Source organism: Gobio gobio (assembly GCF_949357685.1).
Source record: "Gobio gobio genome assembly, chromosome: 25".
Classification (NCBI taxonomy): Eukaryota; Metazoa; Chordata; class Actinopteri; order Cypriniformes; family Gobionidae; genus Gobio; species Gobio gobio.
The window spans coordinates 35,115,377-35,181,043 of record NC_137121.1 but is presented as its reverse complement, the minus strand read 5'-3'; the positions used below and the strand labels follow the sequence as shown (position 1 = coordinate 35,181,043).

General features: G+C 40.9%; 8 protein-coding genes across 8 annotated transcripts; all 8 read right to left on the bottom strand.

Annotated features, from left to right (window-relative positions):
- Positions 1 to 9,999: 9,999 nt before the first annotated feature.
- Positions 10,000 to 10,374, bottom strand: LOC307121494 (histone H2B-like; the record flags this gene model as incomplete). The annotated part of the gene is made up of 1 exon (XM_079809097.1): positions 10,000 to 10,374. The coding sequence occupies one exon, from the start codon at positions 10,372 to 10,374 to the stop codon at positions 10,000 to 10,002; it is 375 nt and encodes a 124-aa protein (XP_079665223.1).
- Positions 10,375 to 11,266: 892 nt separating this feature from the next.
- On the bottom strand, positions 11,267 to 11,578 carry LOC307121541 (histone H4; the record flags this gene model as incomplete). The annotated part of the gene is made up of 1 exon (XM_079809149.1): positions 11,267 to 11,578. One exon carries the CDS (start codon positions 11,576 to 11,578, stop codon positions 11,267 to 11,269), a length of 312 nt encoding a protein of 103 aa, XP_079665275.1.
- Positions 11,579 to 20,860: 9,282 nt separating this feature from the next.
- LOC307121396 (histone H3.2) lies at positions 20,861 to 21,271 on the bottom strand (the record flags this gene model as incomplete). Its single annotated transcript, XM_079808985.1, has 1 exon — positions 20,861 to 21,271. The coding sequence occupies one exon, from the start codon at positions 21,269 to 21,271 to the stop codon at positions 20,861 to 20,863; it is 411 nt and encodes a 136-aa protein (XP_079665111.1).
- A 665-nt stretch (positions 21,272 to 21,936) lies between these two features.
- LOC307121503 (histone H2A) lies at positions 21,937 to 22,323 on the bottom strand (the record flags this gene model as incomplete). The annotated part of the gene is made up of 1 exon (XM_079809106.1): positions 21,937 to 22,323. The coding sequence occupies one exon, from the start codon at positions 22,321 to 22,323 to the stop codon at positions 21,937 to 21,939; it is 387 nt and encodes a 128-aa protein (XP_079665232.1).
- Positions 22,324 to 42,144: 19,821 nt separating this feature from the next.
- LOC307121620 (histone H2B-like) lies at positions 42,145 to 42,519 on the bottom strand (the record flags this gene model as incomplete). The annotated part of the gene is made up of 1 exon (XM_079809257.1): positions 42,145 to 42,519. The coding sequence occupies one exon, from the start codon at positions 42,517 to 42,519 to the stop codon at positions 42,145 to 42,147; it is 375 nt and encodes a 124-aa protein (XP_079665383.1).
- A 3,486-nt stretch (positions 42,520 to 46,005) lies between these two features.
- LOC307121836 (histone H3.2) lies at positions 46,006 to 46,416 on the bottom strand (the record flags this gene model as incomplete). The annotated part of the gene is made up of 1 exon (XM_079809594.1): positions 46,006 to 46,416. One exon carries the CDS (start codon positions 46,414 to 46,416, stop codon positions 46,006 to 46,008), a length of 411 nt encoding a protein of 136 aa, XP_079665720.1.
- An 11,716-nt stretch (positions 46,417 to 58,132) lies between these two features.
- LOC307121529 (histone H3.2) lies at positions 58,133 to 58,543 on the bottom strand (the record flags this gene model as incomplete). The annotated part of the gene is made up of 1 exon (XM_079809140.1): positions 58,133 to 58,543. The coding sequence occupies one exon, from the start codon at positions 58,541 to 58,543 to the stop codon at positions 58,133 to 58,135; it is 411 nt and encodes a 136-aa protein (XP_079665266.1).
- Positions 58,544 to 63,560: 5,017 nt separating this feature from the next.
- LOC307121493 (histone H2B-like) lies at positions 63,561 to 63,935 on the bottom strand (the record flags this gene model as incomplete). Its single annotated transcript, XM_079809096.1, has 1 exon — positions 63,561 to 63,935. The coding sequence occupies one exon, from the start codon at positions 63,933 to 63,935 to the stop codon at positions 63,561 to 63,563; it is 375 nt and encodes a 124-aa protein (XP_079665222.1).
- Positions 63,936 to 65,667: the final 1,732 nt, after the last annotated feature.

The following is a 65,667-nucleotide window of genomic DNA, read 5'->3' as shown; positions in this document are numbered from 1 at the left end:
GAGAGGCACATCTATTTTATCTTCTGTTTATACCTGTGTTGGTACATGTTTATTTTAAGTGTTTTTTGTTGTTGTTGATGTTTTTATCTTTTTATTAATGGGAATTTAGAAAACACAAACAATGGAGACCCCAACAAATTATTGTTTAAAAACTGAAATGTTAAAAGGGTTCACGTTTGATACTCTTTCACAAGCACAACTTTACTGACTGCATACATTTTAACCTTTAAACAGGCAAAACGATCAGCATACAACCACATAAAACCTTTCATGTCACTTTTTATATCATCTACACTTGAGTAAAACATTCAAATGAGTTTTTGATATTCATATATTTTGATTATTTTGATTATTTATTTTGACTTCATGAGCTGTATATCCCATGATAAGTTTCTCTATTAAAGGGCATATTGCAGGTTACAGCCCCCAGTGAATCAATGTATATATTTATAAAAAAATAGGAACTAGATTTTCTTTAAAATATATTTATTAATACGCTACTAAGGCTTCTGGAGTCGTTTTTGTGAGAACATTTTACTTCTGCATCTAAAAAAGCCAAAACGGAAGTGACGTAACGGGAGGGAGTGCTGTCCATTTCAACAATAGGAAAACAATGGGTCGCAATGCTGAGGAAATTGTAAATGTTTATTCATACTCATATGACGGACCACAGCTGTACAATTATGAGCCAGCTATATGCTCAAGAGAGAGGGGAAGGCCATGATTAGACTGAACAATTGTCAGAGACTATTTGAGATGTGCTGTGAGCAGAACTAAGCTTTGATCAGGCTTAAGGCCAATATATACTTCTGCGTCGAGTGTACGCCGTAGCTACGCCGTAGGCTGTGTGATGCGCACGTACCCTGACGCGCACCTCCTCAAAAATGGGATGATAGTTTCATCCTTACATCTGCTATATAACACAGTATTTTGTAGTGCAGAGATTCTTTATGTTTGTGAATAAAAACATAGATCTATTTTCTCATTAAAAACAAAGATGTTAATCAGTGATTGTATATCAAGAACAGGGACACATCACAATGGGTGCATTTGGTTTTGTGATTTCAACGGAACGAATAAAGTCTCCGCAACAGCAATCGATTGAAGCGCTAGTCTGTGCACGAGCTGTAAACAGCGCCACGTGCACTCTGCATGATTTCAAATACTCATTCCAGCGCCAGATCGCCTATGTAACTCTATTTATCAACTAGAGATGCTTAATTTGTATTAGATACAACAACTCAAGCCGCAAGAAAAGCCGCTATCTGCCGCCATCACTGCTGCTGATACTTCGGGTGCGTTTCAATCAGCTCCTAGTTCAGTAGTCACTGATCAGGGAGTCAGCCCATTGACCTATGTCCTGATCAGTGCCCTGACTACTGAACTAGGAGCTGATTGAGACGCATGCAATGACAAAGTAAACAAAGCTGCTTCTTCTTCGGCTTTTGCCTTGATACTGTGGGTTACCATCAACATGCCCGTGGACACTGCCTCCTAGCGGTCTACATGTGTAATTGCACATTGACGCGGACAACAACGTATATATATGAAAACCAACGCGTAACTTGCGCCGTAGAGGATATGGCGTAGGTCCGACGCAGAAGTATAAAACAGCTTGTACTGATAAATCAAGGCAAGGCAAGTTTATTTGTATAGCACATTTCATACACAGTGGCAATTCAAAGTGCTTTACACAGAAATGAAGTTAAAATAGTCATAAGTGAATAAAATAAAAATGTATATAGTATAATAGTTATAATAGGAATTAAAAGGAAATAAAAATAAAGATGAAATCCCCTATCTGGGGAGGAAGAAAATGGAGAGTCAGGTTTACTTTAAAAATATTTGTTCGGTAACTGTGCGTTTAGACAGTACCCTTACAGATAAATCTTCTTGGCCTAACTTGAGGGCGTTCTCTAGATGTTTTACCCGCCAGAGCAGATCTAAACGGGTCTTCCTCGCACCGGAGGGAGTACTCAAAAAATATTTGTCAGGTAACTGTGCATTTAAACATTACCCTTACAGTCAAATCTTCCTGAACAGGAACACCAGGGCTATCTCTACTTTGTTAGACCGTCAGAGCGGATCTACACGGTCCTTCCTCTTACCACCAAGGCTATACAGATCTATCCGTCAGAGCAGATCTAAACGGATCGTCCTCGCACCGGAGGGATTTCAGAGCTACTGTAAAAGCTCACACCACTACTAGCCCATCAACTCAAAAAGTCTAGAGTTCTTAAGAGGGAGCAGACAGTTGTGTTGAGCCTTTGTCTCTTCTCTGCTTTGCTGCCCGCCTGGGAGAGAGAGAGAGAAAAAAGTTTAAAGTTTTCATATTTGTTGATGAATACAGTGTAAAAATTCATTAAACAAATTAAAAAAATTACTTAATTCCTACTTGCTCATAGAAGAAAATTATCTTGATGTATTTAACATTAACAATTTATATATTACAACAACTTCACATTAGAATATTTTATGTGAATTTTAACAGTTTCCAATCAGGATTTCTTTTCAAATCGTTAAAATGTACATTAAAAAGTTGGATGGAGACCCAGCTATTGCGGTTAAGTGTCTTTTCTATCTAGAGTTGGTATTCCCCTGCAGGACATTTATTTAAACAGAAAGGAAGTAAAGATATCGTTAAAATAGTCCATGTGACTCCAGTGGTTCAACCTTAATTTTATGAAGCAATGAGAATCATTTTTGTGCGCAAAAAACAAACAAAATGACTTTATTCAACAATTTATTTTCATCTGTGTCAGACTTCCTAGTTCTACGGCAGAACAACTTGTGCAAATGCGTCGTGGTGCTCACGTGAACAGTGTCGGCCAATGGTAAGCCGGCGTTCTGAAAACAGGCTAGAAGAAATTGTTGAATAAAGTCATTTTGTTTGTTTTATTGCACACAAAAAGTTTTCTCTCCATAAATATTCGCTTCATAACAATAAGGTTTAACCACTGGAGTCACATGGACTATTTTAACGATGTCTTTACACCTGGCATATATTTGTATTCTTGACCTTATTGAAATAAGTTACATTTATATTTAACTATTAAATTAATATGTAATTTGCTGTGGTGAGTACTGGTATATTATTGATAAAAAAAGACACTTGGGCACAATAGATATGATACAAATGTATTCAAGTTCACAGAGAAATTGTTTGTAAAGAGAAAAAAAGATTATACACACACACACACACACAAGTGGTTTTCAAAATGGGAATATAATGAATGATGCACAAATGTACAGTTTGATTTTATCTGTGCTCCAGACCATGGTTCACATGGTCATATTGCCAAGCAACTTCTCCTGCTGGTGAGCTGAAATACCCTTTGTACAGTTCTCTGAAATTTTGTGCCTCCACAGATGCCCGCTGCCCCCTCTAATGTTCAAAACCTTGCAGTGTTGGCTCACAATCCTGGTCATCCTCTGTGGCACAATCCTGGTCATTTCCGTTCGGGCGTAAATAATTGCACAATGCACAAGCAGCTTTGACAACTTTGTCAACAACAGCTTGTTGAACCTGTAAAGTTCTTCGGAAAACCCGGAAGTGTTTGCTGCGGATGCCAAATGCATTTTCACAGATGCGCCGTGGACGAGACAAACAATAATTTAAAATTTGCTTGTCTGTGGGGATGCGGTGTCCAGGGTATGGCCGAAGGAGATATGGTTTCAGAGGAAAAGCTTCATCTGCCACAATGACGTGGTTAACTTTTCCCAGCTCAGGAGCATCCGGAAGTTCACTTGGTGGTGGAACATTCAGAGTTCAATCTCTGAGTGCCTTTCCCAGCACAGAATTGGCAAAGATGCCTCCATCACTGTTGCTGCCATAGCTCCCCACATCAACCCCCAGGAAGCGGTAATCCGCATCAACTAGCGCCAGTAAGACTGTAGAGAACTTAACTTTGTATTTAAAGTAGAGAGAACCAGAGTTCGCAGGGGCCTTGATGTATATGTGTTTCCCACCCATAGCTCCCAAGCAATTAGCTAAATTCCTTCCATCATGGAACCTCCAGGCTGTATGCCTCCACATCTCTTCAGTAGGCACTGGCAAATGCTCATCTTTGAGGCAATGCCAAATTGCATCACAGGTCTCACTCACTATCAACGCCACAGTCGACACGCCAAGTCGGAAGTTGAATGCAATAGTTCGGAACGAGTCCCCAGTGCTTAGAAAACTGAACTAGACAAATACTCGTTTTTAGATCTCAAAGCTACAAATATAGACAAACTCACCGTAAACACACGCTAACCCATGCTGCTCTGGGTCGATTGGTTTACGGTAGTGTGTTTGTTCTTTTGTCAACAAGGGCGCCAGTTGTTGAAGTAAATCTTCGAACTCGCTGACGGAATTCTAAAATACCCCCGAAAACATTCATGATACATTTTTAGCTCTTGTATCAGTCGATAGAACTCCCCATAGTCTTCTCTTCTTATTAACTTAAATCTACGTCTTTTTCGTTGTCTTTCCTCATTCCTCATACTGTCTCTCTTCTTCTTCTTCTTCTTCTTCTTCTTCTTCTTCTTCTTCTTCTTCTTCTTCTTCTTCTTCTTCTTCTTCTTCTTCTTCTTCTTCTTCTTCTTCTTCTTCTTCTGTGTGACAAGCGAGTGGACCGAGCGCAGCCCCACCTCATGTACCGGGCTATTTCTGTTTTTCACTAAGCGCCATCTATTGTCAGAGAGTGAATTTGCACGTTCACTCTGCGCATCAGCAGTGAAAATTGCTTGGGTGTGAACACTCAAGACGCGCTGAAAAACGTCTCAAAAAACAGTGGCGATAAGCGCGCGCGATATTCGTCCCGGTGTGTACAGGCTTTTAGACACCACAAAAACGTATTTAATATTTAATTATGTAATTTATAGGTCAATTTGCACATGTTTACATACTCTTTTCAAATCTGTTAAACTTAAGTTCAAAACCTAACAAAACACAAAACTAAATTAAAGCTGCAAGCAGCGTTGAAAGGGCCCTTGTACCCGGGGCCACCGCCACCCGGTGGCCTCAGGAAAACAGCGAACAGTGAGCACGATGCATTTAAGCGGGTATATTTAGGAGAAATATACAGCAAATTAATTTTGATGTGCCACACTTCCTTCTACCAGCAGGTGGCTGAATATTGAATATTGCCGTGTAGTTGTCTTCAGGTCAGGACTTTCAAACATGAAGTTTAGGGCAGATCGGACATTGTATGCCTGAGTAACAACAACTTCCTGTTTCCATTTCTCATCATTGTCCAATATTACAAAAACACATATTATTCAGCTGGGAAAACATGGTAAAATTTGCAGATTTATGTCTTTTCTATAAAATTATTCATGGTCAATCATCCCCTCCTCTTCGCCAGTTTGTCAATATTCGAACGGCTGATTATAGCAGAACCAGACGTGCAGCGAGGGGAGATTGCATTATTCCTTTTAGGAAAAGTGCATTTGGCCAAACTGCTTTTTTTGTTCGAGCTGCTACTGAGTGGAACCTAACCCCCATATATATTAGAAACGTAACCACATATAGTACATTTAAGATTCAGTTAAAGAAATGGTTAATTGAAAATCAGAGCTGTCAACATTAGCCCAATACTAGACCTGTTTCGCTGCCTCCTGTTTGATTCTTGCGTTGTGTGTATGTGCTCATGTATTTGTCTGCTGTTTATCTGTTGTTGGTCAGATGTGTTTTTATTGTACATCTTAACTTAGTGCTTTTTAAAATTGTATTGTAATTGTTATATTGTTATGTAAAATTTAACTTTTTTTACTCTCTTTTAGGATGACATCTGTCTAGGGACTGCAGGTGAAAAATAGCCTTTTGGCTAACTCTGGCATATTGACAGAAATGTTCATTAATATGCACTGTCCCTGTAAATAAAAATAAAATAAAAAAATACATGTATACATATTAAATAAACCTACTGTATCTGAAAAAAAAAGATTTTTTTAAATGTACTGTTGTTTTTGTAATTTGCTTCTTTGTTATTTTACATAGCCTAACAAAAATAACTCATATCATATTCAATTTCTCATATTAGCTTAAACTCATACTGAGTTTGCCCACCTGCACATACCAGCTGAAATGCAGTCTTGATTTGGGTGGTCACTCTGCATTTGAAAGTTTTAAAGGATTTTAAATCTTCTAAATCAAGTAATTTAACCCTCTATGGCATGACTTTTTATTTTTTGGGGAAAAAAATATTTCACCCCATTTTTTGGGAGCTTGGGGGTCCCTGATAATATATCCATCATAAAAAGTGTCGCCCCCCCACCCCTGAACCAGATTGTGGTTTGTTGCCTCAGGGCAACACTGTGCCACAAGGGTACTAAAACTCCAAGGTTTTCTACATAGATTTTCAATAGGGAAAACAAGCAATATGTGCATTAGATAAAATTATATTGAAGGGTCAAGGGTCAAGCCAAACATCACTTGTCTCTTCATCAGACACATATCCTTCAAGAATGATTTTATGATCTAATATCAAAATAAGAATTAATGATAATCAATTTATAACCATTTCCTACATTTACTAAATCAATTCACATATAACCTATTTATATTTAATCCTCTCTGTATTCAATGAGTGATTTTGATGATTGAAGTGTTTTTGCTGTGCTTTTGAATTCCTATTGTTGAGGTGCTGCTCTGATGTCTGTGTCAAGACGTGCTGGCAGGCAGATGCCCTTGGTGTAGTAATAACACTCCAGGGAGTCAAACGAGATCAGCATGTGTTAACTATATGTCTTCCTGAGGTGACCCCCCCCCGGGGTCATCCCTGTAACATCTGTGGGATTCTTTGGGGACTCAGGGAAAAATTTACCTCTTTGATATATCTTCTTTCTTTATAGAATAGAATAAAGTCACTTCTGAAGTAGAGTTAGTATCAGCATGTTTTGAAGAAGGACTTTGTTGATAGTTAGTTAAGATGTCCCGACCTTGATGAAAACTGGTATTCTCTGGAGTATTGTGTGTGTGCGTTGTATGATTTGTGCAGATTCAGTATTGGATATGGGCCTTCCTGCAGGCGATGCCAGACCTTTAGACGCTTTTCTGTGACCTCCGAGGTCACTGGGGACTAATCTGGGCCTGGGCGACATCAAGTCTACGCATTTTTAGTGATATATGCTCCTATCTGTCTACGTGTGGAAAGTTGCTTACGTTGCATGTTGTTAGAACCAATCAGAATCATTCCACATGGCAGTAATGACGTGTCTAGACCTTGAAAACAGTATAACTGTTCAGAAAATTGTATGTACGTTAGACGGAGGCGGGGAGACTGTTGGAGGGAGTGCGGCCTACGAACTCCTCTTGAGCTGGCTTCTGCTGATGAAACTGCAAACTATTCTTCAGTAAAATTTTCTTTAATTAATCTGACTCCTGACTCCTGGTCTTCATTTTTCACTACTGGTCCTGGGTCCTAAGCTGTTACCCCAACAATATATTGTTTAACATCAAACAATACAAAAACACTACCACTAATTACAACTAACAACAAATGTATTATATTCATACACCAATCAGGCATAACATTATGACAGGTGAAGTGAATAACACTGATGATCTCTTCATCACGGGTGCCCATGCTGACCCCTGTCCACCGCCAAAAGCACCAACACTGGCACGTGAGCATCAGAACTGGACCACGAAACAATGGAAGAAGGTGGCCTGGTCTGATGATCATATGTTCTTCTACATCACGTGGATGGCCGTGTGTGTGTGTGTGTGTGTGTGTGTGTGTGTGTGTGTGTGTGTGTGTGTGTGTGTGTGTGTGTGTGTGTGTGTGTGTGTGTGTGTGTGTGTGTGTGTGTGTGGCTTACCTGGGGAACACGTGGCACCAGGTGCACTATGGGAAGAAGGCGTGGCGGTGGAGGCAGTGATGCTTTGGGCAATGTTTGGCTGAGAAACCTTGGGTCCTCCATCCATGTGGATGTAACTTTGACATGCACCACCTACCTAAGCATTGTTGCAGTACATGTACACCCTTTCATGGAAACAGTGTTCCCTGGTGGCTGTGGCCTCTTTAACTCTTTCACACTTCCACAAAGCACAAATGCTTCAGGAATGGTTTGAGGAGCACGAGTTTGAGGTGTTGACTTGGCCTCCAAATTCCCCAGATCTCAATCCAATCGAGCATCTGTGGGATGTGCTGAACAAACAAGTCCGATCCATGGCGGCCCCACCTCACAACTTACAGGACTTAAAGGATCTGCTGATAACATCTTGGTGCCAGATACCACAGCACACCTTCAGGGGTCTAGTGGAGTCCATGCCTCGATGGCTCAGGGCTGTTTTGGCAGCAAAAGGGGGACCAACACAATATTAGGGAGTTGGTCATAATGTTATGCCTGATCGGTGTTAATAATAATAATAAAAAACATAAATTATACTCATAATGCACATTCTTTGAGTTTTCTAAACGTGTAAAAACAAACTTCCCAGGAAGATTTGAATGCACAAACACTGATATTGCGTGAACAAAAGTGGTCTAACTGCACAGTGTTGCCCTGAGGCAACAAACAAAAAAACACAGTTTTAGTATATAAATAAAAACAAAATAAATATTGAAACAATCAAACATACTTCTTTACATGCTGATGCACATGCATATATTTTTTTTAATGAATGTATTTCAATTTAAACATGTTAAAAAGTGATATTTATCCAACCAATTGATGGCACTGTGTCCCATGTGGCTTTGCTTCATGAAAGGACTGCTTCACCTCCAAACAGAAAAGGACCGGTGTGAGGTCCAAAAAGGTAGTTTGTTGCCTGAGGGCAACACTATGCCATAGAGGGTTAAGCATGCCAAAGTCAACTTTAATCATATAAAATGTAATTTCCAAACAGCTAAATTGTGGCCAGTGAAAATGCTGAGTGGCTAGTAACTTTGGAAAACCACGAGCCACAGTGGCTGGTGAGCAAAAAAGTTAATGTCAAGCCCTGTGTGTATATATACACATAATTACATTGAAAGATTCTGGAATCTACCGCCGCTTCAGTGTTATTTTATTCATAAACTAACAGTATAAGGGTTTACAAAATTGTTTGGCTGGTTGGAATGAGATTTGTATGACAAGGTTTTAAGGATCAAACTTTTTTTGTGTCTTGATGATGCAAATTACCCAAATACTGAAGCCTAATGTTGAACTAGAAGCACTTTTTGGTGCAGTAAATAGGCCTTTGTTATAGTATATAAAAAGTGTTGTAGGTCATACAATATATTACTGCTGGTCCACAGATGAAAAGCAGGAAGAAAGTTTAAAAACCAGGAAGAGCAAGAGGCAGAAAGTTCTGTAAGAAACAACATTAGCGCAGAGTTTTGACTTTGTCAACAAATAATTATGATTTCTCTGTTTTGCTAGTCTCATACGCAACTTTACTTAAATGTTTAAATAGCATTAAACTCAACATTTGTTGTTAGGCTGTTTGTTTCTGACACTGAGAAAGAAAATTATTCTACTGAAAATTTTGAGTTTGATATGGAAATACGAGGTTTGTATAAATTGTTGTCAATCATGTTCATCTACATTGAGCAGTTTAGAGCTGTGACAGTATAGTTCACATTTGACATATGCTATAGTATATATATATATATAATGTGAGTGAACCGAACAGCTGTGCAATTAAAACAGTTTTGGGTTAATTTGATATGGATAATTATGAATAAGTAAGGATTTGTAGAATTAATAACAATTGTCAGTATTGACAAGCATAATCGTGTTTCATTACCACAGAAATTGGATGAGAAAAATTAAGTTGTTTCTTTTGTCCTGCCCCAGATGCACCCCATTCAATTATTTCTAACACAAAACTGTCAAAAATTGCACAATTATATTAAATATTTTAAGTTAATAGGTGGTTTACGACAAATGTTTTTTCAACGACATTTTACTGAAACTGACCAATGGAACAATAACTTTCAATTCATCTCACAACATTATAAGCTCTTTAAATGAGAAGATGGGTGGCTCTTAAAAGAGCCTTTGGGGTGGGTAAGGTCAGAGGTCACCTCACTTTGAGCTAGTGTATTTGGTCACAGCCTTTGTGCCCTCGGACACGGCGTGTTTGGCCAGCTCTCCGGGCAGCAGCAGACGCACGGCGGTCTGGATCTCTCTAGAGGTGATGGTGGAGCGCTTGTTGTAGTGCGCCAGACGAGACGCCTCGCCGGCGATGCGCTCGAAGATGTCGTTGACGAAAGAGTTCATGATACCCATCGCCTTGGAGGAGATGCCGGTGTCAGGATGAACCTGCTTCAGGACTTTGTACACATAGATAGCGTAGCTCTCCTTCCTGGACTTTCTGCGCTTCTTCCCTCCCTTACCGGCGGTCTTGGTGACGGCCTTCTTGGAGCCCTTCTTAGGCGCGGACTTTGCTGGTTCAGGCATGATGATGAAGAGTCAATGTGCGCTCAGGAGCGATACAGAGGCTTTTATTCACCGCCATATGCTAATTTACTAAGAGATACAGGATTCTTCTGATTGGCTGTTTTCAAAGGCCGAGCCCATAAACGCGTATTTCATTGGACAACTCAAAGCAACTTGAGAGGAATGAGGGCCAATCACGGGCGGGTAAATATTAGCCCCTCCTACCGCTTTGTGTTTGAAGGAGACCCACACGATCTCGTTTCCTTTGTTACTTTCCCGCTCTTTTGCTTGAATAAAAGTTTGAAAATACTAATATTCTGCAAGATTGTGTAATCTGAAAACCCATTTTAGAATAAAGTAATAAGATCCCTTCTACCAATAGATTTTGTACCAAAATTCCCTCCTATACAAAAGTCCCTTTACACCAACATTCAATTTTAACTTTTTTCTTGATTCTGTAAATCACTGAATTGCAATAGAATTCTTCTCTGAAATACACATTAGAACTCAAAAGATAAATAAAGCAAAAAGCTGATTGCAATTATTCATCATTAAAACACCTTAGAACCTTAAATTGAGATGAAACGCCAATATTTTATTTTCACATATCGGTTATATATTCATATCGTTCATTTAAAAATATTTAACCCATAAGAACGCGGGCCATTTTCTCCTTATAGAACAATTATGGGATATAGTTTTAATGGACCAATTGTAACTTCTGCAGTTGTTTATGAAATACAATCGCTCTTTGTGAAAAATCTGTAGTTATCTGTAAGATTGGGCATTTATTTTTCATTAATATACTTAATGTCTTTTTTCCAGCATTGCTGTGACATGACTCTTTAAGTGAGGGAGTGTGTGGCTCTTAAAAGAGCCGTTGGGTTTGTAGGAGTCCCTTGATTTCAGGTGTTTATCCTCCGAAGCCGTACAGGGTGCGTCCCTGCCGCTTCAGCGCGTACACAACATCCATGGCGGTGACGGTCTTTCTCTTGGCGTGCTCGGTGTAGGTCACGGCATCGCGGATCACGTTCTCCAGAAACACCTTCAACACTCCGCGGGTCTCCTCGTAGATCAGACCGGAGATGCGCTTGACGCCGCCGCGGCGAGCCAGACGACGGATGGCGGGCTTGGTGATTCCCTGGATGTTATCGCGCAAAACTTTACGGTGACGCTTTGCGCCTCCTTTACCGAGCCCTTTACCGCCTTTGCCTCTTCCAGACATGATTAACTGAGTACTACAGTCGGTCAAATGACAACAACGAGTGGAGCAGAAGCGCTACAAGGAGGCCCTTTATATTTGCTTATAGGACCTGACAGAAACCACGACCACGCAACAGCCCCGCCCCTCGATATCGTTCAGCACAAGACAATGTGATTTAACCCTAACCCTGATCTCACGAGGCCTGTCCTTTGTTTAATATTAAAAAACAAGTTTTATAAGATTATTTTGACTAAGATAATTATATCATTATCGCATGTTAATGCCAAGTGTAAACGCAGCCAGAATACCTCTAGAGTAGATCGTTTCTGAACAAGCAAAATAAATAGTAAGAAAATTACATTTGACAGACAGCCTAAATTACATTAGAAGCTGCTCTCGCATGCTGGATATTTATGAAGCATTTAAAGGTCCCATGGCATGAAATTGTCATTTTATGAGGTTTTTCAACATTAATATGAGTTCCCCTAGCCTGAATATTGTCCCCGAGTGGCTAGAAATTTTGATCGTTGTAAACCGAGTTCTGGCTGTCTTTCTCTGCCTTTGAGAAAATGACAGGCCAGACTAGCCAATCTTGAAGTCTCCTGTTATGAAGTCAAAACAGGAACGGTTACCTCCCTTTCCTCCGCCCAGAGAATCTGGTACGCCCATGCAAGCGCCATATTTGTCCTCGAGAGATCATGGCTTGTGAACGAGTGAATGCTGGCAGTTTCTCAGTGTTTGGATGTACGAATGAAAACAGAAGTCTTTTTTCAGTTCCTTCTGATCTGTGATCAGTGATTTCTGATGTGTAGCTAATTATTCAAGTTCACACAGAACTTTATTATTCGTTCTTCGGCTTCTCTCTCTCCCGACAGAACGGTGTTTTCGTGTTTTCTATCTTGTGAGTCAGTGTTTTTGTACGTCCTCATCGCGTCTATCTGTTCTAAAATGTGCATACAGTCGAGAGTTTCTGCTCAACATCGGCTGAGTCACATCTCTTTAGAGATAAACCTCACACACGCCGAGGCTCGGGCTGCACTGGCCGGTCGGCCTTCAACATCACCGACCCCAAGTACTGCATCTGGCCCACAGCGGAGGCACCAAACGCGGCACGAGATTAAGCAGAAGGGGGGTAAGCGTGAGCGTATCCGGGCTAGCCAGCCTAGCCCACAATAAACTGGATTACATTCGATTACTGCAGTTGTGTCTTTGTTTGCACTGTGTACTCAATACACACTGACGCTTTTCACATGATAGGAAAAATATCTAAATATCTATATCTAAATATCTAAAATATCTAAAAAATAATGCTATAATCAACACTTACTCGTAACTCGTTCATCTTGACAGCTGTAATGGTACATTGCATGTGTTACAAAGTTGGTAATAAGGATGAAGACGGACTTGGTGTGACTGGGACTCGTGTTTATTCAGAACTCTCAGATAAAAAATAAATAAACTCGCGCTGACAGACAGCGCTCTCACAAATCAGTAGTTACTATAAATAACTTTGTTAGCAATCGCTCCGTCTCTGGTCCAAGATGTCCGGTTCGTGAACGAATCGTTCTTTTGAACCGGTTCTTTTTAGTGAACCGAACCAGTTCACCAAATCGGACTGAATCGTTCTAAACGGTTCGCGTCTCCAGTGAGCGCTGATCCATAATTTACTAGAGTTACTAACTTTCTGACATGAGTGACAGCCCCTCTGACTAGAAATAAACAAATAACCTGTAGCATTTGCTAGTAACTAAAACAGTTCACCAGGGCCGGATTAACAATTTCCTTTGCCCTGGGCAACAAGACTCAAGGGCTGCCCCAAGACCCTGCCCCAAAGCAACAATCGCAAAGTCGCTATCACCAAGAGCATATAGCCTATACTTCTATACTAACAAAACAGGCTTCTGCAATGCTCAGTGGCGATGTATGTAATAGCCTCAGCATAAAGTGCATTCAAGAGACAGAACACTAATGATGCACTAATGTTTAACATAACTTTTTACAATGAATCTTTCACAGAACTTGGTGGCTGCTACAGAGTAATTATTAAATGTTTCAATATAGTCAATCAATTATATTTTGACTGCAACAGTGAAATAAAGCAGACCGCTAGTGAAGCCTTAACTTAAAACCAGAGATTTTTTATTTCTAAAATGCTACAATGTGAAATTGTGGCTATTTTTGGAATATGTTTCACAATGTTGACTAATTTTAATTAATTTTCTCTTTAAAATTTTCTTTTAGCGCTCCTGTTTAAATTTCAGACAGTGTTGACTGATTGGGTCGACAATTTCAAGCCAAAAAGCTCACTAAAACCCACCCAATTCAAGAAAAAGACGCCCAAAATTTGAACTGCCAAAATAATGTTATATTATTTTATTGCCATGTCAATCAAGGCTGATTAGCACCATTGTATCTCCTTAAAACCAAATAATGTCAAAATAAAGTTAAAATAAAAAACATTTCTCAGGAAAATGGATCAAAACAGGGCATTCAAAAACAAGTCATGCATGACTAAAATGTCCAAGCAGTGGAAACTGTCAAAATCACGAAATTAACCGATGATTTTAACCCATGGAACAACACATGCATCATTTAAGTGCAAAAAGTGCCCAATATAATCGGAATAAACAATGTAATTAGCAGGCATTACGCACACATTACTGCACACACCACAGCCAAAACGTGTCATTCACTGATACTGTACAATAACAAATTTACAACAATAATGCGTTTACCTTTGTGTTTAACTTCAGATAGAACTACAGTAACGTTATGTCTTTCGTGAAGTACAATATTTATAGAACATAACGCAGAACTTAACACAGTCAAAATGGATTAATCGTTTATTCAAACCTCTTTCAGCAGCTGTTGGGACGAGTACAGCGCAGTCTAGACGCTTTAAAAGGTGCAGATGTCCTGATCAGGCCAGTGTGCACACCATGATGGACAGGAGTCATATACTATTTCAATTCAATCATTCAACCGTGCTCTTTGAGTTAGTTATATGTAAGAGTCTTTGAGTCACAGGTGTAATCCACGTTTTGAGAGTTGGGTCACTCTCCCACTCATTACTGTAGATAACTTACATATTTATGCCACTTTGGCATAGCGATCATTTGATTTCCAGCTACAATTTCGCGCTGAAAACCTGTCATGAGTGAGCGCGAGTCGCGACTCCCTGCTGATCGCTGATTGGCTGAAAGTGCGTGCTCGACGGCGACGTCAACACCAATGCCAGCTGACTCTACGTCATAGAGAAGGGGGATGTGGGCCAGTGTGTGTCATGATGCACACTTGAGTTTATTATTAACCAATTAGACTATAAAATGTAGATGTTTGAAAACAACCAAACTGACCCCAAACCAGGCCAAATTTTGTCCATCCGCCTCAACAGCTGATTTCAGAGCTTCAAGTCACGTGATTCGGCGTGACAGCTCGTCCTCTCGCTGCACAGCAGCGCAAAAAGCTACAGACACTGTTTTTGACGTGATTTAACATAATATTTTGATCGAACGGGTTGCAAAATCTGCATATTATTAGGAAAGTGAGGATTGCGTTTATAACGTGATCTAACATAATATTTGACAGTGCCCAGGGCCCCTTAGATGTCCTGTGCCCCTGGGCAAGTGACCAGTTGCCCTAATGGTTAATCCGGCCCTGCAGTTCACTGAACTGAGACGTGCTGACAGAACTGATGAGAAGTGAACTCAGGTCCATCCGTCTCTCTGGCAGCAGCTTGTGCCGTAGACCTCGTTAAACCACGCCCCCTCCGCTACAAGATCTGATACTCATTCAAATGCAAAGATGTCAGCCAATCACAACAGTGGGCGTTTTTACTGAAGTCTCACAGCAGACACGCCTCTTGAAACAGGGCATTCAGCCAGAGGGCAAACATCAGTATAGAAAAAATGCCTTTTATTTCTAAATTATGACATTTTATGATGTAAAAATCATACTAACAATATAAGTACACCTCAGGAAACATTATGAAATAATAAAAAAATGCCATGCCATGAGACCTTTAAGGCTTTTTGGTGAGTTAACTTCGGGCCAGGCGTGTAACCGTGGCAACATGCCCGATGAAACCGGCTATAGACCTATATAGGCCTCTCTGATCTACACTGTATGTCTGTATGTCTCCCTTTAGCTGAACTTGACCATAAGAGTAATCTCTTCTTTGGCCTTCAACATACCATAAAAGTTTCAGAACAGCCCATGCCACTATTAGGGAGCAGCTGAAGATTTGATCAAAACTGTGGATGAGCGAATGATAGAGTTGGAAAGAAAACAGCTGTATGTTTTCAGACAGACTGAAGATGAAAAGAAGTGGCAAACTCCTGGGGTCCGTTCTTCGTACCTCACTTAACACATCTGAGATGATTTGACAGACCCCAGATCTTTTAATGGTGACACCTGATGTCTGGCTAATTTGGTTTTTCAAACGAATTTGCGGATTGGATTAAAATATCTGGATTAAATTATCTAAAACAGTGGTTCTCAAAGTGTGGTACGCAGAGGAATCACTAAATAAATTAATGTTAAAACACATACATTTTAATTGAATCTTTATTTTAGTAAAGGTTTTGTTTTACATTTAATTACAGTACAGTTTTAATTTAACTGTACAACACAGTTTAATAAAATCATTATTTAATTATTTTATTTACCTGTATGTAAGCACAGTGCAGTGTTAATGTACAAACCATAGACTGTAAAAAAATATGGATGTAGTGTCCGTGACGTCACCCATAGGATTCTGATGAGCAGTTCTGAAGCGCAAAGTAGGGACGAGCCATCTTGGCAGCGCGTCATCGCGCGTCACTCCCGGATAACAGAAAATGGGCAAAAAGGCGGGACGTGGGCGGAGCTTAAGTGACGCGATGACTAACAGACAGCAGATAAATGGCTATCCACCTGTCACTCGAAATGGCCACGCCCTTAATTATGCAGAATTTTAAGGCTTTATATAATGTAAACGAATGAGTTATAAAAAAAATTCACCCCCCTCACAGTTGTCATGAAGGGCAAAATGAGCCGTATAGACCAAAAGCACAATTTGTACCAGGCTGTAAACATGTTTTATTCTGCTCTAAAGTTGGCCATTTTAACATGGGGCTCAATGAGATTCTGCTCCCTTCTGGATCATGTCCCTAGCGGCCAGTCGATGAATTGCAGTTTGAGGCACTTCCGTATTGGCTTCAAGAGAAACTGCGGGAGGTTGCCGCTTGGTACAAACAGTGTATTTACAATGTTAAAGTGGCTGACAACAATACATATTCGTATTAGGAATAAAATGCCTAGTTTTTGAACTGTGCAGAGCTGTAGCTGAATAGTTAGGCCGACTGTGCTACTGTATTTTAATGTTGGTCATTATGGTGGTACTTGGAGAGCCAAATATTTTCAGAGGTGGTACTTGGTATAAAAAGTTTGAGAACCACTGATCTGAGATCACTGCACGTTCTTTTGTTCCCTGAAGAGGGCAGATGCATCGATACTCGAAATTACGATTAGCAATGCAGCGATTGGCTGCCGGCAAGACAACGTAATGACATCATAAAATTAAAACAGCCACCTGGCAAAAGAAACAAATTACACAAAAAACCCCCCACAAATTTCTGGACCTTTATAAGGAAACAGCTAAACGACCATGATAAAACATTTTCTAACATGATTACCAATTATTTATATTCACGAGTAGTATTTGTACACCCTTTACATTTTTATTTCAATGTTGTAATTTAATTTTTAATTCAATTTGAAGCAGATTTGTAACGTGACAGTATAAAAGTTTCTTAAAGGGCATATTGCAGGTTAAATTTTTTTCGAGATTAATATATAACCTTGTATGAAAATACCATATGAAAAGGTAGTGCAGGATTTAAAATGTTTTAAAAAAACATAAGAGCACAAATTTAGTAGATAAAGTGGCCATTTCGTTGGCCTCTTGGAAAAAGCGCTTTTTTTTCAACATCGCGTCATATTACGTCACGAGAGGGAGTGGTTCGCCAAGCTCTGCGTTGGCTCAGTGCAGAATAGGTTGGTATTCAGTAGAGTCTGTGTATTTTCGGTAGTTTTTCTATTCCAATTTATCATTGTCATGGTAAATTATTATCCAGCCTGTCAGGGCATCGAGTCCACAGGTTTCCTAAAAAAAAAAAGTTAGGAATTCTGCATGGTGGCGTTTTGTGCAGGTGAAGAAACGGGACTTCCCTTCGCGCATCTGCTTCAAAACACACGGTGGTGTGTATAGTGCTTTAGACCGGAGGATTATCATCCCGGCGATATGATGGAGTCAAACATTGTTATAATCATGTACGGACGGCTACACACTGGCTGCGTGACGTGAGCGTGGCGTTTTCTATCTGTAGACCGGCTACTGCAAGCGTGGCGTTTCTGTTGCTTTCAGCTGCGTGGCGTTTTATGTGTCTTTGCACACCAGAAGCGTGTCTGACGCGGCACTGCTGCTGCTAGGTGACGTAGTGGAAGGCCTATACTTCATGTTAAACATAAAATATATAAATAAATATTTATATAAATATATAGCCTACTGATACAGCAAAGACAACGTCAGCACTCGGCAGTATTGACGGCCGAATAGGCTACAAAATATTTTGTTCTGCATTGGCAGGAGCAATATTTGAAAATCGATATTATATACATTTTATTTAATTACAATTATATCTGCATTTATGTCAAAACCTAGAGACTTTCACACATAAAAATGTCATTTATTAATATGTATTCTTGAATTCAAAATGACAAACAGCTTTTCCTATTCTATTTTGCCTGGAAACGCTTCCAACACTCTTGTGTGTAGCATCGGTTCTATTTCTAGCATATGCTTTCGGCGCGGCTCGAGCAGCACGTGTCACGCAGCCAGTGTGTACCTTGCCTAAAGGATGAACAAACATCCACACGCGATGCTTCTTTGCCGTCGTGTTTACATTAATGAATACAAAGTAGCCTATGTACATTAACACAAATGAATACAGTCTCACACTTTTTCGAAAAAAGGTTCTGAATTATGTGATATTTTATTCATGCCATGTATGCACATTCAAGTTCACTTAAATACATACTCATAACGTCATATACATCCTCACACTAGCGGTGAATCGGCACGAAATAAACCCATAATACAGAATTAATGAATAAAGGATAAACACAATAACACAACGATATTGTCTGTGGTTCGGCGGCCGGCGGAAGATGTGACGGTCCCGGATCCAGTGGGAGATATGGCGGTCCCGGATCCGTCAGAGATGTAGCTCGGAGAAAACGTGAACTGTGCACCGTGGCGTGAGTCTTGTAAGTTACCAAATCAGTCGTGGTGAGAAACCGCTAACGTTATATCACATAACGTTTAGTGTGGACGGATATTAACGAGTGTGACTTTTCCTAATGGTCAAAGCCTATAAGTTTCTGTTATTGGTAAGTAAATCAATAACTTACTAGATGACAATAACGTTACCAGCTTTGCTATTGCCTGATACATGATAATAATCAGTACAGTGAGTGTTGTAATCTGAGCACAGTGATAATATCGTTAGCTAGCTTTATCTAGCTAACACTGGTCTCTCTCCGAGACACCTGCCGCTGTTCTCCACTGTTTCTCCTCACATAAATACTCAATCTGTCTCCTGTAATCGTTGTTCTGTCTAATCCTGGTCTGTCCCTAATTGTGTGTCACAATTGTATGGCTGTGGTCTGCCATATGAGTATTAATAAACATTTATAATGTCCTCAGCGTCCGAGCTGTCATTGCGATCCATTGTTTTCCTATCGTTGAGATTCACCGCACTCCCTCTCGTTATGTCACGTCCGGGTTTGGCATTTTTAGATGCGGAAGTAAAATGTTCTCACAAAAACGACTCCAAAAGCCTTAATAGTGTATTTTAAAGTATATTTTAAAGAAAATCTAGTTCCTACATTATTTTTCTATACATTGACTCACTGGAGTCTCTAACCTGCAATACTGCCCTTTAAGGGTCATGATCAAATTATCTGCATCTCTTGCGCTGCATCAAGCCGTCCCAACACGTGTGTAAACCTCCAATAAAATGATAAAGTAATTATTCCATCACAAATAAATTTCTCAATCAAGTGGCTGTGTCTAGTATTATACACAACATTATAATATTATATACATTCTCATATACATATACAGTACAACATTTGTATATTATTATTATTTAAAAGTATTATTATTGCCCCTGGTTCAGTAATGAACTCTTGTAATAAAGTAGCAGTGGCTGGGACAGATTTTAAGTATAACCTCAAGATGCCCCTGTTTACATGAAATAAGCCGCTCCAGAGCAGGTTTAAGCTTCCGGACCTGTTGCTATGACAGCAAGTCCAGAATGAGCGTTGAAGAACCAAACAATCCAAGATCATGCCAAATCATCAACAATCAAATCCGGCTAACTAAGTTAGCCACGTACGAAGAACGGACCCCTGGATAAAAGGTTAAGAACTGTCTAAAAATGAGTTACGAGTGTAATTGTGAGATGTTCTCCATCTCTTTAAATGTCTCCGCCATTAAAGTCTAAGCTTTGGCATCCAGAATAAAATGTGTTTTTATTACATGAAAAGGCTACAATCATAAAAATCAAAACAAAGTCTTGAGAAAAAAATCCTTGTTGTAATGAAATGTTGAAATGTTGCTATGGCAACGCTGTACCACAATGGAAAATAGTTAAAAAGTAGTTTTTCTATGAATTTATGATTTCTTTTAGAAATTGATAGATTTATATACTTAGAACTCAAGCAAACCAAAAATAAGTAGATCCACATCATTTAATCTTCAAAATGACAAACTCATCCTCACTCTCATCCCATGAGTGAACTCTGCATTCCTCATATTGATTTATCTGTTAATGTATTAATTAAAAGACATAATTTTGCTATTTATATGTAAATACAACTATACTACAATAAACTCTTCAAATAAATAAATAACTGTGATCATATTATTGATGCTATTATCTATAAACAATCCCAATGGGGGAAAACATCACTGCACTTCCACTGTGGGACAGCGGTGCCATATGGACACATCAATATTTACTCAATTTACAGTAAAACTGTTGGACAAGTTTTTGTGAATAAAAATATATAATTGACTTTCCAAATATGCTGTAAATAAATCCCCCTTAAGAAGAGACGCTTAGAAATGAGGTTATTAGAGCAATTTCTGGAGCACTTCAGCTTCTGTGATGGTGGGAAAGATTCTCTCATTCTGTGCAGTTTTGGTGGCTCTTAAAAGAGCCTTTGGGGTCTGAAGCGGCTGATGAAGACGCGGGTTTAGGCGCGCTCTCCGCGGATGCGGCGGGCCAGCTGGATGTCTTTGGGCATGATGGTGACCCTCTTGGCGTGGATGGCGCACAGGTTGGTGTCCTCAAACAGGCCGACCAAATAAGCCTCGCTGGCCTCCTGCAGGGCCATGACCGCGGAGCTCTGGAAGCGCAGATCCGTCTTGAAGTCCTGAGCGATCTCTCTCACCAGCCGCTGGAAAGGCAGTTTGCGGATCAGCAGCTCGGTGGACTTCTGATAACGGCGGATCTCTCGCAGAGCCACGGTCCCGGGCCTGTAGCGGTGAGGCTTCTTGACGCCGCCGGTGGCCGGAGCGCTCTTACGGGCGGCTTTGGTCGCGAGCTGCTTCCTCGGGGCTTTACCACCGGTGGATTTACGAGCGGTCTGCTTAGTTCTTGCCATTGCTGCAGTTACTTCTCTCTGTCCTGCTGACGCTGGAAATGATACTCTTTGCTACACGCCTGCTTTTGTAGCATTCGACCGCCATGAGCTCACAGTGACGCGAAGAAGCAGAGGCTTATGATTGGCTGGTGTGTGACGTCAGCGCATGAGTGCTAGCCAATGACTGCGCGTCTCCTCTTTTCAAACACGCGGAGGGTTTCCCGCTCGAGCTGCTTCTGCTTTCTCTTTATACTCACATTGTTGTATTTATTTGTTCTGAAATACTGACCTTAATTCCCAAGTGTGGCAAAAGACCAAGAAAAACATTGATCAATTTGTTATTCCTGAAGTTAATATGGTATTTTTATTTCAGATAATCTATTATATTATTTAATACATCATCGGAACTTAACAGACATTATTTTAATATTAGGGGCGATAGTTTGGGTGGCAAACAGACACATTAGGGATCATTATGTGCCTGTACAAAAATGCATACCTTGTGAGACTCTTACTATTTGATTTGTTGATGCAAAACATTGATACATTTGACTGGTTTGAAAGGTCATTTCCACCCTCGACAAAATGACTCTACAGGGTTCATAAATAATAAAAGTGCTCTTTATCAGTTGAAGTGGGTGGCTCTTAAAAGAGCCTTTGGGTTGCGAGAACAGCATTTAATCGGTTTATTTGGATTTGGCGGCCTTCTCGGTCTTCTTGGGCAGCAGCACCGCCTGGATGTTGGGCAGCACGCCGCCCTGAGCGATGGTCACTCCGCCCAGAAGTTTGTTCAGCTCCTCATCGTTGCGCACCGCCAGCTGCAGGTGACGGGGGATGATGCGGGTCTTCTTGTTGTCCCGAGCGGCGTTTCCAGCCAGCTCCAGGATCTCAGCGGTAAGATACTCGAGCACAGCGGCCAGATAAACCGGAGCACCGGCACCGACGCGCTGAGCGTAGTTTCCTTTGCGGAGAAGCCTGTGAACACGGCCGACTGGGAACTGCAGTCCCGCCCTGGAGGAGCGAGTCTTAGCCTTTGCTCGGGCTTTGCCCCCGGTTTTGCCTCTGCCGCTCATTTTAGAAGTCTTTGACTAAAACCTTCAGTCGATAATATAAAGAATGAATGTCTCTCTTGCGCCACACACTGTATTTATACGAGAGTGCCAGTCGCCCATTGGTTTAGAGTCTGAAGAGATTTCAACCAATCACTGAACTTCCCTCCAAAGCCCAACCCCCTTTTCTAGCGGGAATAATTATGCACAAGAATTTGTGATTAATAAAACAGAACAATAGATTAAACTACTGAAATATTTGATAGAAAATATATATTGTACAGTGCATTACAGATGGTAAGGGAATTATATCCCTTAAAATTAATTTAACAATTTGGTTTTCTGTGTTCAGTTAATATGTGTTCAGTTAAACATCTTTTAACTAAAATGGTGAAATTTAAACAAGTTTTTCATATAAATTCCTTCACTCTCGATGTGTTACTGGGGTTTGACACGCACACTTTAACATAGGATATGGATATTAATCGCTGTTTCTACCAAAAGCGCTACACCTTTCACACACTGTATATTATGGGCACATTGATCTTCTGATACTGTAGTTTTATGGTCCTTTTTTAATATTGTAGTTTTATTGTGTGTGGGGTTGTGTCAAAATCCTCCAGCAGAGTGAATATATTCTGTCTGTGGGCCAGTGACAAATAAGGTTTTCAACTGACAGAAAAATTCAAATAGGTTAAAACTGCACATCAAAGTATTTTCAAAGTTATTATATTTATGGGATCTTATGGGAGTTTTTAATTATTACTAAAATCTAAATTTTAAACAATGTATTTTAAACTTAATTTTAAGTTTAACTGAGAATCATGTGATGACACCAGTCAAAATGTCATACGGGACACCATTAATGCATTTTCTAAATATTATGATATTAAAACTTTTCAAATCAATAATATTTAATGAATATATAAAGTGATTCAGTAAACAAAATGTTTTCTCATTATATTGTGATTTCTTTAAACGTGACCCTACTTGTTCAAGTTCTTTACTCACATTTTAACATTGCAATGTGATTTAAAATGCAAAATGTCTGAAAATGTTTTACAGGACTTGGTATCATGTTATTATTGTTTCCTCAACTCCATGAAGTGAAATTATGCATTTCAATGGGAAAAAACAGCTTTATCCCGTCTGACTTACATTGTTACTCGGTACGACACCATATGAGTTAACACATGAATTGTCATTTTTACAACACTTACACATAATAATGTTCATAAATAATTAATGTTTATGTTATGCAATGTTTTTCCAAGGAAATTAATTAGCCTCCACCGTAAAGAAATACTGATGTGGTTTTCAGTGTGTAAACTGTTACACACAAACTCAGTGTGGTTTCTTCCCAGATTTAAACATTTTTTTAATGTTTATGAATATCAAAACAGCACAACTTTTCAACATTAGGTTTAATTTAGTACTGAAAAGTACCTTGAACCATTTTATTGATGATCATAGTATTCATCAACATCAATATTCATAAATAATGTAAAGGGTTAAAGTAGGCGACCTTCACTCATTTCACTGAACAGCATTTATTTGAACGACAAATTTACAAAAGCATGTAATTGAACAACATAATTATAAAGAACAATCTGATTAAGGGGCAGATTCCCCAATATGACAGGTTGGACAATAATGAAATGTAATTGTAATTGAATATTATTATGAATTATATAATTTGCTAATATTCAACTAAACAATGTTAACGATATGTTAATATCACAATTTGAATGGAAATTATACAAATTAAAGCTGAAAACTGTATAAGAATATATTGTCAAACACATGTCATCCAAGATAATGAATTACATTAGGGGCTAACAGAAAAAAACTGTTATCCTTTTTGACAAAATTGTTATCCGGTATGACAAAACTCAGTTTAAATTTTAATCAGGCAGTATTTTTGGCTACCTATAGAAATCTGCAACCTTTACCTCCAACTTCCAAATATGTAAATTCATGCTAAATAAACATATTTACATAAAATCCACATTATATATGTTATTTTAGCGTTATCCCATATGACACAGGATTTTACTACATAGTGTGCTAGTGAGGAAAAAGGGTAAGTTAAACACATTTTATGAAAGACATACTCAAATGTCACCATTGTTTGGGGGGTCCTTCAGGGTCTTCCTGATTGTTTAACATGCTGTCTCACATCGTGTCAAAATAAAATTGCTCCAGTTTGCTTGTTATCCCGAATGACATTGGCTGACAGCCAGTTTTGGGACATAATGCTCCAAAGCATAACAATCAACTGGATGTCATATTCTTTGTAATATTTAAATATATTGTTGTCAAGACTCATACAATAATGCATGTGGCAGAGATGTAAGGGTTTATTAGATTGTTTACAGTTTGTTTGGCTTTTTTGAATGTCACTCTAAGGTCCGGACAGTTATCCGGTATGACATTATGTGACTATGTCGATACTCGGTTACTTAACGTAACCTCGGTTCTCTCTAGAAGAGGTTCTCTCGTATTGCGTAAGTTCCTTACGCTACGGGAAAGTATTCTTTCTTCGAGATTTCTGAAAAACCCAAAATTATCCTTAATTTTGTAACATTGTCAACGCAGTGCGGCAGCCTGGCAGACCATAGCAGGCTATTCCAGCGTGCTATTGGCTGCTCTGCTGGCAACTGCAGCAGCCTATCGGTGAGCCCGCGTGACGTGGCGACCAATGAGGGCGCTTCGCGCCCACCTGGCTTCATTTGCCTACAGGTGGGGCGTGGCCACGTGTATATAAGCGGGGCTCACGGGCTGCATATTCGGTTTTCGTAGTTCTGAAGCGTAAAAGCCCGCGGGGCGCACGGCAAGGAACGCAATACTCGTTCCCTCTTCTAGAGAGAACCGAGGTTACGTTAAGTAACCGAGTATCGTTCTCTTACGAGAGGTTCTCTCGTATTGCGTAAGTTCCTTACGCTACGGGAACATATTGTCAACGCCGTGCGCGCCTCGCATACAGCATATGTATCCCAGGGAACCGGGGAAAAAACACTGCTCGGGCAGGGTGGCCGGTAAAGGAAACGGGCCACCACATATACGGACACTTCATTTGAACTGACGGGTGGTTACAACAGGTGGTTACAACACCCTGTCCCATGAATGAGGGAACGGCACCTGCCGGTCTCCTTCAAATTCACCACACCTTGTCTCATGAATGAGGGAACGGCAACGCCAGTCGCCTTCAAATTCACAATATCTTGTCATATGAGTGAGGTAACGGCACCGCCGGTCACCTTCAAACTCACAACAGCTCGTCTCGTAAATGAGGGAACGGCACCGCCGGTCTCCTTCAAATTCACATGAGCCTAGTACCGAACTTACTACCAGTATGTGAGCTATGTCTGCGCAGAATCACTGGGCAGAACCAACAGCCCTATTGAACTGATAACACTTTCGCCTGTAAGGCAGGAACTTCCAGATTGTAAAATCTCACGAACGTAGACGGGGAGGCCCAGCCTGCCGCCATACAGATATCGTGGATGGAAATCCCTCTGGCCCAAGCCCACGAAGAGGCTATGCCTCTGGTGGAGTGTGCTCTGACACCTAGCGGGCACTGCAGGTGTTTGGAAGCGTATGCAGTTGCAATCGCGTCCACTATCCACCTGGACAGGGTCTGTTTCGAGGAGGCGAGACCTTTAGCGCGCCCTCCAAACGAAACAAATAGCTGCTCAGAACGCCTGAAGGCGGCGGAGCGTGTGACATAAACCCTCAATGCCCTGACAGGGCAGAGGATATTGCCACCGTCCCCCTCGTCGGATGCTGGCAGAGCCGAGAGGGAGATAATCTGCGCCCTGAAGGGAGTGCCGATCGCTTTGGGGACATAACCATGCCTCGGTCTGAGAATGACCTTAGAGTCATTAGGACCGAACTCCATACACGTCGGGCTCACTGAGAGCGCGTGTAGATCCCCCACGCGTTTCACTGAAACCAGAGCTATCAGGAACGCGGTTTTTAGCGAAAGGAACCTTGGTTCCACAGTCTCGAGCGGTTCAAAGGGATGAGCCTTCAGGGCCTCTAGGACCAAGGCCAGATCCCATATAGGAACCAAAGGGGGCCGCGGGGGATTCATCCGTCTGGCTCCTCTGAGGAAACGGATGATGAGCTCGTTCCTTCCTAGCGTGCTACCTAGCGTCGTCTGAGCGAACGCTGCTATAGCCGCCACATACACTTTGAGCGTGGAAGGGGACCTGCCCAGTTCCAAAAGCTCTTGGAGGAAGGAGAGCACCCGCTGGACCCCACATTGCTGTGGGTCCAATCCCTTGGAAACACACCACTCAGTGAACACCGACCACTTAGAACTATATAACCGCCTCGTCGAGGGGGCTCTAGAGTGTGAAATCGTGTTCATAACCCCTTCGGGCAGGTCAACGGGTATCCGTTGGTCACCCATACATGCAGAGACCATCGCTCTGGATGGGGATGCCAAACTGACCCTCCTGCTTGAGAGAGGAGGTCTGCTCTCAGCGGAACTGGCCAGGGGGGTTAGTGCGACAGCTTCACCAGCTCTGGGTACCAAATCTGGTTCTCCCAGCGCGGCGCTATAAGGAGCACCGGGCGGCGCGTCTCCCTGATTTTCGCTATGACCTGGGGCAATAGGGAAATCGGCGGGAAAGCATACAGCGGGAGGCTGGGCCAAGGTTGGGACAGCGCATCCTCGCTTTTGGACAGAAACGTCGGGCAGCGGGCGTTCTCTTTTGTTGCAAAGAGGTCGAGCTCCGCTCTGCCGAATAGGCGCCATACCAGCTGGACTGTCTGGGGGTGCAGGGACCATTCTCCTGAGAGAATGAGGCCCCTGGACAGCTTGTCCGGGCCCACATTGAGGTGGCCCGGTATGTGCGCAGCTCTCAGCGAGCGCAGCGAGCTGTCTGCCCACACGAGCAGGCGTTCTGTCAGATTGCCCAGACACCTGGACCTGACACCGCCCTGCCGGTTCACGTAGGACACCACTGTGGTATTGTCCGACCGGACCAACACGTGGTGTCCTCGTATAAGCGGGAGAAACTGCTTGAGCGCGTTCTCTACCGCTATCATCTCCAAACAGTTTATGTGTAGGAGTTTTTCCTCGCTCGACCAGAGGCCCGAGGCTGATCTGCCCTCGAAAACGGCGCCCCAACCCGTGGTGGAGGCGTCCGTCGAGATGACCTTGCGGTGTGAGATGGCTCCCATCGTCACTCCCCTCTGGTACCAGTCGGCTACTAACCAGGGCTCTAGGCTGAAACACAGCTCTGAGTCACTCTGATCCTGAAGCCTCCGGACGCCCAGGCTCTGTGAGGCACTCGGGCGTTTAACCAGCATTGCAGCGGGCGCATGCGCATTAAGCCCAGCTGGAGCACAGCTGCAGCTGAGGCCATACGTTCCAGCATCCTCTGAAAGAGCTTGAGAGGTGCGATTTTGCCCGGCCGGAAGTACTCAGCCATGCGCTGAACTTGGCGCGCGCGTTGGGGTGACAGGCGGGCTGACATTGCCACAGTGTCCAGATTCAAACCCAGAAATGAGGTTGATTGCGTGGGCACTAATGAGCTCTTGGTCCAATTGACCGTGAGCCCCAGGCTGTCCAGATGGCTGAGCAGCATTGCCCTGTGGGCGAGGAGCTCGGCCTCTGACTGCACCAGGATGAGCCAATCGTCCAGATAGTTCAACACTCGCATCCCTCTTTTTCTCAGAGGAGCGAGGGCCGCGTCCATGCACTTCGTAAATGTACGGGGTGCTAGTGACAGGCCGAACGGAAGGACGGTGTATTGATAAGCCTGGCCGTCGAAGGCGAATCGTAAGAATGGCCTGTGACGTGGCGTTATCTTGATTTGAAAATATGCATCTTTCAAATCTAGGGAGATTAGCCAGTCTCTCGGGCGAGTATGCGCGAGGATCTGCTTGGTCGTGAGCATCTTGAACGATCTTCTCATAAGAGCTTTGTTCAGACGCCTCAGATCCAGAATCGGTCTGAGCGACCCATCCCTTTTTGGCACGAGAAAATACTGGCTGTAAAAGCCTGACTCGCTCATAGAATGGGGAACCGGTTCTATAGCCCCTTTGCACAGCAGCGTGGCTATTTCTGCTCGAAGTAGATGTGCTACTTCCTCGCTCACTCTCGTCTCTGTACGCGCACAGAAGCGCGGAGGGTGGCGAGCGAACTGCAGAGTGTAGCCGTGCTTCACTGTTTTCAGCACCCATTCTGATACACCTGGAATGGCTTCCCACGCTCTCGCGTGTGCCACACGGGATAGAACGGCCTCCGGGCTCAAAACGCCGCGCTTCGCGGGTTTGACGGCCTGTATAGGAGGGGCGGGCGCAGTGCGCGCGCTCTCTGTGCTGTGGGCCAGCCGATCGCTCTCGATGGCTGGCCGCCTTACACACTGTATCTCTGCCGCTTCGAGCGGGGAGTGGCTTGTGTGTGGCCCTACACTCGTCGTTCCGGCCACCTTGGGCGGAGAACAAATGGTGTGTGGCGCGGCGCATGGCGCCGGGGGCAGAATGTTCGCGAAAATGTGTGAGCGCGTTTGAGCGGGCACAACTCTTACGCGTGGAACATGACCGGTTAAGAGTGGCTGTGTGACAGCGCGTGTGGTGATTAGGCGTGGGCGCAAATAAGCGGACACGTGACCTAACTCTAGCACTCGAGTGAGAGACACTTTACGTGAGTGAGAGACACGGGATTTGTGGTGCTTGGGTGCAGGGGTGAACACAAAAGTGGGCACGTTTACTGCATTTGAAAACACATACGGCGTGAGCCGTGCAACCAGAAATAAAAGCAACTTCGTGATTTCTCTGGTTCGTCGTAAAACGGCGGTTGTAGACAGGCGAGAGGGCAGTTTTGCCGGCTCGTTGGCTGCGTGAGAGCCATCTGCAGCAGCCACAGGAGTGGGGGCTGACAGGAAGAAGAGTTTTGACGGTGGTCCGGCCACGGCGGGACTTAACCGTCACTTCCCCCTTCTGCTAGGAGGACTTTGGAGGGGCTTCAGTTGGAAACAGGCGAGAGGGCGAGTCCGCCGGCTCGTAGGCTGTGTGGAAAACATCTGCAGTAGCCACAGGAGTGGGAACTGACAGGAAAACAGAGTTTTAACGGTGGTCCGGCCGCAGCGGGACTTAACCGTCTATTCTCTCCTTATGTATAGACGCCCAAAAATACTCGAGCGCCACGTGGTGCAAGTTAGCTTTCTGTCTGTAAGAAAAGCTGGCCGCGAGCCCGGGGAAGCGGACAGTAAACATTTTTATCTGCCGCGAGAGCTGGGCTCGAACTCGGGTCTCCGGCGTTTCAGCCGCTGATTTTGCCGCTGTGCTACCGGGAGGGACATAATAGCGTTCAGTTAGCGCGAGCATACGGCAGTACGTCCTCGTGCTTATTGGCAGTCGTGCGTGCATAAAAGACAGGCTCGTTACTGCAATAGTAATATTTCCAGCCGCCTGAACTGGAGAGGGGGCTGAGAAATGCTAGAGAAAGGCGGTTCGTCCGGCCACAGCGGGACGAAAACACCCTCTGTTAATTTTCCGGTGAGTGCGGCGCGCACACGCGCGCTGAACATGCTCGTGACCGTGCGCACTCTCATTCCTTGCGAACGGCGCAATCTGCGCGGTCCAACAGGGGGGAGTGCGGGTTCGTTGGAGAGCATATGTCAGCGTCATGTCTCATGACGGCGTTTGTTCGCTGGCGTGCGTGTCTTAACAGGCTCGTGTACAGCAATATGAACAATTCCAGTCGCCTGAACTCATGAGGGGACTGAGAAATGTGCGCGAGGGTGGAACAGCTCTCTTGTAACGTAAAGAGAGCTGCAGGACCGTCCGTTTCTGCCATCCCTTGCATTAGCGCGGCATGAACAGAGGGGGGAGGAGGCTCGCTCCGAGACCGTTCATTTCTACCATCCCTTGCAAGCGGCGCGGTGGCGCGGCTTGAACAGAGGGGGAAGAGGCTCGCTCCGAGACCGTTCATTTCTACCATCCCTTGCAAGCGGCGCGGTGGCGCGGCTTGAACAGAGGGGGAGGAGGCTCGCTCCGAGACCGTTCATTTCTACCATCCCTCGCAAGCGGCGCGGTGGCGCGGCTTGAACAGAGGGGGAAGAGGCTCGCTCCGAGACCGTTCATTTCTACCATCCCTTGCAAGCGGCGCGGTGGCGCGGCTTGAACAGAGGGGGAGGAGGCTCGCTCCGAGACCGTTCATTTCTACCATCCCTCGCAAGCGGCGCGGTGGCGCGGCTTGAACAGAGGGGGAGGAGGCTCGCTCCGAGACCGTTCATTTCTACCATCCCTCGCAAGCGGCGCGGTGGCGCGGCTTGAACAGAGGGGGAGGAGGCTCGCTCCGAGACCGTTCATTTCTACCATCCCTCGCAAGCGGCGCGGTGGCGCGGCTTGAACAGAGGGGGAGGAGGCTCGCTCCGAGACCGTTCATTTCTACCATCCCTCGCAAGCGGCGCGGTGGCGCGGCTTGAACAGAGGGGGAGGAGGCTCGCTCCGAGACCGTTCATTTCTACCATCCCTTGCAAGCGGCGCGGTGGCGCGGTCCGAAATTCGCATGCAAAATTTTTGCACGTCAAAAAATAAATTAGACCTCACGTTATGTCAATCACGCTTGCACACTGCCTCCGAAACTTTCGTCCGTCAAAAAAAGAAAATCGAAACAGGTTCGATTTTCTGCGTTTTTGTTGCATCCGTTTTTCCCATCTACAGTGCTGATGCCCAACCTAAAACTGCTGGCAATGGTGGTGAATGAATCGCCAGTGCTCAGAAAGCCTACCTACAATTATATATACAAATATTATTGTATCAAAAATACTACAAATATTATTGGATCCATACCAGACATACTGCCAGTCTCTGTTCAGGATCAATTGATTCACGGAAATTGGTGGTCTTCTTTTTAATATGTGGCTCCAGTATCGCTAGCAAAGCATCAAACTGAGCCACTGACATTCTAAAGTAAACTTTGAATCGGTCTGGATAATCCCGCAGCTCCTTGAGGAGGTGGAACTCACCTTCTTCTCTACGCGATCGCAGGAGTGGATGGACCCATTATTCATTATTTCCTCTTTCTTTTTCTCTTTTTAAGAAGAGAGAGGACAAAAAAATCACCCTCACTAGGCTACTTGAAGACGGCATTTTGTGTTGTTTTGCGTTTTTTTTCGTAACGCATTCATTAATACGCATCGGACTCAGTGTGCAAGGTCTCTGTGTGTGACAAATTTTTGGTCACGAATACGAAAAAACGCATGCGAAAATTTCAGACTCAATGTGCAAAGGCCTTTAGGCTCAACAATTTTATTACTAAACACAATATATTGTGCGATCAGCAATCTGGTTTCAGGGGTAATAGGACAACTTCACATGCACCTATTCAACTTGTAGAAGAAATAACAACAGCAATAGAACATAAAAAATATGCAGTGGGGATATTCTTGGATATTCAATGGCATTTGATTCTGTATACTATAAATTATTGACCATGAAATTGAATAAATGGGCCATTCTACAGAATTGGTGCAAATTGCTGTCCAACAATCAAAAAACAAAACTGAAAAGCATTTAATTTTAAATGTTTACTAAGATCCTTCAATTATCTATTGAAACCCACCATAATATTTAAAATATCAGTAGCTTTATATTTATATATATATATATATATATATATATATATATATATATATATATATATATATATATATATATATATATATATAAGCATCATTTATTGGGTACTTTCAATTGGGAGGTGGCTGTCCCGAACCCTAACCCCTAAATTTCAACTTGTGAAAAGGATATTGAAAATGTTTTTGCAATTTTTTCCATTCTTGTTTTTAAATAAATCTTTTTGGTTTTTATAAAAAAAAAATTGTTAAAAATATATTTATTTAATATTTTATTATTAAATCATGAAACTTTATGTAAAAAAACGTGTCCTACATTTTCATGTCACTACCGAAACAGTGAATGTTTTAGTCCACTGGCGGAGACTGATTTTACCCACACTCCTACATTTTTGATCAGGAAATATTCCTGTGTCCCTCTCTCTCATATGCTACTTGATGAGTAGATTGAGCTCATCATTTTGAGGTAAATGTGTTCTAAAGTCTGAAAATCTGTATGTAACTTTATGTGTCACTATCAAACTAATTTTTTCTGCGATTAAGAAAACTTTTCGGGATGTTATTCCGTCAAATTTAGTTTTTGTATGTGTACAACTGTTCTGACCAGTGATTGCTAACCATGTGCTGATTAGCATCTTTGAGCTAGGCTCAAAATTATCTAAAATTGTCACTACCAAAACAGTCACACCCGTAACATTTCTTGAAGTTTCGGTTGTGACATCATTGTTTTGGTAGTGACAAAATGGAAAAAAATAATCCTTTATTTGGAGGAATAAACAAACTTTTAGTTCAGTTATGCAAATCAGTAGTATTGTACTATGTTTTAGTAGTGTTTTAGTATGCAAGTTAAAATTCTGTAACCTCATCACATTACAATTACTCAAAGGTGCAGTCCATGATACTAGCGAAGGTTGCTAGGTTGTTGTCAGTAACTTCTATGATTAACTTGACAGGGAGAATGACATAAAAAATAAATATAATATATATATATATATATATATATATATATATATATATATATATATATGTTTTTTTTTTTTTTTTTTTTTTTTTAGTATGTATATATTAGTGCTGGGAATCGGTTAAAACAAATAACTAATTAATCAAATTTTTTTCTGTAATTAATCGCGATTAATCGCAAGTTTTTAATATTTTTATGTTTTGATATTGTAATAATTTCATTTACTCTCCTAATTAATGTAGAAACAATTTAAAGACAGTATATTTTAAATATGTGTAGTAATGGCATCTTTTTATGAAGGCCAGTATCACTGATGTCTCTATGAAACATTAATGACGTTACATTAATGTATAACTGAAAGCTCCCAATTTCAACATTTATTAGGCTGTAAAAAAACAACTTTTAATTTAAGTGAACTTAAAACAATCTTTACATAAACCCACTATAATTAATGTTATTTTTACCTGTGGCCTTCCCTGTTAGACATATACAGAAATGTAATAGTTATCAAACACCTGTCTTAACTGCATAAATAATAAATGAAATATAGATTAAACGTCATTAAAGCTAAAATTTTCTCTTTTCACGTTGTTCTTTGATGAACATTAAAGGTCCTGTTCTTCATGATCCCATTTTTCAAACTTTAGTTAGTGTGTAATGTTGCTGTTAGAGCATAAATAATACCTGTAAAATTATAAAGCTCAAAGTTCAATGCCAAGCGAGATATTATATTTAACAGAAGTTCCCTTTCAAAGCCTACAGCAAACGGCCGGTTTGGACTACATCCCTGTACTTCCTGCTTTAATGACGTCAGTAGAACCATAGATATCCATAATAAAGGCTAGATGTCTTAGGGCGGAGTCTCTAACGTCATCACCGGCGGCCATCTTGTCACAGGCAGGGCTCTGTGGCTCCTGATGATCTGCATGAACACAAATACTCTTATCTCACTGAAATCTTGACGGATTTACAAATGGTTTGGTTTCTTTCAAACGTTATTAAGGTGGCTATAATTATGGATTCTTGAACAAATTATGAATAATTTTTCATAAGTATGCAGTGTCATAACTACATCTCTGACGTTTATAATAAACCAAACAGTTTGAAAATCGGTAGAAAATTGAGCAAGTTATGGTTATTTAAAAAGTGCAAGCACCCATGAAATAATGTTTTATAAACATAGTTCGGGAGGAGCACGTTCAGATAATTGACACAGGTGGAGAGCACTCAGCTATTCAACAGTAAGAGGAATATATACACGCAGCAGTCTTACCTCCATTCATTGACAGTTTTCTAGCACGGACGGCACTTCGCCCCGCCCGCCCACGCTGTCTACACGGCTCGAAGCAACTCTACAATACTAAAATCTTTTTCCCTACACATTTATAAGCTATCTAAAAACCCCTTTCGGCCGCTTCCATAAGCATTCACGAGCCAACCGCGAGAGCAGTGCTCGGACAGTGTAAAGGAGTGCACACAGCACAGACTTGCAACAGGGAGAACTACAACAGTTCCTGTCTTAAGATAAAGTATTATAACTCTTTTACTTTTTCTTGCGATCTTTCCGCCTCTGTGTACTACAGTACAGACAGATACTTTTCACACAGGAGAAGTGCGTTCATCATGTACGCGCACACGGTCGCCGTGGTGATGAACGATCAATTTACTTGCTGCTGGTAAAGCGAGCGAACGTATTGTGAGGCGAAATCACTAAAATGCTGTCAATGCAACAGGGCATATTACGCCAAACAATCAGCTACTAGTTGGAAGCTCGGTCACACAGGGCTCAACACAGTGCGACCATACTCGCTTTCGTGACTATAAATAGACGTGTGCGAACTGAACAATGTATTTGGGAGCACCCGCTTTCTTAAATGTAACATCAATACCTTATAGTAGGGCAGGCTATTGTATAACAAGCATATCAATGATTCAAAGGAAATTCAGAAATTCAAAGGCTATGATTTCACTGAATTAACGTGAGCGATCATGTTTCAAACCTGAATGTGGCACCGTTGTGCGTTCTACTGGCTCGAACAATGCTTGAGTTCAGAGCATTTCACAATCAATGAATAGCATACATTTATGCAAAGCGAATTCGTATCAACGACAACATATTACGATATAAATCACTGTAAAGAAAACGGTGTATACAGTTGTAAGGCTGTATTTTCTCTGTGGCTGCGCCACGCCTCTGGAATAGCCTCCCTTGGCATATCAGATCTTGTGACTTGTTAGGACGTTTTAAATCTGTGTTGAAAACACATCTCTTCTCTCATGCTTACAACTGCCCATAAGGACTGGGAGTTTGAGATGTGTGTTTGTGTTTTGCGTGTTGATGTAGGGGTGTTTTGTCAATGCTTTATTAGTACCGTTGAGAGCGTAAAGCACTTTGGTCAACTCATGTCGTTTTTAAACGTGCTATAGATATAAAGGTTGTTGTTGTTTTATCTCTCTCATATGAATTTGAATGAGCATCCTGCAATAATAAGGCATAAACATTTAAAATAAGAGTCCTTTCGGTTACACAATGCGCTTCTCTATTTGTCCGTCTAACTTTTTCTCCTTTTTCTCCCACAGGAGCTCAGTTTTCTCCGGCTAATTTTCTCCACTGCCACAGCAGTGCTGTTCCCTCGGCTCCTACTGGAGCTCAGTTTCTCTGGCTATTTTTCTCCACTGCCACAGCAGTGCTGTTCCCTCGGCTCCCACAGGAGCTTCGTTTCTCTAGCTAATTTTCTCCCACTACAGCAATGCTGTTCCCTCTGCTCCCACAGGAGCTGAGTTTCTCCGGCTAATTTTCTCCTACTACAGCAGTGCTGTTCCCTCTGCTCCCACAGGAGTTCAGTTTCTCTGGCTAATTTTCTCCACTGCCACTGCAGTGCTGTTCCCTTGGCTCCCACAGGAGCTTCGTCTCTCTAGCTAATTTTCTCCCACTACAGCAGTGCTGTTCCCTCTGCTCCCACAGGAGCTGAGTTTCTCCGGCTAATTTTCTCCTACTACAGCAGTGCTGTTCCCTCGGCACCCACAGGAGTCCAGTTTCTCCGGCTAATTTTCTCCTACTACAGCAGTGCTGTTCCCTCTGCTCCCACAGGAGTTCAGTTTCTCTGGCTAATTTTCTCCACTGCCACAGCAGTGCTGTTCCCTTGGCTCCCACAGGAGCTTCGTTTCTCTGGCTAATTTTCTCCTTCTACAGCAGTGCTGTTCCCTCTGCTCCCAAAGGAGCTCGGTTTCTCTAGCTAATTTTCTCCACTGCATCAGCAGTGCCATTTTCTCTGCTCTCACAGGAGCTCAGTTTCTCCGGCTAATTTTCTCCACTACTACAGCAGTGATGTTCCCTCTGCTTTCACAGGAGTTCAGTTTCTCTGGCTAAATCTTCTCCACTACCAAAGCAGTGATGTTCTTTCCCAGAAACCTCAATCCTACATGACGGCCTGGAGATGTTTAAAGCATTTCACTTCTCTTATAAACATACCGTTCCATGATTTTTCTCTCCTTTCAATCACCTCATTTATTTTCTACCTTAATACATCAAAGGTTACTTGAGCTGCATCCAGTTTTCCACAATTGATGTACGGCGATTCCTCCCCCGAGATAAACAATTCACCAACCTCTCTCTGATCAAAGGGATTCAAAGATCCCAGCCCACCCGTCCCAACACCAGACAACCTATAATGCTGGTATCCTCAAAGAAACACCTCAAATCCGTTCTCCAACTATCAGGGGTCCCAGCAAAGAACTTTTCAAGCCACTCCTTCCGTATTGGGGTAGCAACCTCAGCAGCTCAAAAAGGCCTCTACCAACAGCAGATCCAAGCTCTCGGGAGATGGTCTTCCGACGCTTTCCAAAGCTATATCAGGACCAATCGGTTCCACATCAAAAAAGCCCACCAAACCCTTATTGACTAGTACACAGTGGGAATATCCCGATCAAACACTCATATTTTCCTTCTTATGTTCTCAGGCTCCAGTAAGAAATGGAAAGTTTCCATGGACGCAGCACAGGGGGAAGTTCCTCACAGCTTGAAAGAGTGGAACATTTCCACGCCATATGAAAGAGAGGAAGTTCCTCGCAGTATGAAAGAGAGGAAGTTCCTCGCAGTATGAAAGAGAGGAAGTTCCTCGCAGTATGAAAGAGAGGAAGTTCATCGCAGTATGAAAGAGAGGAAGTTCCTCGCAGTATGAAAGAGAGGAAGTTCCTCGCAGTATGAAAGAGAGGAAGTTCCTCGCAGTACGAAAGAGTGGAAAGTTTCCACGCAGTACGAAAGAGTGGAAAGTTTCCACGCAGTACGAAAGAGAGGAAGTTCCTTGCAGTACGAAAGAGAGGAAGTTCCTTGCAGTACGAAAGAGAGGAAGTTCCTCGCAGTATGAAAGAGAGGAAGTTCCTACGCAGAACGAAAGAGTGGAAGTTCCACGCAGAACGAAAGAGAGGAAGTTCCTCACAGTATGAAAGAGTGGAAAGCTTCCACGCAGTACGAAAGAGAGGAAGTTCCTCGCAGTACAAAAGAGTGGAAAGTTTCCAAGCAGTACGAAAGAGTGGAAAGTTTCCACGCAGTACGAAAGAGCGGAAAGTTTACACGCAGTACGAAAGAGCGGAAAGTTTCCAGGCAGTACGAAGAGTCGATGTTTCCATGCAGAGTGGGAAGTTTCCACGCAGCAAGGAAGTGTTTAATAATGTTTTTAATATTGTTGCCTCTCCCATGTTTCTCTTTTCCCGTTTTCTCTTGCAGGCAATCCCCCGGCACGATGCGCCACAACCACCCTCAGGGGCCTACCGGTCAAGCAACCAGGCCCTTCTCAAATGCCAGCCCGCCAAGCTCGGTTTTTTTGGGGGGTATTTAGCCAGGCGGCTGTCCTATGCTTTAACATTTTTGGGGGGTACTCTGGGTTCGGGCCAAATTCCGAGCTCGAAGCCCTCCCCCCGGACAGCACGCCAAATACGCAGTTAAATTACTCTCCATAAATTATATGTAAGTGTGCACTCGTGAAATAATGTTTTATAAACATAGTTCGGGAGGAGCACGTTCAGATAATTGACACAGGTGGAGAGCACTCAGCTAATCAACAGTAAGAGGTATATATACACGCAGCAGTCTTACCTCCATTCATTGACAGTTTTCTAGCATCCCTCCACCACCCCTTCTTCACACTTTTATTTTATCAGCCACTTACATATACGGGGGGTACTCTGGGTTCGGGCCAAATTCCGAGCTCGAAGCCCTCCCCCCGGACAGCACGCCAAATACGCAGTTAAATTACTCTCCATAAATTATATGTAAGTGTGAACTCGTGAAAACAATGTTACGAGTGAGCGAGCCGACTGTGACAAGATGGCCGCCAGGTGCGGACGTCGACCTCCATTGGCCAGCAGCGCGCACGAGACATCTAGCCTTTATTATGGATATCTATGAGTAGAACAGTTTGTTGACTAACCTCCGCCCACAAGAGTACGCAAAAAAGGAGGCGTGGTCTTGTTGCTCTCCCACGTGGAGAAGAGGAAGTGTTGCGTTTGTAGCGGTTTGTAGAGTGTGTTTGTCGCCATGTCGTCGAGACGCTGTTATTTTCATCCCGGAGTCTTTGTTTGGCCTTCAGGGACGCTGTACTTTGAGCGTTTGCATCTCCCCGTTATGGTAAGAGGCGTGACCTTTCCGGGCATCGTGCGCTAAGCTGCTGTCGAATCACAACACGGGAACCGCTGGCACAATCAGAACTCGTTACGTATTTCTGAAGGAGGGACTTCATAGAATAAGGAAATCCTCAAGCTGTTTTTAGGACAGTGAAAACAGCGGTATACAGATAAGTGAATTGTGTGAAAAATACTGTGTTTTTTTACACGCGAAACATGAACACATGTTATATTGCACACTGTAAACACAATCAAAGCTTAAAAAAAACTGCAAAAACAGGACCTTTAATGACAGGCATCATTAGTGCTCCTGTCACTTTAAGAACGGCCGCTGACGAACATGACGCGGATCTGGCGCGCTGTCCTTCGCATATCATTTCCTCACAACTCTTTAAGTTCATTTAAGACGTTATTTAACTAATTTAAGACTCCTAATATGAGAATACTCAAAATTCTCTGTGTTGTTGTTATTGTTTGTTCAAGAGCAAAAGAGAACTAGATGTGAGCAGGAGACTGACGCAATTCTGTCTTTGCGTCGAATGTGTGTGTGTGTGTGTGTGTGTGTCAGAGTGTCCCTTGATTAGCTGACATGAAACGCAGCCACACACACAGGACACTGACACACACACACACAGGACATTGACATACAGCGCGTTCTTTTGTGTCTTGTCACGCCTGGATGCATTTACATGTATAAGAGCGTGATCATGTAACGCTAGGCAAAAATGGATGTAAAAACGGACGCTGCAATAAACTACAGAAGAGAGACAGAGAGAATACAAACAAATGTTCAGGGAAGAAACAAGGAAAAAATATTCTTAAAATAATGTTTTATGTAAACACACACACACTCATGCTTTATAATCGCAGTGAATTGTTGGGTGGTTTTTGAAGGCCATAAAAGTGCATCTATCATCATAAAAGTGAATCTATCCATCATAAAAGTGCATCCATCCATCATAAAAGTGTAAGCCCTGACGTGATGCACAGGAGCAGGTTAGGGTTAGGGTTCCATCGTAAGCTTTGACGCCTCTCGCTGATGCTGACTGCAAATGTGCATCATAGTTAGTTATTTATATTAACATAAAATGTTGACAGTCTGATTCAGCCATGGCAAACTAAGTATAGTGGTCACTACCAAAACATTACTGTCACTACCGAAAATGTGCAGTCACTTCCATAACATGGGATGTTTTGTCAAAAATAAAGTATATTGAATTATCAACTAAGCTGTTATGATAGTGTTTGGTGCAATGCATATTCAAACTAATGAATCCTTACCTTTGAAATCAGTATGATAAACTGTATGCCTTTTGCAAAGAAAAATTGGATTCAAAATACAACAAATCTCATAAATAACACTTAAAATATTATTAAAATAGTAATTGTTATTGATTTAACCTGTAAAAACAATTTTTAAAAATTGAAAAAATATCTATTTACAAGGTAGATCTTAATAGGTCATTCAAAGCCTTCTTAATAAATTATTTATTTTGTGTTTTGGTAGTGACAAATTTAGGGAGAAGGAAAATATTCCAGCATTTTATTAAAATACAATATGAGAATTAACTGCACAATTACTAGAAATGTGTACCTTGGATTTACATTTACATTTATGCATTTAGCAGACGCTTTTATCCAAAGCGACTTACAACTTGGGGGTACAATAAGCCATTGGTCGTGAAGAGTCGAGTGAGCGCAACAAGTGCCTGAAATACTTAGTCCATGTACATTTCTCAGTGTAGCACAGGCTAGAGTAGGGAGGGAAAGAGGAGGAGAAAGAGAAAAGGAAAGATTTTTTTTTTTTTTTTTAATGAGGTTAAGTGCTCATGGAAGAGATGCTCCTTAGCTGAACGAAGGCTTCTGGTGGGGGTGTTGATTTGTAGAATCGAGTCAAAGTATGCAGGAGCTGAGTGCGTGGTGGCTCTGTAGGCAAGCGTTTTGGGCTCGTTGAAGACCAGACGTGCCGCTGCATTCTGGATCATTCGAAGTGTTTGGATCGCACAAGAGGGGAGTCCAGCCAGAAGCGCATTGCAGTAGTCAAGTCTAGAAATAACCAGGGCCTGGAAAAGAAGCTGTGTTGCGTGTTCTGTTAGGAACGGTCTGATCTTCCTGATGTTGTAGAGCGCAAACCTGCATGAGCGAGCGGTCTTAGCAATGTGTTCTCTGAAGGACAACTGGTCATCAAATGTAACTCCAAGATATTAAATATTTTGCATACATGCAAAATTTGAGGGAAAAAAATAAAACATTTCAAGATGTTTCCACCTCTGACTTTGCACCAATTCTGTAGAATGGCCCAAATATGGAATTAGGGGGAGAGCACTTACTTGGTTAAATAACTACATAATCGATATCAATATGTAGAACTGCAAAACGTTAAATCAAAGTCAAAGGTAATTTACCTGTGGGGTTCCCCAGGGGTCAGAGCTGGGACCGTTGTTGTTTAATTTATGTATAAATAATGTATGGGAGGTGTCTAATAAACTGAAAACCATTTTATTTGCTGATAACAAAAATTTAATTTGTTCTGGGGGAAATTCTTTGATTTTGAATTACTTAATTTTGAAAGCTTGCACTGAGAAGTCTATGTTCTTATTTATTTGTTATTTTCATTGTATTATATATATGTAAGTATGTATGTATGTATATATATATATATATATATATATATATATAATGTTTTTTTTTGTTGTGTTTTTTTTCTTCTCTCTGCATTTTCACTTATATGTTCAATAAAGAAGAATCACATCACAAGAATAAAATAAATGCAAGAAAAATCCATATTTGATCTGTGGAAGCCGGGATGAATGAGTAAGCAGTGTTACTGACACTCAGCCACTCCTAAGAGGCCAAATACAGACTTTAGAGAACATATGAAAAGAGCAATAAACAACTGTTTTTGATGCCAGAGGTTTCTCACTGAAATCAATGGAGCAGCTGAGCGTCAAAAAGTGACACTGAAGGGTCCTGACCAAGCCTCAATATGTGACGAGTTTGGTGTGAGAATGTGTTACCAAAACTAAGAAACTCCTCGACCTTTGGACACTGATGAGCTTAAATCCAGCGTATAGCTTTAGTTAGTAAAAGGGGGGTTTATCACTGCTCTCTCTGCTCTTATCCATGCTAGACTGCATGGATGAGCAGGGAGTTCTTTCCCAGAACAGAACCATACCGCCAATCTAAACTATGCTAATTGTTTGACGATAGTGATCCTGACAGAAATGGGTATACTTTTATTCTTGAAACTGATTGAACAATGATAGTTATTTTATTCATAAACTAACAGTATAAGGGTTTACAAAATTGTTTGGCTGGTTGGAATGAGATTGATGACAAAGTTTTTAGGATCTAACTTTAATTTAGTCTTGATAATGCAAATTACCCAAATACTGAAGCCTAATGTTGAACTTGAAGTTGAACTTTATGCGAGTGATCCAAACATCTGTACAAAAAAAAATGCATATACTTATAGTTGTTTTGGATTCATTTGATATGTTGATATGGAGATTTACGACAAAATACTTGTTCTCAATGATATTTTACTGAAACTGACCAATGGAACAATAACTAAATTCAGCTCTAAAGCATTATAAGCTCTTTAAATGAGAAGATGGGTGGCTCTTAAAAGAGCCTGTGGGGTGGGTAAGGTCAGAGGTCACCTCACTTTGAGCTGGTGTATTTGGTCACAGCCTTTGTGCCCTCGGACACGGCGTGTTTGGCCAGCTCTCCGGGCAGCAGCAGACGCACGGCGGTCTGGATCTCTCTAGAGGTGATGGTGGAGCGCTTGTTGTAGTGCGCCAGACGAGACGCCTCGCCGCCGATGCGCTCGAAGATGTCGTTGACGAAAGAGTTCATGATGCCCATCGCCTTGGAGGAGATGCCGGTGTCAGGATGAACCTGCTTCAGGACTTTGTATACATAGATAGCGTAGCTCTCCTTCCTGGACTTTCTACGCTTCTTTCCTCCCTTAGCGGCGGTCTTGGTGACGGCCTTCTTGGAGCCCTTCTTAGGCGCGGACTTTGCTGGTTCAGGCATGATGATGAAGAGTCAATGTGCGCTCAGGAGCGATACAGAGGCTTTTATTCACCGCCATATGCTAATTTACTAAGAGATACGGGATTCTTCTGATTGGCTGTTTTCATAGGCCGAACCCATAAACGCGTATTTCATTGGACAACTCAAAGCAACTTGAGAGGAATGAGGGCCAATCACGGGCGGGTAAATATTAGCCCCTCCTACCGCTTTGTGTTTGAAGGAGACCCACACGATCTCGTTTCCTTTGTTACTTTCCCGCTCTTTTGCTTGAATAAAAGTTTGAAAATACTAATATTCTGCAAGATTGTGTAATCTGAAAACCCATTTTAGAATAAAGTAATAAGATCCCTTTTACCAATAGATTTTGTACCAAAATTCCCTCCTATACAAAAGTCCCTTTACACCAACATTCAATTTTAACTTTTTTCTTGATTCTGTAAATCACTGAATTACAATAGAATTCTTCTCTGAAATACACATTAGAACTCAAAAGATAAATAAAGGAAAAAGCTGATTGCAATTATTCATCATTAAAACACCTTAGAACCTTAAATTGAGATGAAACGCCAATATTTTATTTTCACATATCGGTTATATATTCATATAGTTCATTTAAAAATATTTAACCCATAAGAGCGCGGGCCATTTTCTCCTTGTAGAACAATTATGGGATATAGTTTTAATGGACCAATTGTAACTTCTGCAGTTGTTTATGAAATACAATCGCTCTTTGTGAAAAATCTGTAATTATCTGTAAGATTGGGCATTTATTTTTCATTAATATACTTAATTTCTTTTTTCCAGCATTGGTGTGACATGACTCTTTATGTGAGGGAGTGTGTGGCTCTTAAAAGAGCCGTTGGGTTTGTGGTTTCTCTTGATTTCAGGTGTTTATCCTCCGAAGCCGTACAGGGTGCGTCCCTGCCGCTTCAGTGCGTACACAACATCCATGGCGGTGACGGTCTTTCTCTTGGCGTGCTCGGTGTAGGTCACGGCATCGCGGATCACGTTCTCCAGAAACACCTTCAACACTCCGCGGGTCTCCTCGTAGATCAGACCGGAGATGCGCTTGACACCGCCGCGGCGAGCCAGACGACGGATGGCGGGTTTGGTGATTCCCTGGATGTTATCGCGCAAAACTTTACGGTGACGCTTTGCGCCTCCTTTACCGAGCCCTTTACCGCCTTTGCCTCTTCCAGACATGATTAACTGAGTACTTCAGTCGGTCAAATGACAACAACGAGTGGAGCAGAAGCGCTACAAGGAGGCACTTTATATTTGCTTATAGGACCTGACAGAAACCACGACCACGCAACAGCCCCGCCCCTCGATATAGTTCAGCACAAGACGATGTGATTTAACCTTGATCTCTCGAGGCCTGTCCTTTGTTTAATATTAGAAAAACACGTTTTATAAGATTCATTTGACGAAGATAATTATATCATATATAGAGATACTGAATGAATATATATATATATATATTTAATGCATTAATTGTATATAACAGTATAATTTTATGTGACATTGGCGGGTATATTTATAGAGTATGAATGATTTCAGGCCTCTCTGATCTACACTGTATGTCTCCCTTTAGCTGAACTTGCACCATAAGAGTAATCTCTTCTTTGGCCTTCAACATCGCATAAACGTTCAGAACAGCCCATGCCACTATTAGAGAGCAGCTGAAGATTTGATCAAACCTGTGGATGAGCGAATGAAAGAGAGTTGGAGCACTCCAACAAAGTCTAAGCTTTGGCATCCGGATCTTTGACTCGATTTCTTTGATTTTCCAAAGATATTTTGGTACTTAGAGAAATGTTGCTATGACAACGCTGTACAACAGCGTTTAGTCCAAAAGTAGTTTTCTATAAAATTATGATTTTGCACATTTCTTTTAGAAATTGATAGATTTATATACTTTGAACTCATGCAAATCAAAAATAAGTAGATCCCCATCATTTAATCTTCAAAATGACAAACTCATCCTCACTCTCATCCCACGAGTGAACTCTGCATTCCTCATATTGATCTTTCTGTAAATGTATTAATTTTCTAAGACATAATTTTGTTATTTATACATAAATACAGCTATACTACAATAAACTCTTCAAATAAATAAATAACTCATATTATTGATGCTATTATATATAAACAATCCCAATGGGGGAAAACATCACTGCACTTCCACTGTGGGACAGCGGTGCCATTTGGACACACCGATATTTACTCAATTTACAGTAAAACTGTTGGACAAAGTTGATTTCTGAATAAAAATATATAATTGACTTTCCAAAGATGCTGCAAATAAATCCCCCTTGAGAAGAGACGCTTAGAAATGAGGTTATTAGAGCAATTTATGGAGCACTTCAGCTTCTGTGACGGTGGGAAAGAGTTTTGGAGGGACATTCAAATGTCATGTGCCTTAAAAATAGCACATCATTGGCCACCTTAAGGTCTGCCCTTTTAATTCTCATAGTGCAATTATATTGTTTATTTATCTGAATAACAAGGAAATTAGAAATGAATTATTGTCATATGGCAACTGCATTCCAGTCCATCACAGAGAGAGCATTCACTCACTGCGGACACTATTCAAACAGCAGCGTTTCCCTATAGTATCATTAGAGACCATTGATGCTTTTGGAAACGCAGCCCAGAACAATACTCAGCAGAATACAGAAAACATGTTTACTTCAACAATAAACAAATAGAAACTGTAGCCTAGTTTGAGCAATTACGCTCTTTAAATAAATGTAATGATAAAAGTTGATATTGAGAATGTTCTGTTAACATCCTCTAACTAGTGTTAATATAAATCAAATCAGAATAAAAGGTTGCATTTAATGGGTGCCACGTCCTGTCACTGACAGTCCCTTATGAAAATTAACCATATTTGTTACTACAGGGACTGCAGTTCAACTAGTATTTGTAGATTTCCGTGGTCATCACAAGTAAACATTTTATCCATGTGTAAACAAAACTATGATCTAATAAGTTGCAATGAAGGCATATTGAATGTTAAAATGCCTTTCAAATATAATGTTAAGTGGGTCTCTTTAACCATTTTACTCAAAGTAATTTTAATAATTTAAAAGTTCAGTTTAGAAGTATCGGTATCATATAATATATATATATATATATATATATATATATATATATATATATATATATATATATATATATATATATATATATATACACACACACACACACACGCAGTGTGCAATTATGCACACACACACTAACGTTCTATAAATATAATCATTCAAGTAAAAAAATTCTATAAGACAACAAAAACGAACCGACATTTCCACATATTCTGTAGTAAACAGTTTATGATTTAGAGTGAAGACCCAGATAATGTTAATGTAACGCAACTTTCTGGTCATACTCAGTGTTTACATTAGAAATTCTCTCATTCTGTGCAGTTTTTGATGGCTCTTAAAAGAGCCTTTGGGGTCTGAAGCGGCTGATGCCGACGCGGGTTTAGGCGCGCTCTCCGCGGATGCGGCGGGCCAGCTGGATGTCTTTGGGCATGATGGTGACTCTCTTGGCGTGGATGGCGCACAGGTTGGTGTCCTCGAACAGGCCGACCAAATAAGCCTCGCTGGCCTCCTGCAGGGCCATGACCGCGGAGCTCTGGAAGCGCAGATCCGTCTTGAAGTCCTGAGCGATTTCTCTCACCAGCCGCTGGAAGGGCAGTTTGCGGATCAGCAGCTCGGTGGACTTCTGATAACGGCGGATCTCTCGCAGAGCCACGGTCCCGGGCCTGTAGCGGTGAGGCTTCTTGACGCCGCCGGTGGCCGGAGCGCTCTTACGGGCGGCTTTGGTCGCGAGCTGCTTCCTCGGGGCTTTACCACCAGTGGATTTACGAGCGGTCTGCTTAGTTCTTGCCATTGCTGTAGTTACTTCTATCTGTCCTGCTGGCGCTAGAAATGCTGCTCTTTGCTACACGCCTGCTTTTATAGCATTGGACCGCCACGAGCTCACAGTGACGCGAGGGAGCAGAGGCTTGTGATTGGCTAGTTTGTGACGTCAGCGCATGAGCGCTAGCCAATGACTGCGCGTCTCCTCTTTTCAAACACGCGGAGGGTTTCCCGCTCGAGCTGCTTCTGCTTTCTCTTTATACTCACATTGTTGTATTTATTTGTTCTGAAATACTGGCCTTAATTCCCGAGTGTGGCAAAAGACCAAGAATAACATTGATCAATTTGTTATTCCTGAAGTTAATATGATATTTTTATTTCAGATAATCTATTATATTATTTAATACATCATCGGAACTTAACAGACATTACTTTAATAGTAGGGGCGATAGTTTGGGTGGCAAACAGACACATTAGGGATCATTATGTGCCTGTACAAACACAGGGTTCTTGCAGGTTTCAGAAAGTCAAATTTAAGACCTTTTTAAGACATTTTAAGACCATTAAGGTTGAAATTTAAGACCTATACGACGCATTACCAAAATTATTTAAATCAAAGAAATAATAAAAAAAGCAATAAAGCAATGACATTAGTAACCCTCCACAGCCAACAACGTGCCAAATGCCCAAAACCTTAGGCCCAAAATGAAAATTGGCTAAAACAAACTTGCCCTCAAATAGAATAGATTACAAAATAGCATATTAATAGCCTAATAGAGTTTGAACAGGGGATGCTCTAGGGAGATAGGATAAACTAGGGATGCACGATTTGGGGAAGATATCTAATTGCGATTATTCTGGTTAAAATGCAAATTTTTTTTATTTATTTTTTTACAACTGAAAAGTGTATGCATATAACATTTTATATATCAATGTTTATATATTAACGAGACTAATAATAATGATTATATTCAATGAATACAAATATTTAACAAAATTATAAATATTACTATTACAATAACATTTTAATTATTAAAAAATTAAAAATAGAGTATTTAAGAATAAATATAACAATATAATAATAATAATAATAATAATAATAATAATAATAATAATAATAATAATAATAAAATAACATTTACATTTTACAGAAAACTTATTTTACAAAAAAAACCTGCTGGGTTACCTGTTAATATGCAGACAGCCTATGATTAAAAATCATTACAACGGTCTAAAGATTTATTGTAAAAAATAAAAATAAAAAAAATAAAGAAATTCTGTGCTTTTTATCTGTGATATAAATTTCTTAAAGTCTATGTATTTAATTTGAAATATGAGCCTCTTATGCATCCACTGTGGGTGAAAAACTGTACATTGGAGAAAAACATATGGGTTGTCATATAAATTTATTTAGAGAGAAGTATTATTTTTCATATTTGTTACCCAAAAGTTTAATTCATACTGGAAGCCAGAGGGCGCCCTAGAGCAGAAACTCCACATTTGCCTCAGAGAAGTAATCCTTAGCCCTAATGTGAAGCTAGCGATGTAGGATAAGCTGAAGATTGAAACGCTTTGGGTGCGTTCCATTCGACCGTAAGTGGACTGCGAAATGGACTTCAGAGGGTATTCCGCCATCTTAGGTGAGATTCCAATCCAAAGGGAGCGAACATGTTTAGTCCGAAGGGCACTGCGAACGGCGCAGGGAAGAAGGGAACATCGATACATCACTTCACAGGAAGTAGAGACAGGGTACCCCCAGGATCCTCCAAATGAAATTCAAGGCTTTTTAAGGCCTTTTTAATGCCATTTTAAATGAAATTCAATGCCAACTTCGTACCCATTCTGACAGAAGTATGAGGGGAAAATGTCAAATCTGTATAAATTTTGAACCCTAGAAAATAATTATGTACAAGTAGGCTACTTGAATTAAATACAACATTTTATTTAAATTATCAGTTATATTTAATACATACACAACAGCGTAACACATTTGATTTGTAATAAACAAATAGATTTGATCTTGGTGTTGAACACTACAGCCTTCGCAGCTCTGCTGCCTTGGTTGCAATTTTTTCGCCCAGGCTCTCAAGTTCTGTCAACTTCTGCTTGTAGCTTCTTCTCAACGCGTTTGACTTTGACTAGGAGGACGTCCCAGGGTTAGGAAGCTTTTTGGTGCTAACAGCCTCAACATACTTCATCATGTCTGGCCAGATGACAAGGGCGATGACCACAAAAAGGCAAAGCGAAGATTTTGGACTTTGTGAGATTACAGAAATCCTCCCTTCTTGCTGGCACATTGTGAAAAATTGTATGCAGAGCTCTTAGGAACTTCTCCATATGCCAGTCGGTGAATCTACATTTGACAGCATTATGGAGAGTATGCAGGCCACAACTCCCCACCACTGCCAGCTGAGCACCCCCAAAATGCTCTGCATGCTCCTGCTGCAACATCTCAAAAAAACGCCAATTAACATTGGGTCCATCCATAGACACAGAGACCATCTTCCTCAAGTCAAGGTCACATACACACTCCTAAAAGACATGAAAAGCACATTTTAAACAAAGACATTATATAGCCTACATAATAGCTAGTGTGATGGAGGTTGGGGCCTCAAGGTTAAAGGGTTCTGTCTGAGTGGTGAGATACAGGTTCAGACATGCAAACTCACAACTGGTGAAAATGGTGACATGTTTACGAAGTAATTTGTTGTAGGGGGGTCTGGGGAATTATCCCCCATGAGACAATTTTTATGATTTAAACATGTAAATGAAGCATTCTGGTGCTTTCTGGCAAGAAAACATTGTGCTTCAAGATATTTCCTTCAAGTAAAAAAATAAACAATAAAACCAATAATTAAAAAATTTTGATATCCTATTAATTAAGTTGGGGCCTATCAAGTACAGTACATAACAAGAAAAAAATCTCTCACTGTAAAGTAAACCATAAGGAACCCCAGATGGTACATCATTCTAATATTAAAGGTTAAAAAATATTTATTTGTAAGCTACTTCCATTTAATCACACATAAGGAAGTTTTTATAATAATGTTACAATACATTTTTAATGACATAATGTTTCTACTTTTTAAATAATGTCTGTCATAAATAAATCAAATTTATTTTGAAGCAATATTCTTCAGACTGTCAATCCTTCAAGACTGTTCAATGTAACATTTGCAATCGTGATATTATAGAACAGCTCACTTGGTCGTGTTATGTTACTTTACTATATCATATATTATTTATAAATTAAAAAAACTCAACATTTTTAAAATTCATAATAAAAACTTACTTTGAAATGTTTGAGCAAGTCCACCGCCGTTGCATGCCCCATGAACTGCGAGCCGAAGTATCGTGACTGGACGTGGTCTTCCACCCAGTAGCGAATATGAAGGTCCAACTGTTTACTTTTCGTCATCTTATTGAGTCGGCCACGGGTCCCACACACGAGCACACCGACGGGCACGGGTCCGGTTCACCGGGAGCCGCTTTAAACCCCGTGAGGTGAAGCACGAGCAGCGCGAGGCTCACAGCGCGAGCGGGCTGCGGCATTCTCACCCGCAACAACAAAAAATAATTTAAAAAAAGTAACCATAGTAACGGGTGCACGAGCTTTCGCGCTTACTGCTATGACGTTGAGCGCGATGTGCACTCAACATTACGCTGCATGAATTTTTAATTATCCCACACTAGTAACAGTTCATTTTGTTACGGTATGAACTTAATCCTAGGAAGAGTTAAAAAAATAAAATAAAAAATAAGACCTTTGTAACGAAATCCAAGACTTTGTATACCAAATTCAAGGCTATTAAGGCCTTAATTTTAAATTATCAAATTTAAGACTTTTTCAATGCTTTTAAGACCCCGCGGGTACCCTGTAGAGAGTGAAAATCACCCAGGTGTCTTTGCGCGTCGCATGCGTCACCTGCAAGCGGCAACCTCCCGCAGTTTCTCTTGAAGCCAATACGGAAGTGCCTCAAACTGCAATTCATCGACTGGCCGCTAGGGACAGGATCCAGAAGGGAGCAGAATCTCATTGAGCCCCATGTTAAAATGGCCAACTTTAGAGCAGAATAAAACATGTTTACAGCCTGGTACAAATTGTGCTTTTGGTCTATACGGCTCATTTTGCCCTTCATGACAACTGTGAGGGGGGTGAATTTTTTTATAACTCATTCATTTACATTATATAAAGCCTTACAATTCTGCATAATTAAGCGAGGTACGAAGAACGGACCCCCGGAAGGTCACTACTAATTCCAGGGTGAAAGTGATCTATGGAGACATCTGATTAATTTACCATGTGTGGAAACAGAAACAATGTAACTTAAAGCTAGACCTTGGAAAAGAGTATTATTGCTGTGTAAAATGTATGAGAGAGTGCGGTCTATGAACTCTGTGTGAGATTTGAAGCTGGCTTCTGCTGATGAAAAGGCAAACTATTCTTTAGTACATTTTTCTTTAATTACTCCTGACTCTTGGTCTTCATTCTTCGCTTCATTATTGACTGTTTGGGAAAAACTTTTTTTTTTTCTCCAACATTGCGTCATTTTACGTCACGAGAGGGAGTTTGCGTCGGCTCAGTGTACAGTAGGTTGGTATTCAGTAGGAGTTTGTGTTTTCAGTAGTTTTTTCAGCATTTTTAATTTATCATCGTCATGTGTTTGTGGAGGTTGCAAAAACTCCAGCCTGTCAGGACTTCGAGTCCTCGGGTATCCTAAGAAGAAAAAGGATGGTGATATCTTCCGTGCCTGGGTTAGTTTTGTCCAGGTAAAGAGACGGGACTTCACTTCTGCATCTGCTTTTAAAAAACGCGGTGGTGTGAATCATTCACTTTAGACCAGATGATTAATATCCCGGCGATATTTTTTACTCGTGTAAAGCATGATATTAATGAATAAACATCCACATGCGATGCTTTTTTGCCGTTGTTTTTACGTGAATCAATTTCAACATTGATGAATACAAATGATGTACATTAACACAAATGCATACAGTCTCACACTTTTCAAAACAGTTTTGAATTATGTAACTTACTGGTAAATATTTTATTCATAAATATCCTGATCAAAGCTAATTAGTTATCTCTCTTTCTCTCTCTCTCTCTCTCTCTCTCTCTCTCTCTCTCTCTCTCTCTCTCTCTCTCTCTCTTTAAAAAAAAAATCTGATTATTTAGGCAATAATGTAGTTTATATAATTATTTAATACAAAATGTATTACATTTTTTATCTATAATTTCCACACCATAGCTACTCAACTGATTAGTGCTATATACTGGGATAGAGTCGCATCTCTATCAGCCGCTTCAAACCCCAAAGGCTCTTTTAAGAGCCACCAAAACGGCATTGAATGAGACCATTTCCATTTAAACACTTAATATGAGTAGAAAGTTATAACATTAACACTTTCTGGGTCTTCATTCTTTAAATCATAGGTTACGTTTACTATAGAATATAAAGGGTAACAAATATGGAATTTTTTTGTGTTTTTTTTTACCAAATTATGTAATATCTTACACAGATTCTTATACATTAATGAATATTTTCGTAGACAGTATGTTAGTGCATAATAACACACACACACACACACACACACACACACACACACACACACACACACACACACACACACACACACACACATATATATATATATATATATATATATATATATATATATATATATATATATATATATATATATATATATATATATATATATATATATATATATATATATATATATATATATATATATATAATCAACCCTATGGCAATAATTAATTTCTATTAATTTCCTCTTTATTCAGAGAAATAATAAATCACACTAGGATTTAAAAGGGCAGGCCTTAAGGTAGCCAATGTTGTGCTGTGTTTTAGTCAAAACTGTCCCACTGTCACCCTCACACTGAAGACACCTGTTGATGAAGTGCTCCAGATATTGCTCTAAACAGTGCTTTAAGTGGGCCGGTACGCGCCGGTACTCAGTACCGCCACTTCCAAATATAGCTCTTGAGCGTACCGCCACCTCTCCGTGCGCCCAGAACGTGCTTTTAGCGTACCGGTACGCTCATTTGCGAGCAGAGACTACATTACCCATACACCCTTGAGTTTTAAGGTGAAAAGCGCATGCGTCGCTTTTGCCGCTTTCAGTGTCAACAACTCAAAGTGGTCCGGAGAGGGTGTGTGAAACGCCACGTGAGACTGGGTTGGAAACGCGCAACCATAGCTGCTCGTTTAAAATCTATGGTTAAAATCATAGACTGTAAAAAAATATGGACGTAGTGTCCGTGACGTCACCCATAGGATTCTGATGAGCCGTTCTGAAGCGCAAAGTCAAATGTATCAAGGTTTTGCATCGACAAATCAAATAGTAAGAGTCGCACAAGGTGTGCATGTTTGCAGGGTTCCCGCGGGGTCTTAAAAAGTCTTAAAATGTCTAAAATTAATTTTTTTAAATGTAAGGCCTAAAAATGTCTTAAAAACCGCCAGATTTTCACCCGAGGTCTTAAATTTAATTTAGTTAGGTCTTAAAAAAAGTGTTATCCTCGTTCATTTCCAGAAATGCTGGCTGCAGAAAGTTACACTGTAGCAAAAAAGTATCTTTGCTGCGCCGCCCTCAGAGCGTTCTTTCGGTGTGTTGTAGTTCTTTCTGGGGGATATTGGTGTTGGTACCAAGCCTGTAGTGCTCCTGTCAAAAATTGAAGCTTCCGCGCCTCGATCGCCCCCCGGTGGCCGGTCCCAGTATAGCTCCTAAACCCCACCCCTCCATGTATTTGAATGTAGAGCGAGACACACTAAACAATTAAATTACACTTCAAATAATTTTTTCCCTAAAGATGGTTTCGGTCATTTTAGGCAGTTTTTATTATGATAATTTCATTTCAAGTGTTCGTTTTTTAAATAAGTTTAGTTTTAGTGAGTTATTTGATGCTATAAAAACGGGGGGTGTGACGTCATGATTGACAGCTGAGATTGACGGCTTCTCTGAGTGAAGTTGTCACTGAGGCACTAACGGACTTTTTTCTGGATTTTTGGGAGGAGATTGGAGCTTTAGCTTTAATTTCTACATGTCCATAACTGTTTATTTCACACCAACACAATGAATTATTCTGCATCTGCGAGAGTGTGGGCGGGCTTTTGATAATCGCGCCTCTACTTCCTGTTCTCTACTGCGCAACTCCGGTCCCGAGATCGCCACTGCGCAGACTCGGTCCCAAGATGTCAGCGCCGTGAGCGGGCCTATGAAAGCTTCAACTATGGTCAGCAGAAGTCAATGAAGTTGCGTCGTCCATATTTTTTTACGGTCAAAACTACAAATCCCGTGATAAATGCACCTGCACCTGTCCGCAAAATACGTCTACATTTAATAACGTTGTATTTTTCTGGACAGAATGAGGCAGACATGCATTGTTTTATATTATTTTTGTTTTATGAAGGCTTGACGAACTCAAATACACCATAGCTTGATACAGTCGTGTTTATTGTCTTCGTTTCATCAGTCAAAGGGTGCATTCCATTTGACAGGGTCCCTACGCACTGTTCACTGCTCCCTACTCCCTGAGCACGGTATATCAGTTGAAGTGGACTTCGCTGACAATAATCGCTCATGTGGAACGCCCTGCAACGTCATTAAAGAAAGGCAACGACGGGTGCAGATTATGATATAGCCTAACATAAATTAATATTGTAATTTACTTTACTTTCAAATTGAAAACCATATAATAAGCATATACATTTACAAAACACACAGTAGGCCTATAGGCTATCTAAAACATATAATCAAAACATTGTCCATTAGTTTTATTAGTTTACTTATAACCTGTATTGACTATGAACAGATTTGAAGCTGCACCTGTCATTCATTAATGAAAATACTTTGATTTGGTTAACTATGTATGTAGGCTATTCTTAATGGTCTTTGTAGCGGTCTCATCTCGTGCGCTTTCTTTCCCAAGTGCAGCTGCAGAGTAAACATTCCTGAGGTAAATAAAGTAAAATATAAAACATGACAGCCCTCGGCTGCTTCTCAACACTTTTAATTTGTTTACATATTTATAAAATATAATATACAAATGTAACAGTTAATGCCAATCATAAACAATCATAAATACTCTAGTTTGTATAATAACTATGAATATTCAAATGCATATGTAAACTCCTTAATCGCAGAGCTGTTTAAAAAGTCTTCCAACCAACGGCTCTGCACCATCATTAGTTCAGACAGGTGACCATAGACTGTAAAAAAATATGGACGTAGTGTCCGTGACGTCACCCATAGGATTCTGATGAGCCGTTCTGAAGCGCAAAGTAGGGACGAGCCATCTTGGCAGCGCGTCATCGCGCGTCACTCCCGGATAACAGAAAATGGGCAAAAAGGCGGGATGTGGGCGGAGCTTAAGTGACGCGTGACTAACAGACAGCAGATAAATGGCTATCCACCTGTCACTCGAAATGGCCACGCCCTTAATACATCTGAGATGATTTGACAAATCCCAGATCTTTTCAATCGAGATAACTGATCTCTGGCTAATTTGGTTCTTCAAATGAATTTGTGGATTAGATTAAAATATCTGGATTAAGTTGACTAAAATACTGCACGTTCCTGTGTTCACTGAAGAGGGCAAATGTATCGATACTTGAAACCACGATCAGCAATGCAGTGATTGGCTGGTGGCAAGACAGCAACGTAATGACATCTTATAATTAAAAAGCCACCATGGCAAAAAACTTGAAAAAAATAATAATAATAATACTGATTTTCTGGACCTTATATATATAAGGAAACAGCCAAAACAACCTGAAGGGTCAAGGGTCAAGCCAAACATCACTTGTCTCTTCATCAGACACATATCCTTCAAGAATGATTTTATGTTCAATATTAAAATAAGAATTAATGATAATCAAGTTATAACCATTTCCTACATTTGATAAATCAGTTCTCTATATTCAAGGAGTGGTTTTGGATATTGTAGTGTTTTAGTTGCTGTGTGCTTTTGAATCCACATTATTTAGGTGCTGCTCTGAGTCTGTGTCAAGACGTGCTGACAGGCGAATGTCCTTGGTGTTTGACACTCCAGGGAGTGAAGAGTGCTCAGCATGTGTTAACTGTATGTCTTACTAAAGTGTCACAGCTTTGGGACTCTTTGGGGACTCAGAGAAATGTACCTCTTTGATATACTTTTCTTTCTTTATAGAATAGAATAAAGTCACTTCTGAACTAAATGTAGTATCAGCATGTTTTGGAGAAGTGCTTTGTTGATAGTTAGTTAAGATGTTCCCGACCTTGATGGAAACTGCTAGGCTGTGGAGCATTGTGTGTGCGTTTCATGATTCTGTGCAGATCCAGTATTGGAGATGGTCCTTTCGGCAGACGATTCTAGACTTGGAGGCGTCTTTTCTGTGACCTCCGAGGTCACTGGGGACTAATCTGGGCCTGGGCGACATCAAGTCTACGCATTTTTAGTGGTATATGCTCCTATCTGTCTACGTGTGGAAAGTTGCTTACGTTGCATGTTGTTAGAACCAATCAGAATCATTCCACATGGCAGTAATGACGTGTCTAGACCTTGAAAACAGTATAACTGTTCAGAAAATTGTATGTACGTTAGACGGAGGCGGGGAGACTGTTAGAGGGAGCGCGGCCTACGAACTCCTCTTGAGCTGGCTTCTGCTGATGAAACTGCAAACTATTCTTCAGTAAAATTTTCTTTAATTAATCTGACTCCTGGTCTTCATTTTTCACTACTGGTCCTGGGTCCAAAGCTGTTACCCCAACAAACCAAACCAACATAAAAAGTTATAATAGATCAATTAAATGTGCACTGTTTTTTTGTATATATTTTTTTATATTCCCAATTATTTATATTCACGATTTTATAGTATTTGTACACACCCTTTACATTTTTATTTCAATGTTGTAATTAGCAATTTATTTAATTTTTAATTCAATTATAGCAGATTTGTTACGTGACTTAATTAAAGTCTCTTAAGGGTCAAGATCAAGTTATCCTCATCTCCTGCGATGCATCAAGCCGTCCCATATTATCTGTCATCACTCAAATTAATGCACGGCTCAGAGTAACTGTACAGCACATATAGGTACAGCATATGTGTAAGACCGCAATAACATTTTAAAGTAATTATTCTATCAAAAATAAATCTCTCAATCAAGAGGCTGTCATATTATACAAAACATTAAATTATTATATTAAAAAATATAAAAAATTGTTTTTTTCAATATACATTTTTATATTATTATTATTTAAAATGATTATTGCCCCTGGTGCAGTAAGGAACTCTTGTAATAAAGTAGCAGTGGTTGGGACAAATTTTAATTATCAATGCCGCTTAAAAATATGCTATCTAATCTTGTTTACATGAAATAAGCTGCGTGCTAGCAGGTTTAAGTTTACGGACCTGTTGCTATGACAGCAACTCCATGATGAGCAAGATCATGCTAATTCTTCAACAATCAAGTCCAGCTAACTGAGTTAGCGACATACGAAGAACGTACTGCAGCTCACGTTTCTCAGAGAGAATAACAGGCAATATTCATCTTATTATTTAATGTTTCAATACAAATAAATTATATAAAAGAAAGACAAATCCATATTTCATCTCTGGAAGCCGGGCTAAGTGAGTAAGCACTGCTACTGCAAAACATATATGAAGAAACAAACAATCAGTGGTTCTATTTATTAAGTAATATCATAACTGGAAAGAATCATTAAAAATCATTATAATAATGTAGGAGGATAAATATTGATTAATGCTTTGGTTATAAATTTCTAATAATTTAAGATATGAAAGTATATGTAAGAGAGAAGGGGCATCCAGACCCTTTAAGCAACTTGTTTTGTACTGAAAAGTAAGATTAACATATAAAAACAACTTTGTCCAAAACCATGGCCGAAGCAGCACAGAATGAACCCCATACTCAAATGAGACATTACAATACTAATAACAATAATACATTTATCATACCTCCTACAAGAGATTAAAGAGTATTTATCTTGTGGTGCACATAACCTGTTTATGGGTTAAATTCATATACATTTAATAGTCGCTGATTACATCTAGAAAATATTATTTTCAAAATATTGTTCAGCATATGATATCTGGTATAATAACACTCATTATAAACTTAGAGATTAAATAATGTATTATCAGGCATCACTCCATGAAAGTCATTAATTATATTCATTATATGAGCATTATTTCAATATAACGTGTTCATCTTGTCACATGTTCACATTCATTGGATTCCTTCAAGTGATAGCATGCGATTAAATGAAGAGAACACCGAAAACGCCTTATAACCAGCATATATTGACCTCTGACATCGGTTTGATACTAGTCACCTAACAGTAAGTAATTCTTTTTTTGGGGGGGGGCACGCTTTATCTGTTGCTGGATATTTTACCTGGAAGTTAGCACTTATCAATCTCAGTGCGTAGGACTGATCAGGATATTTATGAATAAAATATTTACCAGTAAGTTACATAATTCAAAACTGTTTTGAAAAGTGTGAGACTATGCATTTGTGTTAATGTACATCATTTGTATTCATCAATGTTGAAATTGATTCACGTAAAAACAACGGCAAAAAAGCATCGCATGTGGATGTTTATTCATTAATATCTTGATTTTATATTCAGTACAACAGAGAAATGATCTCATTCAGTGTCGTTTTGGTGGCTCTTAAAAGAGCCTTTGGGGTCTGAATCGGCTGATGCAGATGCGGGTTTAGGCGCGCTCTCCGCGGATGCGGCGGGCCAGCTGGATGTCTTTGGGCATGATGGTGACCCTCTTGGCGTGGATGGCGCACAGGTTGGTGTCCTCGAACAGGCCGACCAAATAAGCCTCGCTGGCCTCCTGCAGGGCCATGACCGCGGAGCTCTGGAAGCGCAGATCCGTCTTGAAGTCCTGAGCGATCTCTCTCACCAGCCGCTGGAAGGGCAGTTTGCGGATCAGCAGCTCGGTGGACTTCTGATAACGGCGGATCTCTCGCAGAGCCACGGTCCCGGGCCTGTAGCGGTGAGGCTTCTTGACGCCGCCGGTGGCCGGAGCGCTCTTGCGGGCGGCTTTAGTCGCGAGCTGCTTCCTCGGGGCTTTGCCACCGGTGGATTTACGAGCGGTTTGCTTGGTTCTTGCCATTTCTGTAGTTCACTTCTCTCTGTCCTGCTGACGCTAGAAATGCTGCTTTGATGCTACACGCCTGCCTTTAAAGCGTTGAACCGCCACAAGCTCACAGTGACGCGATGGTGCCGAGGCTTGTGATTGGCTGATATGAGGCGTGCGCTTATGACTGCTGGCCAATGACGGTGCGTTTCCTCTCTTCAAACAAGCGGAAGGTTTCCCGCTCAAAGGCGCTTTGTTCTCTTAACTACTTTGCTCTTCAAACAGATCGGACCCATAAGCTTTAAATTTGCATTGTTGTATTTATTTGTTCTGAAATATTCACATTATCCTTAATGGTTGTGCAGATCTCAGATTAGAGTAAAATTACTACAATCTGTATAAAAGCAGTGCAAAAAATAGAACACAAATAATTATCCCTACCAAACAAACGTTTGGGATTTACATGTTATTAACAAGCATGTACTTTATTATTGCTAGTGCTGTATTTGTCGATATAAAGCAATTCTACATTTGATTTTTTTTTCTAATCAACTCAATTCGTTTATTTATTTATTTTATAAACAATTAGCTGTTTCTGAGATGAAATGGGTGGCTCTTAAAAGAGCCGTTGGGTTATTAAAACAGTATTTAATCTGTTTATTTGGATTTGGCGGGCTTTAGGGTTGCCACCCGTCCCGTAAAATACGGAATCATCCCGTATTTACAAGCAAAATGACGCGTTCCGTATCAAACCTATACGGGACGCGATTTGTCCCGTATTTTACACAGGTCCACACATGGTTCAATAAACACATACGGATTTTGCATTGTGGAGAATACTGATAGCAAATATAAAGAATCAATTTCACAATAAGTAGTGCAGGAGCTCATTTGTGCGTGATTGTGGGCTTTGTTGCCATAGCGGCGGAGTCTCGATGCGCTGTGCCAGAGTGTGCCTGTAAACTTGCGCGTTTTTTTTAAAAACATGTCGAGCTTGTGTCGCGTCCACCGTTTGAAGAACGCAAGAGGATCTCCAGATATAGAACTGAATTAATATCAAAAAGGTATCAATGGGTCTGTCCAGTAACTCGTGATGAACCTCAGGCCAACTGCACACTTTATGAGAAGCATTTCAGTGGCTCAGACTGACTGACTTAAAGCAGCAGCGCTGACAGACCGGTCTATGTGACACACACATCCGTGCCTCTAAAGGGATAGGCCTAAAGTTTTTTTTAATGGATAATATATTAATATAATAATCCATACATTATCAGAGCTTGGCAGACAGAATTATAATTTTTTAGACAGGTTAATTAATAGATTATAGCCTAATAAATGTTATTATTAATTTATAATTTAGCTAGGCTATATTAATCATACATAATAAATAATCCTGTCATATAAAGTTTATGACATTTAAAAAATATTTAGATAAAAATGGGACAAATAATTACACGATAATAAAGTCATAATTTAAGTAAATTATTCAAAGAAAATAAACCTTTTTAAAATTCAAAAAAGTGATTAGGCCTGGTTCAGAATGACTCCTTAAAGGGACAGTTCACCCAAAAATGAAAATTCTGTCATCATTTATTCATCCTCAAGTAGTTCCAAACATGTATACATTTCTTTGTTATGTTGAACACATAGGAAGATTACTGTCGAAGTCAATGGTGCCCCCAAAGCAGCCTGGTTACAAACTTTCTTCAAAATATCTTCTTTTGTGTTCAGCAGAACAAAGAAACTCATACAGGTTTGGAACATCATGAGGCGTCATAAGTACACCAAATAGGCTAAGAGTTCTTTAGAATTAAATAAAATAATCAAATGTAAAATAATATAGCATGTGTTCTGTTGCAAGTTCACGTACTTGATCTTATGTTTTCTTATGGTTTATTATTGAGCTCTCAAGTTGTTAATGTTGAAATAATAATTTCATGGCGTATTCTTTATTTCTGTCCTTTATGCAATTGTTTTTTAGGGGATTTTTTTTTTTGGGGGGGGGGGGGGGGGTGTCGTGAATGGGTGTCCCTTATTTTGCCACACTGAAGGTGGCAACCCTAAACGGGAGCTTCGTGTCCTGGATGTGCATCCCACAAAATTCCATCAACTGCAAGATGCTATCCTATCAATATGGGCCAACATTTCTAAAAAATGCTTTCAGCACCTTGTTGAATCAATGCCACATAGAATTTAGGCAGTTCTGAAGGCGAAAGGGGGTCAAACACAGTATTAGTGGTGTGTTCCTAATAATCCTTTAGGTGAGTATATATGTGTGTGTGTATCTACAGTGGGTTGTGCTGAGTGATATTCTGTCCAGTATGTATTATGATCCTGATGGATCAAGAGTTAAGGAGTCTAATTGCTTGTGGGAAGAAGCTGTTCTGGAGTCGGCTGGTGTGTGTTCTGATGCTGCGGTACCGCCTGCCTGATGGTAGCAGTGAGAGCAGCCCATGGCTCGGGTGGCTAGAGTCTCTGATGATCCTCTGAGCTCTTTTCACACACCGCCTTGCATATATGTCCTGGAGGGAGGGAAGCTCACCTCCGATGATGCAGCTGGCCGTGTGCACTACCCTTTGCAGCAGGGCTTTGCGGGCGGTACTGTTGCCGTACCAGGTGGTGATGCAGCCAGTCAGCAGGCTCTCTATAGTGCTGGTGTAGAACCGTGTGAGGATGTGGTGGTTCATTCCAAACCTCCTCAGTCGTCGCAGGAAGAAAAGGCGCTGATGAGCCTTCTTCACAACGGCCTCGGTGTGGACGGACCATGAGAGTTCCTCTGTGATGTGGACACCGAGGAACTTGAAGCTGCTGACTCTCTCCACCGGTGCTCCATTGATGGTGATGGGGCGGTGTTCTCTCTCATTCCTCCTGAAGTCGACCACCAGCTCCTTGGTCTTGCTGACGTTGAGGGAGAGGTTGTGCTCCTGACACCATCGTGTCAGAGTATGCAGCTCCTCTCTGTAGGCAGTTTCATCATTCTCAGTGATGAGACCTACCACCGTCGTATCGTCAGCAAACTTGATGATGGTGTTGGAGCTGTGGGTTGCCACACAGTCACGTGTGTACAAGGAGTACAGGAGTGGGCTGAGAACACAGCCCTGAGGGGCTCCAGTGTTGAGAGTCAGTGATGAGGAGATGTTACTGCCCATTCTGACCACCTGGCGTCTGTTTGACAGGAAGTCCAGGATCCAGCTGCATAACAAGCTGTTTAAGCCTAGAGCCTGGAGTTTCATGTCAAGTTTGGAGGGCACAATGGTGTTGAATGCTGAGCTGTAGTCTACAAACAGCATTCTCACATATGTGTTCCTATTTTCCAGGTGGGAGAGAGCAGTGTGTATTGTAGATGAAATGGCATCATCAGTGGAGCGGTTTTTGCGGTATGCAAACTGCAGTGGGTCCAGTGAGGGAGGGAGAATAGAGCAAATGTAGTTTCTGATTAGTCTCTCAAAACATTTGCTGATGACGGGGGTCAGAGCGACAGGACGCCAGTCGTTTAAGCAGATGATTTTTGATCGCTTCGGTACAGGCACAATGGTGGACGTTTTGAAGCATGTGGGGACCACAGACAGGGAGAGGGACAGGTCAAAAATGTCCGTAAAAACTCCAGCCAGTTGGTTTGCGCACGCTCTGATAACGCGGCCCAGAATGCCATCCTAGGTGTGCATGACTTTCTGATGAACACAATCAGTTTTATATTAATAAATATTGTGACGCTTTCAAGCTTTATAAGTCCATTGAGTTTGAAAAGAACGTAACTGGAGCAACTTATCACTAGAACTTCTAACGTAAGCGTTTTGAACTTCTAAGAGGCGTTACACTTTCTGCACCAGTTGAATATGGATGACGGTCTGGCAGAAGCAAGATATTTTACTGCAGAAAGTTTGAAATATGGACATCTTTCTTACACAAACCCATCGATGCGCTTCAGAAGGCCTTTATTAACCCCTGGATCCATTTGGAGCACTTTTATTATGGATGGATGTGCTATTTTTGAGCTTCAAACTCAATGGACCCTGTCACTGCCATTATAAAGCTTGGAAGTGTCAGGATATGTATTAATATAACTCACCAGAAAGTTATGGATTCAACAGAAAGAGGAAATTCATATACACCTACGGTGGCTTGGGGGGGGGAGTAAATCATCAAAATTTACATTTTAAAGTGAACTATTCCTTTAATTTTTCCAACTTTAATTTAATGGGAAAGTGTCAAAAACATCAAAGTGGACAATAAAAACCTTGCTTATGATTAAAATAAATGTAATAATTGAAATGTATATACACATTATAGAGTCTTTACTGATACTAAACTATGTACAAAAATGATAAACAAAATTATAGAAAAATTGGGATACACAGGCCTGGAGACAAAAGACAAATGCTGATACTGTATATGGCAATTTAAAAAGCTGCAAAATGTCTTAAATCTTTTTTTCTACTTATATGCTTACAATTCCAATAGTGTTATTTATGACTAAGACGTGTATAACATTTATATTGTTCAACATTTTAAGGCAGTAAGATCATGATCAAAAGGCACAGAATCCCAGAGATTACTCTGGTACTAAAGTCTGAAGGACACTGGAGGTGAAGAGCTTAATAACTACATTCATCTTAAATTTAAACATTCAAAAATCTCAGTTGTTTAGACATTTACAACTTATTCCTAAAAGTTGTTTTTTGGGTTTGAGAAGATAAGGGTTATGGGGATTTCCTGACCAAGGACAATATTTGTGTTACTTTTGCTCGTGAAGAAGAAAAAAATTAAAAATAAATAAAAAACTAAGACCTATCAAAACACTGTAACGTTAATTATAAGAAACATAATTGTACTTTTTTTCCACTATTGCACTGTCAAAAATTGCACTTTTATAATCAACATTATTTTATATTAAATTATTTACCGCAGAATTGTTTGTTCACAAAGCACTTCACTGAAACAGACCATCAATGGAACAACTATTAATTAATCACAAAATAATAAAAAGCTCTTGAACTGAGAATATGGGTGGCTCTTAAAAGAACCTTTGGGGTAGTTGAAGTCACAAAACACCTCACTTTGAGCTGGTGTACTTTGTGACGGCCTTTGTGCCCTCGGACACGGCGTGTTTGGCCAGCTCTCCGGGCAGCAGCAGACGCACGGCGGTCTGGATCTCTCTAGAGGTGATGGTGGAGCGCTTGTTGTAGTGCGCCAGACGAGATGCCTCACCGGCGATGCGCTCGAAGATGTCGTTGACGAAAGAGTTCATGATGCCCATCGCCTTGGAGGAGATGCCGGTGTCAGGATGAACCTGCTTCAGGACTTTGTACACATAGATAGCATAGCTCTCCTTCCTGGACTTTCTGCGCTTCTTTCCTCCCTTACCGGCGGTCTTGGTGACGGCCTTCTTGGAGCCCTTCTTAGGCGCGGACTTTGCTGGTTCAGGCATGATGCTGATACTGGATCAATGGGAGCTCAAGAGCGATACAGAGCAATTTATTCACTACCATATGCTAATTTACACAGAGATACGGAAACATCTGATTGCCTGATTTCATAGGCCGAACCCATAAACTCGTATTTCATTGGACAACGTAATGCACATGAGCGAAATATGGGCCAATCACAGGAGGATAAATAATAGCCCCCGCCCCACGACACCCTGACTCTTTCCTTTTTCATTTCCCGCTTCTTATTATTTATAGTTTGAGAAAATAAGCGGTTCTGGACAATATTCTGTAAAATCATGAAATTGTAAAACTCCTTATTAAAGAGCCATTGAGGGAGTTTTGGAGAAAGAACAATAACGACACTCTTTAAAAACAGCTTTTCTTCTGAACTTCATGGATTCATAAAACTTTTGAACTGTTTAAACTACATAGTAAATTTAAGCCCATTTGTGTAAATTAATAACATTTTCGTGTTTTCTACATTTTCCCTTCTGCGAACTTCAGTCACATTATCTAAATATTTTTGTACAACAAAATAGTGTAAATCAAAAAGTCTCCATGTCATTTGAACCAATATATTTTGGTATCACCATTGTTAAAAAGAACAAGCTGATAAAATGATTTCATTCTCGACCCAGATTAATAGTTCTACACTTAACTGTATAATCGACAATGTATGACTCTTTATGTGAGGAAGTGTGTGGCTCTTAAAAGAGCCGTTGGGTTTGTGGTTTCTCTAGATTTCAGGCGTTTATCCTCCGAAGCCGTACAGGGTGCGTCCCTGCCGCTTCAGCGCGTACACAACATCCATGGCGGTGACGGTCTTTCTCTTGGCGTGCTCGGTGTAGGTCACGGCATCGCGGATCACGTTCTCCAGAAACACCTTCAACACTCCGCGGGTCTCCTCGTAGATCAGACCGGAGATGCGCTTGACACCGCCGCGGCGAGCCAGACGACGGATGGCGGGTTTAGTGATTCCCTGGATGTTATCGCGCAAAACTTTACGGTGACGCTTAGCGCCTCCTTTCCCGAGCCCTTTGCCGCCTTTGCCTCTTCCAGACATATTTATCTCACACCTGATCAGTCAAACGAGAACAACAAATGAAAGACAAGCGCTACAAGGAGGTGTTTTATATTTGCGTACAGGACCTGACAGAAACCACGCAGCGCAACACGCCCCACCCCTCGATATTCAAGCACAAAACAATGTGCTTTTAATCCTAAGCCCGATCTAACGAAGCCTGTCCTTTGTTTAATATTAAAACCCACGTTTTAAAAGATAAAGATACATCTAATGAAGAGGATATTAGACGAAGATCATCATATCATATACAGAGAAACTGAATGACAATGAATATATTCAATGAATATTATAACAGTATATTTTTATGTGACATTTCTGGTATATTTGCAGAATATAATTGATTTCAGGCCTCTCATTTACACTGTATGTCTCCCAGCTGAATTTACACCATAAGAGTAATCTCTGCTTTGGCCTTCAACATGTGATAAAAGTTTCGAAACAGACCATGCCATTATTAGGGAGTTGTTGATTATTACAGATTATAACATCATTACAGTTGATGGCAGCCACTGACATCCATAGTATTTTTTCCTACTATAGAAATCAATGGTGACGGTCAACTGTCTGGTTACCAACATTCATTAAAATATCTTCTTTTATGTTCAGCAGAAGAAAGACACTCATACAGGTTTGGAACTACTCGAGGA